The sequence below is a fragment of the Cibotium barometz genome, chromosome 19 (assembly GCF_041138505.1).
Source record: "Cibotium barometz isolate CiBa-2024 chromosome 19, ASM4113850v1, whole genome shotgun sequence".
In the NCBI taxonomy this organism is placed as follows: Eukaryota; Viridiplantae; Streptophyta; class Polypodiopsida; order Cyatheales; family Cibotiaceae; genus Cibotium; species Cibotium barometz.
This window is the reverse complement of record NC_141064.1, coordinates 47,345,671-47,417,759: the sequence shown is the minus strand read 5'-3', so window position 1 is coordinate 47,417,759 and position 72,089 is coordinate 47,345,671. Positions and strand designations below refer to the sequence as shown.

Below are 72,089 nucleotides of genomic sequence, written 5' to 3'. Positions count from 1 at the left end.
TCCATTCTCTATTAACAAATTGCCATCATGTTTACTGATGAATGTAAGTGATGTTATAATCCATATGGTTTGTGACACTTCATGTGAGATCATTCTTTACTTGTCCCATTTGTTCATGATGAAAAGCCCTCTCTCTAGTATGTTTACTGATGAATGTAAGTGATGTTATAATCCATACGGCTTGTGAAACTTCATGTGAGATCATTCTTTAATGTCCCATTTGTTGATGATGAAAAGCCCTCTCTCTAGTATGTTCTAAAGTCATCAATGCGCATGAATTGTGGATAATATGAAAAGCCCTCTCTCTAGTATGCTCTAAAGTCATCAATGCGCATGAATTGTGGATAATATGATTTTTGTCCCTGGCTGCTACATCAAAAGAACTTATCTCATCATCTCTCAAGTCCTTGGCTACTACATGAAAAGAATGCATCTCATCATCTCTCTCGTGTTTACATCACCTTTAGTTGTTTATTTGTCCCCCCTCCTCTTCTCTCTCTATGTGTGTGTGTAAGGGAGAGAGAGAGAGAGAGAGAGAGAAAGAGAGACTTATGTGTGTATGTGCGTGAGATACAAGTTTAGAATAGTTCATCTCATCATCTCTCTCGTGTGTATCACCTTTAGTTGTTTATTTGCCCCCCCTCCTCTTCTCTCTCTCTCTCTCTATATATATGTGTGGAGAGACTTATATGTGTGTGTGTGTGTGTGAGAGAGAGAGAGAGAGAGAGAGAGAGAGAGATGTGAGTTTAGAATACTTAAAGCACACATCCAGCTGAAGGTGTGAAGTTCAAGGAAAAAACGTCATGCTTCCTTGGTTCCTTCCTTCGTGCTGTTGTTTTCAGACCCAAAACAACCTAAAAAGAAAAAAACATTTAAAAAACAATCAGCTCCTAAAGACAAGCATAAGGGTATTAAAAAAAATGGTTTAATTTTCCTCTCTTTACACCAATTCCCGCTGGTTTTCTCTACACGCCGTGCTAATGGGCCGCCACGTGCGGCGCCTTAGCTTCCGGACGAGAGAGTTTCACACACACCCACACACGCACGGGGTCCCTTACCTTGGTGCCATCGCCAGGCTCAGCTGGCATTGCGGTTCTATAGTCTTTTGTTTACCTGCAAGTTGGCAAAGCTTTGACCTGTCCACCAAGGGACCATCTCATTGCGAATAACCATATAGTATTACTATACGATTAATCAAAACCACTCTGTAACAACACTAAACATCCTCTCTCTCTCCCTCTCTCTCTCACACACACACGCACACTCTCTCTCTCACACACACACGCACTCTCTCTCTCTCTCTCTCTCTCTCTCACACACACACACACACACTCTCTCTCTCTCTCCACCTCTCAGCTGCTCAAGTTTAGCTGGATATCCTGCAGAATCGTCCTTTTTCTTTTGTTTAAGCAGCAGAGAATTTCCCAACCAAAAGCCTTTCAGAGAGAATAGACTGATATAAATAGAATCAGATAGATATAGAAAGAGAAAGCCAGAGTGGGGCGGTTTTCTAAAGCAAACTTTTTTTGAACCCAACTACCCCTCATTTTTATTTATTTTTGAACCCAACCACCCCTCCCACACACTCACACGCATACATGCTCTCTCCTCTCTTATGCGTGTAGACCTGTTTCGATTCACTCATGGTGGTCAAGATACTGAGATGGAGGCCTTGGCCGCCCATTTTCACCAAGAAATTCAAGGTGAATCTCAAGGTCCACAGCTTGGAAGGCCTTGGAGTGGGCAGAAATGGTGAGGAAAATGGGCCTAATAACAATCATAATTTAATGATGATTAAGGTGAAATGGAAAGGGTCCAAAGGTGGGCTTGGCTACCGCTTCAGAGGAAGCCAGAAGAGAGCCAGAACCAGTGAGAAAGTGGTGCAAGAAGGCTGCAGCATCAATTGGCAGGAGGATTTTGAACATCTCTGTGTCTTAACCATGGCCAAAGACACAGGCTTCTTGCCCTTTGATGTCCACTTTGGCCTCATCCAGGTCCGATATTGCTCAATCCAATTCTCACCCATTTTAGCAAGCCATTTTGGGTACCATTCTTGAATAATTTTTCAATTATTTGCATTGTCAAGAATCATTTTTTCTAAAACCATGCATTGTGGGTGCACATTTGATTTATCTCAGCAAGCCATGTTTGCCTTGTTTTTGCTTCTATTTTGATAGGCACAATTGGGCCATTTCAGAAAGCCATGGGTTTTTATTTATTTACTTCATAAATTAGCTTTTTCTGCTGGTACATATGAGTTAGAGCTGCAGAATTGGATAGATCTTGCTTTTTTTTTCCCCTTTTTTTGTTGGCTAACACCGATCATGGCTGTGAGCACTGAGCATGCTGTGAACTCATGTCATTGCACAGGTAGGAACGAAGTCAAAGACGACGGTTCGAGGCACGGCCATCATGAACCTTGGAGACTTTGCACCATCAACGCAAGAGATCATAAAGCACACAACAAGGCTTCACATCTTGCCTGCTGAAGAGGTGCAGAAACAAGTAGCAACCCTTGTGGTGAGCACCCTTTTTATAATTCACAAATACATTAGAAAATGCCATCTGAGGCCTCTAATTAGGGCATGTTAACCATCTCAATGAAATGTCAATTCTCTCAATGACAAGCTTTTGGCTCAAATTATTTCTGCCACTGTAGGGCAGGCCGCACATGGGCAGCACGTGCTGTTCCCATGGCAGTGAACGGAGCTTGATCCCTGCACACGCCACCATACAGCAGGCAGCATTTGATTTGTTTGGCAGGCTTGATACAAACCTTGTATACATCTTGATACTCGAGGAAACCTGTTGTTTTTGTAGGTTACTGTAAGCTTCTCTGAAGTGGCATCACATGAAAGCCTCAGTTTGGAGCGGTTCATGCCACCCTCATTACCCTGCCTCAGTGGTCCACTGTTATGTGATCAGAAAATTCGTGAGATGTATGAGAAGAAGGTCAAAGACATGAAAAGATCGGTTTCGCTCAACTGGAAGAAGACATCTGGAGAGCTAGAGAGTATCATGTGCAATGGTAAGCTATCCCCTAAAAGTGAAGAAAGCTCCTGCGACACCGGTGGGGACCTGTTTGATACCGACTCACTGGATGACTTTAAAGAAGAAAAAGTGCTTGATGGAGAGGACCAGCTCTTGCAAAGCTATGGGCCTCTGGCAGGTGTAAACCTGGTGGTTGAAGGGGCACTCTCTAACTTCATAGAAAACAGACACATTGAAGAGAATGCATCAGCCACATGCAGCAAAGCATCTAGCGAAGCTAGCGTGAATGAAAGCTCTTCATCAGACTCAGATCAGAGTACCACCATGCGGAGTCTCCTGTCTTGGAAGAAGAGAAAGCTGAGTTTCCGGTCTCCGCGAGTCCGAGGGGAGCCTCTGTTAAACAAAGCATATGGTGAGGATGGGGGAGATGACATTGATCATGACAGACGATTGTCCGGCTACCCTATAGAGCCATTTCTTGCTCTGGTATGTGTCAATTAAAATGCTTTCTGTCATAAACGAGACATAGGACATAACATAAGAAGAAAATGATTGTGAGTTTGGTCCTTCATCACTTCTTTAAGCTGAAACCTATGCCAACATTGTTGTAGTGTCAGAAAGACGAGAACACCACACAGTCCCCAGCCATATCTGAATGCCTGGACTTTGGAGAGGAGCATTTCAGTGTGGGATGCTGGGAGAAGAAAGATCTGATGAGTAGGGATGGCCACATGAAGCTCTCTACCAATGTGTTTTTTGCATCCATTGACCAGAGAAGTGAGAGAGCAGCAGGTGAGAGTGCTTGCACTGCCCTCGTTGCTGTCATAGCTGACTGGCTGCACAAGAACCCAGACAGGATGCCCATCAAGGCCGAGTTTGACACCCTCATAAGAGAAGGATCTGCAGAATGGAGGAAGCTCTGTGATGTCAAGGTCTATAGAGACAGCTTCCCTGACAGACACTTTGACCTTGACACAATTCTTGAAGCGAAAATTCGACCTTTGATGGTTGCCCAGGAGCGATCCTTTATCGGGTTTTTCCGACCTGAGGGAGTAGGTGATACTTGCAATTTCCTGCAAGGTGCTATGTCTTTTGATAACATATGGGAAACCATAGAAAAGGCATCAGTGTTGAAGCCTGATGGGAGCTTTGAGCCATCAGTTTACATTGTAAGCTGGAATGACCATTTCTTTGTTTTGAAGGTGGACAGGGAGGCATACTACATAATTGATACACTTGGTGAGAGACTCTATGAGGGTTGTAATCAAGCTTATATCCTTCGCTTTGACATGGAGACAAGCCTCTTCCATGTGGCCAAATCAGATAAAGTGGATGAAAAGAAAGGTGAGAAGAAAAGCTCAACTCAAACCCCTTCCTCTAACACTGATGTGGTCGTGTCCACCTCATCAGACCCTTCACCTCTCCGTCAACAACCTGATGAAACAGCTAGTTCCCCTCATCAAGAACATGAAACAGCTCAAGCTACCATTGATCCACAAAAGGTAGAGAGCAATACACTAGAATACAAGGCTAAAGATGCCTGCAAACAGTTTGTTAAGGGTTTTTTTGCTGCTCTACCTATAAGAGAGCTTCAGAACGACATCAAGAAGGGGCTGTTTGGCAAAATCCTGCTGCATCAACGGCTCCAAATTGAGTTTCACTTCACATCTTTGGGTCATATGTCATCCCCTAGTAGAAGTGAGTAATCTGGCTTTTCACACTTGAGTATGAGTGGCCTCTACAATATGCAACTGCTCTGAAACAAGCACAGAAGTAGTGTTTGATATGCCTCCCAAGAGGAACTTGTCCTTGCACAGGGTGTAATGTATGGCACCCTCAAATTCATTTCAAGGCCATATATAGCTATATATGTCTGAGTTACGATGCCGGGATGCTGTGTGGTTCTCCGAGCAATAAGAAGTAGCTCAAGCTACTTTGAGACAGCAGACCAACAGGAGGAGCAAACCATCAAAATCTTCAGCTCGTAGTACATGTGTACATGTCAAGACTTTCTCAAAAATTTATGAAACTAATGGGATATGCAAAGCACACTGTGTAAATTTAAAGAAGTAATCAACAGGCTTGGTTTTCTGTAGTATAGGTTGATCTCAGCCGTTCATTTGGCAATTGTGCATTGTCGTTGGCTGGTTGCCAGATTGCTTGCATGGAATGTGGGGCAACATGCAGTCATCACTCATTCCATACGGGCACTTGCCATGGAATCCTCCCGTCGGATTAGATCATATTTGGTCTCTTGGGATTGTTCCTACGACGTTAAAAGAGCTTCTTCTTCTTCTTCTCTCTCACACACACACATGTGCACGCATGTTAGGTAGTGGTTTACGTATCGGGCTTGTGATCGAGAGATCCCATATTCACTTCCCATCCCCTCCACTTCAACGCTGTCATATGGATTATATTGGCCTGTTGGCTTCGATAAAGTTAGAAGTCTGGCAATCCTTTCAAATCCTGCAGCCACCTTGTGCACATTCCAAGCGACATGGCAATATTTGGGCTCTCGAGGGCTGCATTTGAAGTAACTGTACAAGGCAACACAAAACACATTCTGAGGCTGGCCTTCAGACGAGATGCTGCAGAGGTTTGGCAAAATGCTATTGGTGGAGGAAAACGAGCAAGCACTCGCCCACCTTGTCCGATTTTAGCCGCCTACATTCGTCATGGAAACTCGTCGACATGGGAGAGAGAGAGAGAGAGAGACGCCAACCCTCCGCCACGGATTGGTGCACGCTCACGCACGCACACACACACACAGACAGAACGTGTACAGTTGTGCAGATGAAAGACGGGTAACGAGAATGGTGTGTCATGAACATGTACGCAAGAGAGAACGAGCCATGCGTCTCCAAAGGTATCAACGTTCATCCATGGCAAACAGGCTATTATTGCCATAATTCTTAAGCTTATTCACTCTTTCACTATTAATTAATTTTTGTTGTTGTTGTTGCTTCGAATTTCGGTCCAAAATATTAAAGATGTATTATGGCTGGAAGATTTACACGGGAGGAAAATTTAAAAAGAGGAACCTTAGATTTATTTGAGTAACGCTATTAATTTATTAATTTGAGAAACCTTAGATGTATTTGAGTAACTTTATTAATTTTTAAAATAATGAATTTTGAACGTAAATTTTAGGATGGAGAAAAGGAAGATTTTTAGATGCTAAATTTTGATACAAGCAAACTATATACATTATAAAGAAAAGAGAGATGTACGTTTGAGAGAAAAACTTGACTCGGACGGTACATTAAACAAAAAGGCTTATTTAAAAAAGGGACACTCTACATTTGGTACTATAGAAGTGCCTTTCTATCAAAAACCTATAGAAAACATCTTCTTCACTGAGGTCTACATACTTACATACTTCAGGTGATAGAGGTACAAAATTACGTCCTTCCACAATAGATCTCTTGAAGTCTGCAATCCTTTCCCACACACAGAAAGAAATGATGTGTTGTAGTCTTGTTGTTGTTGTTCTGGCTCATTGTTGTTTAGACAGTGTTCTCCCTCGGTGTTGTCATTGCCTTCATCTTCATGTTGAGCTCGGGGTGCTGGATTCATTTGGTTGAAATATCTTATGGCGTGTTCGTCGGAGAAGAAAATTTCTTCGATGTCGATACATTGGGTCAAGTGAGAGAGTTTCATTACTTTCTAAACAGCAACCGATCTTTGCTTGTTCATGCCGAAACCAATTTTGGGAATGATCCATGTAGCAGCCGGGTAGTATTTACCCGTACGTACCATCTTCAAAAGTGTGCTTTGCAATGAGGCTCCCAGTTTATTGGCTATGTAGTTGTCCATATATACATAAGCTCTCTCAAATAAGTTTACAGATGATAGGCAAACCTTATTTTTAAAGTCTGCTTGGCCATACAAAGCATATAGCTGTCTACCTCTTGTTATCTCTTCGGTCGAGATGTTGTGTGAGAAAAAATTAAAGTGTGGCTTATGCAAATCCTTCATACAATAGCCTATCATTCCTTCTAATGTGTGCATCCTAATCTGTCGAAGGCCTCTACACATCACTAAACCACCTTCAGGTTTAAACATATCCCACCCCAAGTATTTCTTTATGGTTTTACCTATGCTAATTAAAGATGGTGCCATTAAACTAGCTACCATTTGAAAGTGCAAGTGATTTAATGTGCCCCCCTTCTCTAGAGCAAAAAGACCTTTAAAGCATTCCATTCTAAACGAATTCTTCTGATGGTTCCCAGCAAGACAATTTAATATCACCATTCCCAATACCTGTTGTCACAGATACTTCAAACAGCCTTGTTTTTTTCTCTGGTGGAAATTTAGGTATCTTGTGAACCGACGGTTCGGATGCATCTGGCTTTTTGCCTTTCTTATCCGAGTGTGTCGATCCTGCAATTCACGAGAGTTTAAAATTGAAACAATTATCGTTTAAAATATTGTACGAATGACATTTACAGTACAACATACAGTCATATGAATTGCAGATTTTGTATGTTATTTAATTCAAGAATGTGTGTTTTTATTGACTTCACAGAGTTCTAATAAATAAATAAATAATATAATTTTTTCTTTCTACATATCAGACAGAAGCATTTGTTCTTTTTATTGTCTTATAGTATGAGTTTGGTAATTTTAAAGAAGTTTTTGGAAAAATATGGAGTGCGCATGACTAAAAAAACTTGTTAGGCATTTATGCCAATGTATTTATAGCCATGACAAATTTCATTGTTTCTATCAAGATGTCACTGAATCTCACGCGTATCCACTCAACCTCGGGCTCATAGATCGAGTTCTAGTGTCCACTGAACCAGGATTCTTGGACCTCGATCCAGTTCCACAAAGGTGCCACAATACCTCAATCAATACACATAAGTGCTGCGCGACGATAGACCTTGATTGAGGTCCATGCAAGCGCCAAGATGGACCTCAATTGACGTCCATACACCACCATGGACCTTGATCGAGGTCCATCTTGGTGCTTGCATGGACCTTGATTGAGACCCATGCATCTGCCAAACAATGGACCGCGATCATATGACACGCATAAGCGCATGCATGGATGGACCTTGATCATGCAGGTGGTAAATATTCTCAAATAATCTCAATCAAGGTATACCCAAAAGATCTGTGTTGTCCATACCTCAATCGATCGAGGTACATCGCTAAATCGTCCATACCTCAATTGAGGTACGTAGATCACATCTACATTGTCCATACCTTGATCAAGGTATGGATGACATCCGTGACATCCATACCTTGATCAAGGTATGGATGACATCTCTGACATCCATACCTCAATCGAGGTACTTAGATCACATCTACATCATCCACCATGCCTCAATCGAGGTACTTAGATTGCATCTACATCATCCATACCTTGATTGAGCTATGAACATCACATCTGCGCAATAGATACTTTGGTCGATCAAGATCATATCTAGTGCGTCCATATTCAAGGCATCGAGGAAAAACACTAACCTTAAAGGTAAACCTCCATCAAGGTAGTATAAATTTCTATCACTCTTTGTTTTCATCGTTTCACTCCTAGAGCTCTCTTGTTTTCACCGTTTCACTCCTCGAGCTCTCTTGTTTGTGCGAGTGCTGTGTAGACACTCCATCTATGCTCCACATCATGGCAGACTTAGAGTCTGTTTGCATCACTACATAGCCTTAGTAGTGTCTTCTATGGAGATTAACGGATGGCAAGACACCGTGTTTCTAATGTATCTCGGGGCTTAGTGTTACAGGCTACACTACCCCCCTCTAAATGCAACATGCTTACCTTAACACATCGTGGAGACCTTGCCGACATCAAAGCTCATATCTCTAGAGACTCCAAGCTATACCAGTGGCACTCCTTTGCCTCCTTCCTCAAGTTGTCACCATGAGGATGTCTCTCCTCATACAAAGGCACTCACTCCTCTCTACTCTTACACTCATGAATACAAGCATAAGAGGAACATGTACCAATAATGAAGCTCTCTCTCCTCTCTCAACTCTCTCTCCCCTCTCAACTCTCTCTCTCTCACCATAGATACAAGAGAGAAAGGAGATAAGACTAAACTTAATTGGCACAAAGGGGGTTTTTGTCTTGCATTATAACAATTTGTTATTTATACATTTGGACATTATTCACACGGGCGCCCAAAACTTCAAAAGAGATGAGCTAAATGATTACAAGACACGTAGGTTTGGGCATTGACATTCTCATAATTACTAACATTTATAGTGTCGTTTCATGACTGTAAGGACTGTTGCCCTAGATATTCTTTGTAGCGGCTCTTTCAGACGTGTAGACTTCTGCAAAGAAAGTAGAGCAACCTCTAGAAGTTGGTATCGATTATATTCTCAAAAGTAGTATGCATGTAAGATCAAAAAACATAGCCTGTTGTAGTAGTACATGATACCACTATTGGAAGGCCTTGTGTTGATATCAAATTCCATTCCTTCGTGGTGGTTGTTAGGGACATAGTCATCTTGGATATCAATGAGAAGAATGATAATCTTAAAAAATTACACAGTGATGGCGATTATAGCTAGATCTGGGATTTCCCTCCATGCATACACGGTGGTGAGCATAAACTATCGTTGTTTGTTTTGGGAGTCTCGAATTTGCTATGCTTAAAGTAAGGAAAGTTGTAAAGGAAGTGTGAATCTTCTTTTCATTGGCATGTACAATGGATCAATATGAAGGTGCTTTGGGGATTCCATGTAGATGTTAGCATATTGGCATCGTCTAGGCTGGCTGGATACCAACGTTATCTGCTGGAACTTGGCCATCAACTTCAAGCTAGATGTGTTGGAATTATTTGAATTATTTGGCATTTATGGATTTATTTGATGGATATTTATTTTATGTGCAAGCGAGACTGGTCACCTCTAACTTGTCATATATTTTGAGCTTATATTGTGAATGTCAGTGCAGATCAGTGGGGCAGGGGTAGTGTGCAGGATGTGCATGGATCCATTAGGCTTGCTTCAACGGAAATTTATTACTGCATGATGCATGGCGATTATTTATTCGGCAATGGGCAGTGATATTTTATGTGCACATTAGTGTGCAACATTTTGATATACATTAGTTCTATTTCATGAGTGAACCTTAGAGTGTTCACATTCATGATCACCCATGCTTCCATCTTTTGTAAGCATGGGTGATCATGAATGTGACAATGCAAATTTTGAGTAAATCAACATGGGCCTTAAGATTCTCACTACATTTGTCCAGAGTGACTCTTGTTGATCTAACTATCCAAGTTCTATTACTTTTGGTGGCTATTCTCCCCGACTAAGAGGTATGGTAAACCTGCGGGCTTGGGTAACCGTCGTATATACTTTTACTTGTATAGGAGTTGTTAGACTTGGGGGGTTTACCTAAAAATATGTAAGTGTAGCACGTGAGTTCATGAGGAGGGGTATATTAATTCAAAAAAGTTACAAAATTATTTTTACAAGAGGGGTTTTTTAAACCAATTAAAAAAACCATAAGTTTATGAAGAAAAAGGAGTCATTTTATTCATAAAAGTATGTAAGGGGTTTTTTAAATACCCCTGATAAACGCACGTGATACATAAAATTTCTTAGAGGTGAACCCTCCAAGTTGTGAGATCAAAAGAAGTCATCTGTAAGAGGGCTTGGTGCATGAGATGGGGTTTAAGTAATGGATTCCTTGTGATAATGATTTTCTCTTACTCCTCTGCTCGAAGATCCAAGATTGGATGATCAATATGGTAATCCGCTGCTTCATGACATTGTTGAGTAGTAGGTTTGGCCTTGCTGGCTATCCAGGTTCGAGTGTGTTAGTGGTGAAATCAGAGGAGGAAGAGGTATGATCATCTCAGTTAGTGGTGTGTTAGTTTCTCCCTTATTTTCATTATTATATATAGTAGGTAAATAAGAGGTGATGGGACTAAACACCGGGTAGGTGTTGTCCTCATCTTCTTCTTGCCTATCCCTATATCCCATTCATCATTCGGAAGGTGGTGGTTTTTTAGTTATAAAGAAATCATGAAGTGTATAGAAGTCTTCTTCCCCAAGGAATGAGGGGGTATTCTATGTGCACTTGCTCAAAATCATCAACTAATGATGTTAGTAAAGTACGTAGATGTGCACATATGATATCAAAAGTTTAAGGATGCCATAAGGGTGGTAAGTTTTACTATCCCTATATCCCATTCATTCGGAAGGTGGTGGTGGTTTTTTAGTTATAAAGAAATCATGAAGTGTATAGAAGTCTTCTTCCCCAAGGAATGAGGGGGTATTCTATGTGCACTTGCTCAAAATCATAAACTAATGATGTTAGTAGATGTGCACATATGATATCAAAAGTTGAAGGATGCCATAAGGGTGGTAAGGTTTACTATTATGGAAGAGAAGGTGCTGGTGTGTATCCCAGGCCTCTACCCACCCGTGTGTGAGCATCCAATCAAGGATTTGTTGTATTTTAGGGAGGGGAGAAATAAAAGAATTAATGTCAGTAGGTTTCATGAGCTCTAGGAGTTCCTCTAGGAGTTACTATTATGGGAGAGAAGGTGCTGGTGTGTATCCCAGGCCTCTACCCACCCGTGGTGTGAGCATCCAATCAAGGATTTGTTGTATTTTAGGGAGGAGAGAAATAAAAGAATTAATGTCAGTAGGTTTCATGAGCTCTAGGAGTTCCTCACCTTCATTAGAATTAGTTGAATTTACTAGTAATCTACACTAAGATCGAAAGTACAATCGAGTGTAGGGGATATATTTAGAGCTTTTCCCTCCCTTAGCTCGAGAGCCCCCGTAAATACAGCCATTATGATTGTGGGATCGATATATCTTGTGGTATTCTATTGAATTAATGCCAGATCCCCTTGGTTCCTCACTGAGATTTATGTTATACTGAGAGCGAGAGAGAGAGAGAGAGAGAGAGAGAGAGAGAGAGAGAGAGAGTTCTAGTGAAGCAAAAAACAAGGTAAAGGTCTATGAAGGGCCCAAGGAACCACTAGAAGGTCAACCAAAGGGGCTGACCTTTCCACTAGCCAAAGGGGCTGACCTTTCCACTAGCTTACCGAATGTATCATTTTCGGCTTCCACTGGCTCGCTATGATGGCTTAGTTGTTATTTGAGAGATATTTCTTGGACTTCTTGGGTAGGCTAATGCTCTGGCCACCTTGAGTTCTCTTTTCTGGCAAGCTTCACTAATCTAAGTGTGTTGAGTGGTGAGGTCATTTTTTTCTTTTGTGAGGATCACTACCTCCACCGTTAGACCTGTTGTGACTGTGTGTGCATCCAAAAGTTTTTCATTTAGGTGTGAGAACACATGTTGATGGCTTTGTAGCATGTTTACCTTTTTAGATTGTAAGCTCTGCAAGGATTCTTTGAGATCTTTGACTTGAATTTCATAAGTTTCACACTGATCTCATATTTCATGTGCTACTTGACCTTCCAAAGCTGCCAATTGTGCCTTCAAGTTTCTATAGCCTCTACAACTCCTTTTCCTTTTCTTTCCAATCTTTTTTGAAGGGCACAATGGCTATCTTCCTCATTAGTGAGATTGGCCTATACTTCCAGTAGTTTAGTATGTGCCTTGGCCTACAAATCCGCGACTTCAAACTTGTGTTGTTCTATGAGGCCTTCCACCTGGATTTGTAACTGTGTATGGTAGTCTCTTTCATGCATTGACCACCTCCTACCTATGGTACTCTAGTTGTGTGCATGGGTAAGAGTCCACTTTTATGAGAGCTCTAAAGGCACATGGACTCTAGAAAATGGGGTTTGGGACTTGACATCCAAATCTCATCTTTGATGGTCACAAGACTCTTGCATGGGTGTGGAAGGCCCCCCTCCCCCCCCATGCGTGCATAGTATCATCACCATCGGCGGATGAGGTTTAGGAATGATGGCAGAGGAGGGCAAAGTCTAATTTTACAACAACTCTCAAGGAATATGGACTCTAGAAAATGGCACCACGCCTTGTTGATGAATGTCCGAACCTTGTCCAATGGTGGCAAGACTTTGCAAGGGTAGGGAGGGAGTCCCTACCCTTGTTGATGAATGTCCGAACCTTGTCCAATGGTGGCAAGACTTTGCAAGGGTAGGGAGGGAGTCCCCCCACCCTTATGCAAAGTCTCATCACCATAGGTTTGGGTCTTGAAATTCATGGTGCTTATGCTAGATCAAGATGAGTGGAGAGAGACCCAAAAAATACAAGAACAAATCTTGTTTATTAAGTTTCTTATGCATACAACTTGGCCTTTGTACACTACATAATGCCTTCTAGCTTCACCTTTAAATAGGTGAGCTAGTGGACCATAAGTCCATTCACACACACACCCTTCTCCTACCCTTTTACAATACCAACTATGAAAGAATTGGAATAGGTGGTATTGGACATAGGTTGCCTTTATAACATTAGGTGTACAAGGTTAGGAATATAGGTGTTGTTACATTGAGATTTAAAACAAGTGCTCAGAGGAGTTAGAGGTTGATACAAAGTTAGCCTCAAACTCTTTGTTATTAGGACATTTAGAAGTGATATGTCCCGTTTGTTCACTTGTTACGTTTCATCTTGTTGGGATATTTGATCCAACAATTATTTACAAAATGATCTACCTTTTTGCAATGGGTACACCTTCCTTTGCTCACTTGATGTGACAAAGCTTGTTCGATATTCAATGGAGTGGATGCACTTGAAGATTCAGCTCCTCCCTTTGGCCTCTTTTCTTCATCAAGACAAGATTGAATGAGATTAGGTATGTTCTTCAAGGTGGTGACTAAGGTGGGGTACACCTTCTTGACTGCTTTTAACAAAACAGCCCCTACATCATCTTCATCCATTCTCACGTTCACTGATGCAAGTTGAGCCATAAGGCCCTTCAAATGAGAGATAAAGGCTCCAATGCGGTCTCCCTCTTTGAGTCCAAGCTGAAAATTTCAATTTTAAGTGAGATCTTGGAATTCTTACCACCACGAGCTCAATAGAGCTTGTCAAGCTCATCCCATTTCTCCTTTGCAGTTGTTGGAAGTTGGTCCACATGGTGAATAAGAGCCTCATCAAGATGGAGCATGATGATGGCTTCTGCCCTCTCATCATCTTCAATATCTTCAGCCTTAGTTCAATCAATAACCTTAGTGCCGGAGATGAATGGCCAAAAACCTTTGGCCATCATCTTATACTTGACAAGAACTTGCCAAGTGTGAAAGCCCTCTCCTGAGAACTTCTTAATTTGGTTGTTTTCCTTTGACATTGGGTATTGAAGGGGGAGGGTACAAGAGTGTTAATGGGCTGATTTATGAAGAAGAAAACCAGAAAATTTGTGATTTTTTGGCTTAAGTAGAAAAAGAATGGCTTATGAGAGTGCACAACCCTTAATCAAGCCAAGGATGTTGCATAAAACGAGATTAAGTTGATGAAGCTTATGGTTTAGCACTTAGATTTTGTGCCCAACCACTAATTCTGATGGAGATGAGCTTCATTAGTGTCAAAGAACACTTTCTCGGTGATTAAGATCACCATTAGTGTTTAGCAACACTATTAGTACTTAAGAGCATATTTTTAGTGTCTAATGACACTTGCATTGGTTATTAGATGCACCATTAGTGTTTAAGAACACTCTTAGTGCTTAGAATGGCTCCCCTTTGTTGGATTAGTTGCATCATTAGTGTTAATTAACACTATTAGTGTTTAAGAACACTATTATTAAGCTTTTGAAGAAGCTTTCATGGCAGAACACAGGAGAAGCCTCGTTTTTTGACTCCCACGCACGATTCAGGCCGCCATTAGGGCTGAAATTTGAGATGCTAAGCCCTTAGGTCATGGGCTTTAAAAGCCCTTACTTGCCTCAGGCCAATGGTGCCCACACAAGGCGAATCGCTGTACGACATCAACAGCGCGAAAAACAGGCGTCGGCCTGCTCAGTGCTCAACGACGCGGCTCAGAGAGATGCAACCCAGCAATTGCCTGTATACGAATCTGAGCACCCGGAGGTATTCTTCAACTTCCTAGTTGAAAGCACGCCAAGATATGGCCTCCACAAGCAGCTGGAAGGCCTCCACTAGGGCTGGGGTAGATGAGATGCACTCAAAAAACACTTTTTTGCCCTAGTCTACACCTTGCAAGTTGCCTAGCTCTAGATACCATGTTGAAATTTGTGGTGCTTATGCTAGATCAAGATGAGTGGAGGAGAGAGACCCAAAAAATACAAGAACAAATCTTGTTTATTGAGTTGCTTATGCATACAACTTGGCCTTTGCACACTACATAATGCCTTCTAGCTTCACCTTTAAATAAGTGAGCTAGTGGACCATAAGTCCATTCACACACACACCCTTCTCCTACCCTTTTACATGACCTTAGTCTTTTAATATTGGTATGATGGAATGGGAAAGAGTCCAATTTTATGAGACCTCTCAATGGCACCTAGACTCTAAAAATGGCCGCTTGGGCCCAGTTGAATGCCCAAACCTTGTCCAATGGTGATGAGACTTTGCAAGGATGTGGAGGGGTCCCCCCCCACATCCATGCAAAGTCTCATCAACATCATTATTTTTGGGTATGATGGCATGGAGAAGTGACCAATTTTACAAGAGATGTTAAGGCACATGAGAGCCTAGAGAATGGCAACATGCCATATTGAATGTCTGAACCTCATCTAATGCTAGCAAGATTGCATGGGTGTGGAGGGGATCCCCAAAGTCTCTTTTTCCATCAGATGAGGTTTGGGTATGATGACATGGGGAAGAGTCCAATTGTACAAGAGCTTTCAAGGCGCATAAGAGTCTAGAAAATGGTGCCTAGACCCTCTTCAACACCCCCGATGAGGTGATGGGACTTTGTAGGGGTGTGGAGGGCCCCTATAGACTCATGAGAAGTCTCATTGCTTGAAACAAGGTTTCAATATGATGGCATGGGAAAGAGTCCAATTTTATGAGAGCTCTAAAGGCACATGGACTTTAGAAAATTATGCTCGGGCCCAATTGAACATCTGATGGTGACAAGACTTTGTACATAAGTGGAAAGGAAACCTCCTCAACCCATGCAAACTCATCATCATTGGACGAGGTTTGGGTATGATGGCATGGGGAAGAGTACAATTTTACGAGAGTTGTCAAGGCACACGAGAGTCTATAAAATGATGTGCGGGTTGTGTTGACATGGAGAAGAGTACATCTCAAGGCATATGGACTCTAGAAAATGGCCAACCTAGCCCAATTCAATATCTGAACCTTGTGTGATGGTGATCATATTTTGTTTGCAAGGGTGTGGAGGGGTCCCCCCCCACATGGGCAAAGGCTCGTTCGCCACCATCAAACAAGGCTTGGGTATGATGGATGGGAAAGATTCCAAATTTATGAGAGATCTCAAGGCACATAAGAGTCTAAAGAATGGCTTTCGGGCCCTACTAAATGTCCGAAACATTTTTAATAGTGATGAAACTTCGAAGGGGTGTTAAGGGGATCCCCTATTGAACATCCAAACCTTGTCCGATGGTGATGATACTTTGAAAGGGTGTGAAGGGGATCCCCCTGGTGAACGTTCATCCAATGGTGATGAGACTTTGCAAGGGTGTGAAGGGGATCCCCTTTGCACCCATGCAAAGTCTCGTTTGAAAAATTTTACAAGAGCTTTGAAGGCAAACCAAACTCTATAAAATGGCGCTCATGCCCTATTAAATGGTTGGCCATCCTCCCAGTGAAGATGGGAAAACTTGTCATGGTGCTAAATCCTTCTTGGATCCTCCTAAAATGTTGCATAGACTTATGAAACTTCAACAAATAATTTGATGGTACCTTATTGTTGAGGTTGTTGTGGTTATGCTCTTCTTCTCATTAGATTGTTTAGGAAGGCAATCTCATCTAGTCTCCAGACTATCTCTTTGGGCATGTTGATTTGTTGATGGTAATAAGAAAGCACTTTTGGCCAATTGATCTACTTGATGATTTTCACAAGGGAGAATATGATTGATGTGTACTGCTTCAAACTATTGGGTAAGTCCCAAAGCTTGTGGATGAAGCAATCCAAGAGATGAGCTGCTAACTTTCCACTCCCCCTTTTTATGTATCTACAGATTAGTTGTGAATCACCAAATACATTTAAGTTCTTAATTTCAAAATTCTTGTCTTTCTCAAGACCAAAGATGAGAGCTTGGTATTCTACTTGGATAGTTATGGAGAGAAGATGGCATATGCAGTATAGATGGTGCTATTAAAGTCATTGAGACGAGACCATCAAATTAGATACTCACTATAGTGATATCACTGGCTGTACTAATGGATAAGCCACTCGTCGTGAATCAAGTCATCATCAGGACATCTGTATCAAATAATGTCAAAGCCACTCGACCATTGAAGACAACTTTGAATTGAAACAACTTTGAGCTTTAGTAAGCTAGATAGATAATCTTATATAGAGAAGCTTGTCAGTCGATTGACTCATCTTTATTGCTTTTGTTTGAAAGCTTATGAAGCTAAAGCACTGGAGACAAGGTAAAACCTTTTTGTTGGAAGCAAAACTAGGTGTGTGAGAGCTAACACTACACCCTTTAACAAAAACCAAAGCCACAAAGCATTGAGCTTCAATGTAAGCAATGACCTCTAGCACAACAGGAAGAAAACATCATAGCCACAAGAAAGCCTCTAAACATCGGCTCTGATACCACTATTAGCTCACAGTGGAGCTAAACTTGAAGAACACAAGGGTATAGAGTGTGAGAGGGAATGGCGATCTCAATAGCAAGGAAGCAAGAGCTCAAAGCTAGTATAAGGTGAAAGTATAAAATGAGGAGCAACCCTAAACAATGGATGTGGTTGCTTATATACTAGCTAACCCTAAGACGTATGTTCACACCTGTATGGCCGTGGAAAAATCCCAGTGAGACAAGATTCGCATGGCATCAATACATGGCCCCACTTTAGTACTACCATAAGTATCTAACAATAGTGGCATTATCACTTCTCTCCTCGGACACAAATCTAATTCATGAAGTTGTCATAAAAACTTGCCAAGGAGTATTAAGGGCACGGTGGCGCAAAGTGATTGATCATCTATGCAATAGATCCACCCCTTGACTCATAATTACCTTGATTCATATTGGATATATCTTAACCATGGTTGGATTTGAAATATCTTAGGAAAAATGTGCTTTCTTGTGTCCCTATCAATCTGGGCATGAACAAAAGGTAGAGAGATATTGGAAGAGAACATCATTTGAAGCACTCTCGTGCGTTAAGATGGTCATCATCGTTTCTAATGGTCCTTCTTGAGTAAAGGTTCATCAAGTATGTGAGATAAATTGCTAATTTGAGTTAGCTCAAGATGTTAAATTTAACATGGAAATTGGTGTTTTCTTTTTTGAACCCTCTTTCAGTATTATAGGCATATGTGCCCCCTATTATGAAAGTCCTCTTCCTCTGAGCTCACACTTCCCCCTCCCTCCGCCTCTCCAGAGCACTCCCCCAGACCTCTAGTAGTACCCAACTTGGAGTGAAAGCAACCAGCGAGCTTCATCCCTGCCATTTGATTCATCGATTCTCATATCCAATTAAGATGGCCATCGCTGCTTCCTCGGAGGGCTCTCCCGCGCCCGGAGGCCCTAGGTGGGCCCCCTAGGATCTTGGGGCTGCTTATGGAGTACAGTTTCTTTCGATGTCTTTTGGTGGAAGGAACTGATATTTTTGAGGAGACAGTAGCTCCCATTTGGATCTGTGGTGTTTCATCATTCCAAACCATCTACGCCAGAAAGTGGCATGATGATCTTGTCCTTCCCCTTGGGTGAGCCTTGGGGACAGAGTGGGATTCAAAGTCAGTATAGCTGCCCGCCATCGAGGGGTAGGTAGTAGAGCTCTCACACCATCTTCATGATCTGTGCACACCACATTTTCACCCATCTATGGCCCATGGCTAGTGTGGAGTTGGGAGGCTCAAGCCATAGAGATCAGGTCAGGGAGGTGGTGTCCTCTAGCCTGGAGGTGCTGCTCTTTGTGTTCCTTCATATCTTAGTTGTAGTACACCTTCCCCCCTCTTATAGATACTTTCATTGTGATCGATGGAGTTCAGAGTATGCCTACTCTTGCACGCGGATAGAGTGGCAACACATGGAGGATAGGATATGTGCCGACTTGGCGCATCTTCACCCCACGACTGATTGTGATTACTCCCCATAGAAACCCACGCCCAAGACTCTTTGAGTAGAGGGAAGTTATGATAGTTCCATCTCTCATAGAGACTGATATATGCGGCTAGCCTCATAGAATATTCAAGGTTTAGGGGGGCCTCAATGCTCTCAGAGGCAAGGTGTCCTTAGAGGATAGCTGCTTCATAGAGTTACAGTTGGGGGACCCATCGACATTCTCTTCCTCTAGGAGCACCATCTTTTCAAGGGACATACCTATCATGTGAGAAGATTTTACCATGCAAGAGCCACACTTTTTGGTCTCCCTCTTTTTGCCCCTTGAGGACACAGGGAGGAGTTTGTATTTTTGTTAGTATATGCAGCTCTTGCCATTAGTAACAGGCTCAGGTTTCATAGTCTTTGGGCGAGCATAGTGGGTTACCAATAGGATTGGAGTCTCCTTTCTTCGCCCCACTAGGATCTCATGGAAGGCATCCTTCGAGTAGAGTTCAATGAGATTATAATCACATGTGCCATGCTAGAGAGGATTTCAAAGGTTTTGATTCGTCTAATTCCTAATGAGGGTGGTGAGACAAATTATTGTAGATTCGACGGTGGAGACCCATAACCCTCCTTGGGATCGCCTATAAGATCCTGGCTAAGCCCATCAGTTTGGAGACTTCAACCTTTCCTCCTTGACTTCACGCAGATAGGTTTTGTTTAGGATCGGAGCATTCTGAACATCTTCACTTTCTAGGAGGTGACAACTTTGGCCAAGATGTGGCAGTAGGACCTCATTGTGCTCATCCTAGACTTTGTGAAATCTTATGATAGAGTTGACTCAAGATTTCTGGAGGGTATGATGTACCGGATGGGGTTCTTGGTAAAGTGGATCCATGGTGTCTCAGGACTTTGCTCAGCCTCCCACAATTAGGTTATCATTCAGGGAGCCCGAGGTGATAGATTCCCTCTTTGTTGCTCGGTCCAGCAGGGTTGTCCGCTAGCACCTTACCTTTTCCTATTCGTTAGCGAGGCCATGAGCAGTTTTCTCTCAGCTCAGGAGACGAGGCTCTAGGGGTTGCATCTCCCCATTCATACTCAAGAGGAGCTACTGAACTCATAATTTGCAGAGATGACACAATAGCATACCTTTCCGGAGATGACACAATAGCATACCTTTCCGAAGATATGGGAAATCTCCAGAGATTCGTAAAGGCGATCGAGATATTTTGTCACGCATCAAGAGCGTAGATCAACTAGCACAAGTTGTGTGGTTTTTGGGTAGGCTCTGCTGCACCCACCCTGACTTGGCGCTCAGTTGAGTCTTTCTAGTGGATCCTGAGGGGCACTCCAGTTCACTATTTAGGATGCTAGGTGGGCATCGATATCTCCATAGAGCAGCAGCTCGTCGCCCCTCTTCTTCTGAGCATTTGGAAGAAGGCCTTGTATTGGCGTTCTACAAGGCTCTCCTTAGCCGGCCATGTGGTGGTGGCAAACCAGGTCCTTCTCACCATCATGTGGTACATTACTTCTTGTGGGGCCTGGCGGAGTGGGGTCACGGCACGACAGGGCACAACAGGGGACGAGGAGGTCTCTCGAGCATGCATTTGGTAGGTAGAGCGGTTGATTCGGAACTTCTTGTGGGCCGATAGTGATGGGAGGCCTAACTAGGCCAAGGTGGTCTCTGGAGAGTGATCATTCAGCCGTGCGACACAGAGGGGGCCTAGGCATCATTGACCCCACCATTCAGAGCCGCACCTTGTTGGGGCAAGTTGATTGTTAAAGGACTCCTTCCAGGTGGTGAGTCTTGAAAGGAATTCCTCTTGGCCTAGATATCAATCTATACTCCAAGAAGCCTGGGGGACCCCTAGCTACAGAGCACCAGATGGATCTTCAGAGATGCGAGCCTATGGATTTGGCCCAGCTTTTGAGGTTAAATTTGCAGCCAGCCTACTCCGGGCTTGGGATCAAGCCGGCCCTTAATCAGTTAGCTCTGGTAGCCTCAGAGAGGAGCGTCTTTGATGATAACCCTTGATTTGGAATCCACTGATCAGTTTGCCCAGTGGCCATATGTTGGGGGCCTGACCTCTTGTATCATGGGGAGTGTTGAGCATAAGACCCGCCAAGTCCTTTGGAGATTGATTAGCATATAGATAGATAGCTTCCCCCCCCCCCCGAGGCTCAAGAGAGAGGCCTAGCTAGGATCTAGGGTACACACAGGCTCAGTCTCGACATCGACTCTGCTATTCCCCAAGAGTGGTTGACCCCTATCCCAGACTTGACCCCCCGGAGTGGCTATGCATATTTACTAGATCGGAGCCTCCTTTGGATGACTTCAATGGCTGCACCTTACAAAGGGTGAGGGTGAACGGATTTCAAGCACATGAGTTGCACATAGACCCTCGCCGGCCAAGGTGGCCAGGGGGAAACTCTGGTGGTTATGGATTTGGGAGAGTCGGCCCCTCACGTGCCTTTAGTGGAACCAAGCTGAGTGGACTTGGCATGATCCTACTGATCGGGAGGAGACTCTAGATACCCCTTTCTTTGCATGCACCACGCGGCTAGGCTGCAAGATTAAAATGCCCGAGGTTGAGGGCACCCCCGGCAGCAACAGTACATTGGTAGTCTCACAGGGCCTCTCATAGATAGCAATTTCTTTTTGGAAGAGGCTCTGGGATAGTTTTTGGCCTCGAAAGATCGCCCTCTTTCTTTGGTTGATGACACACATGAGCTTGGCGGTCAGCACGTGGTTGGCCATTGGCGGTCAACAAGAGCAGCTTTTTCGAGGTGCAACCACCCTTAGGAGTCTCAACAACGACATTGTCTTTGGGATTTCCCAAAGGCTCAGGAGGTTTGGCAGTGGATTCTTTGCATTTCATGAAGATGGGGGGGCTTGCCCTTCAAGTCTCTCACCTTCGTATATCTGTAATACGAGTCTGAGCCCCTTCTACTGATCACTGGACATCGGGCTCATGCCAAAGATGGGAGATTTGTAGTAGCATGGCACCCTAGGACATATGGAGAGCTCGATGCAATGAAGCCATCAAGAGTACACACTCTCCACCCTGTGGAGTCCATCGGGAGCATTTGGCTCAACATCATTCATACCCTTCACGGTCAGTGGGGGACTCTTATTGCATGGCGAAAGAGGCAGGAAGCTTTCTTGAGGCTCTGGTGACATGGCCCTTTTCTCACAAATGCAGGTGGTGATCCCACTTGGAATTACAGACCACCCATGTAGTTATTCCCCCCTCCTCCGTATGAGATAGCCTTCTCCTCATAGAGCGGCCCCAAAGGAGAAGTGCATATTTTTCCACCTTTGATTCTTGGATCCCCACCTTGTACATGGAGGTGAGTTTGCATCTAGCCCTTTGTGGTTGTATTTAGCCCTTTGTGGCTGGTCTTTTGTTAACTAATAGAAGGATATTTTTTTCGGGGAAAAAAAGAAGAAGATCTATAGTTGAATCACACAATTGAAGTCTTAGAACATATGATTATTGAAGTAGAACGAAGTGATCAAACTACAATAGAATTTTGAAGCTTGGATTGGATTATTGAAGTCTTAAATCAGACTATTATTGAAGTAGAATGAAGTGATCAAACTACAATAGAATCAGACCATTGAAGTCCTAGATCGGACAATTATTGTTGAAGTAGACTTTGAAAAAGATCAATTAGCCAATTGACGAAGATGAATACGGCAATTGAAGAAGTTTGATTGCCGATTGAACGGGTCTTGAATTGCACAATTGAATCGTGCTAAATCCCATGATTTATGTAGGAATCACGTGATTATAAAGTTTGGATTCACCAATCAAACTCGACCTAAATCAGTGATTGCAAAGACTTATCTACCACACATGGTAGATTATCAGCCACATGTTAGTTCGTGGTGGTGAAGTGGTGAGTTAATGGTGCTATTGATGATAGTGGCTGTTGGATGGAGAACTCCACTTGACGGAGAGAAGATGGCATATGCAGTACGTGTGGTGCTATTAAAGCAATTAATGGCCAAAGTAGATACTCACTGTAGTGATATCTCCGACTAATCTTGAATCACACAATTGAATCATGCTAAATCCCACAATTTGTGTAAGAATTGTGCAATTATAAACTTTGGATTCACCAATCAAACTAGACCTAGATCAGTGATGACAAAGACTTATATGCCACACATGTAGGTTATTAGCCACATGTCAGCTCATGGTGGTGAAGCGATGAGTTAATGGTGCTATTGATGATGGTGGTTGGCTGATGGATGGAGAACTCCAATGATGGAGTGAAGATGGCATATGCAGTACGCGTGGTGCTATTCAAGTCATTGATAGCCAAAGTAGATACTCACTATAGTGATATCACTAACTACACTATTGGCTAAGCCAGTTGTGAAGCAAGTCATCATCAGGACATTTGTAGAAAGCAATGTCAAAGCCATCCGACCATTAGAGACAACTTTGAATGGAAACAACTTTGAGCTTTAGTAAGCTAGATAGATAAGCTTAGAGAGAAGCTTGTTAGCTAATCAACTAAGCTTTATTGCTTTTGTTTGAAAGCTTATGAAGCTGAAGCATTGGAGACAAGGTAAAAAACTTTTTGTTGGAATCAAAACCAGGTGCTTGAGCTAACACTACACCCTTCAACAAAAACCAAAGCCAAAAACCATTGACCTTCAATGGAAGCAGTGACCTCTAGCAACAAGAAGAAAACACCACAGCCACAAGAAAACCGCTAAATGTTGGCTCTGATACCACGGTTAGCTCACAATGGAGCTAAACTCGAAGAACACAAGGGTATCGAGTGTGAGAGGGAATGGCTATCTCAATAGCAAGGAAGTAAGAGCTCAAAGCTAGTACAAGGTGAAAGTATAAAATGAGAAGAAACCCTAAACAATGGATGTGAGAGGGAATGGCTATCTCAATAGCAAGGAAGTAAGAGCTCAAAGCTAGTACAAGGTGAAAGTATAAAATGAGAAGAAACCCTAAACAATGGATGTGGTTGTTTATATAATATCTAACCCTAAGGTGTCCGTTCACACTTGTATGGCCATGGAAAAATTCCAGTGAGACAAAATTGCCAATGGCATCAGTACATGGCCTCACGGCAGTACTACCATAAGTATCTAACAATAGTTACATTGTCACTTTTTGTCTCTCCTCGAACACAAATCTAATTCATGAAGTTGTCATAAAAACTTGCCAAGGAGTATTAAGGATATGGTTAAGTAAAGTGATTGACCATCTATGCAATAGCTCCACCCCTTGACTCATATTGGACCTCTCTTAATGACGGTGGAATTTGAAACACCTTCGAAAAAATGAGCTTTCTTGGGTCCTTACCAATCTGGGCATGAACTCAAGCTAGAGAGATATTGTAAGAGAATGTCATTTGAATCACTCTCGTTAAGATGGTCATCATCATTTCCAATGGTCTTTCTTGAGGACGGGTTCATCAGAGGTAAGTGTGATAGCAGGTGGGAAATTGCTAATTTGAGTTAGCTCAAGATGTTAAACTTAACATGGAAAAGTGTATGGAAATAGGTCTTTTGGTGTTTTCTTTTTTCAACCCTCTTTCAATATTATAGGCATATGTGCCCTATTAAAGTCTTGCACGAGCTTGCAGGTGCCCCAATTCATAGACTTTGAATCTTCAATGTGCAATAAAAATTCAAAGACATGTCCTTTTTAGTGCACATGTTTTAGACGAGCACATGTTTTAGATGTGTAAAGCCTATTGAGATCCTTTTTAATGCACATGTTTTAGATGCGTAAAGCCTATTGAGATCCTTTGTTTTAGATTTGTAAAGCTTATTAATATTGTCATGATGCAGCCCTAGATGTGTAAAGCTTATTGAGATCCTTTATAGAGCACATGTTTTATTAGATGTGTAAAGCTTATTGAGATTGTCATGTTGTTCCCCTAGATGACCATTTTGGAGCTTTTGAGGGTGCAAAACAAGATGCCTAGAAAGTTTGTATAGATAACGATTCTCATGCATGCATGACAACGGATTCACATGTGGAATTATGCAAATTCCACATGTGAAGACAAGGAGCACAATCCATGGAGTTGATCTACATGTGGAATAGGCCTACACATTATAACTATTGTGCACCATGTTAACTTATAGTTCCATGTGTGAAATTTTCATACATGTGGAATAAGGGTTTCCATGCATAAATTAATAGATTAGTTCTTAGCATGGACTAACAATAATGCTACCATGAAGTTAGATAAATACAAACATGGAAATAGCTAAATGCCGCTATGGATTCAATTGGGTACATACACGTGGAAATCCTAGTTTTATACATTGAATTATAATTCCCGACAAGGTCAACACTTAGATTTTGGTAATTTAAGAAAATCCTCATTTGACGTGCAATTTTGATTGGAGAGTTGGATTTTTTTAATTCTAATGTGATCCTTAGCTAATATGTGGAATATTTTGACTCATTTGGTTGACATTGTGGAATCGTAATTCTATGTATTAAATTACATTGTAGAACTACAAGGGTCGAAAGCAAAATTTATAGGCTTTAGAGCAAAAAGAAGAGTTTCCCCATTGTTCATTTTTTTATGATTTCTAGTTCAAACCCTATTTTGAACCTAATGAGCTACCTAATGGTTTATATAATGCAAAAATCTACCCACCAAACAAAACCACCAATAACACCAAAATCCATGCTTAAAGTCTCTTATATAACTCATAAGCATCTTCATTGGCCTTATAAGTTGGCTTCCACATGATACAATCTTGAAATATAAAGTGTGAAAACATCTCAAGATCACTAACAAAATAGCTAAGGTGTTATTACAATGTCATGAAGATGCTCTCATGTGGATATAGTATGGACAATGCATCGACTAAAGATGTTTGTTGATTGAGGACCCACACTTGGCCACAAATTCATCCTTGAAAGAAGTGCCGATTTTGTAGAGTGACGCCTCTTAGAAGATTTAGTGGAGTACTTGAGGCCGAAGGACTCCACACAGTAGGGATGCAAGCTCTAACATGGAATGGGAGAGAAAGAAATCCTTCCATGGCTACCCTCCCCCACAAGAATGGAGGCCTCAAACAATGACTTCACACAAGAATGCTATGCTTTTTTTACCATTCACAGTGATACCCGGACCATTTTGTTGGGGGATTGAATGATAAAATTCTAGGCTAGCATGGTGCATGCTATGTGGTTGTCTCTTCTTGCTCAAAGGATGAGCCTCTGGACTTGGCCAATGCATGATCTAGAAAAGGGATGAGTCTCTAGACCTAGCCAGTGCATAACCTAGATGAGGAATATGGACAAGGTTCATTAGGTAGTGAAATACTACATGGTGGTGGCCAAGAGCCCACCACTCGCCTTGGAAGGGTAATGGCAAGGAGGGAGGTTGATTGTTGATTTACACATGGCATCCAAGGTAACACATAGGGGTGCCCCATGGGATCCATTGGATAGGTTAAGTTGGAGTGGGAGCGTGGGAGGGGTGTAGCCACCCGCGCCCCATCTCCCCAACACCCCCCACCCCCAATTTGAGTGGTGATTTTCTCTCAACACACAACATCCTTCTCGTGATCTTTGGTGTCCAAGACAGATGTCTCTGACTTCCCCTCAAGATCAATAGCAAAGACCATCGCTAGCACATAGAGACCCCCTTTAAGAACTATTGTGCCCTCAAATGACACGTTTGGCTTAGTGTTAATTATCGTTTAAGTCTTGCATTGTTACCATGCATGTCACATTGGTATCATAGCCTAAAACAATCACTTAAGACAGTTTGTGCATGTTGAATCAAGGTTTCTAAAATTAGGGCTTAATTTTCAAGGTTTGTAGGCCAAAATTAAGGTATTTCTATTTTGCATTAGTTCAACCCTTACATCAGCCATGTTTCACCTTGTATAGCAAATTAGGGTTCGCGCTTCTTGGTTTCAATCGGTTCTTACATGTAGCATAGGTAATCTAGGACTCGCAAAAGTCTTAGACTTAGGTGAAGCCTAGGTAGGAAATGTATGTATTTGAATACTGCTTTGGCAAGAATCTCACCTAGAAGGAACGAGATGAACCAATGGACACTTTTCAAAAGATTTGGGCAAGGAGTTAGCACCCAAAGTGGTGAGAGGATTCATGGCAATGACAACCACAAAGCCCGTAAACAAAGGCAAGAAAGTGGGCGATTCACCCAAGGTTGAAGCTCAGGGGAAGGGAATTTCACGGGTGCTGTGCTAATGTTGACAGTGGTAAGAGTCAAAGCCAGCACAAGAAGCAATCTCTGCAAACCAACCATTGCCCAAGGTGCAATTGCCAGAGCCAGCACATTTCCGATGAGGTGGATCTATCCAAATTCTATTTGGAAAGAAAGAGATTAGCCCGACAATTCCTGAGAAGGTTGATCTCTCTGAATCCAGTTTGGAGATCAGCATATCAGTTCTCAAAGAGTTCCGAAGAGTCTCTCCAAATCCAATGAGGAGAAAAAGATTATGAGTGATTCAGCAGTTCCCATGGTTATCTACAACCCAGTAGGTTCCCAAAGGTGCCGAGGACATAGCCAATGGTTGCCACGCAAGTTCAATATGAACATGTTTTATGGTATTTTTTATGATGTTTTATGACCTGAAAATGGATGGCCAATTTGAATTACATTCCTATATAAACGAGGTTAAAGATCATTGTAGGGCATTCAGAGACACTGTTTTGATGAAGTAACCCGACGTAAGAAAGCATTTCTCAATGTGTGTGTGTTGGCATGCATCACACAGTAGGCCAGCTACACGAGTTTCCACCCAGAAACCAAGAGGGCAACGGACATCCACCACCTAGTTCACACAAACAGATAAAAAACTGCCCCTAAAATGACATTTGATGGGAGAGAGCCCAAGGGATGCTGTCAGGGCTTCTGGCCGGCTGCAAGAGTTCAATTCCTGAAACCATCATGCTTCTGCCGAATGGTCACCCTTCCAAGTCCAGAAACCTTATGCTTTTTAAGCTTCCACTCGGTGGAACATTCCGACGGCAGCCCAATACAAGTAGCCGTGTGCCAGGCACAAGTTTCTGCCTGGAACCTAGTGAACTCAGCGTTACTGCGTGTTGTTGTGCTGCCAGGTGGTGCACTTGTTTCACATGTGGTTGGCAAAGGAGAAACCTGCACCGTGAAATCGGCCAGCAACAAAACACAAAATTCATCCCAATGCCTTGAACATGAGCTTTGGCTTTACAAGTGGATTACCTGGTGCAGATCATGGCCTCATAATCTTCTCCTGAACCCACATGCCATCATCATTTGCCCTGTGCCTCCTGATTGCCATGATCCCCTCTGCCAGCATCTCAACTCTGCACATAATGCTGACATGCCTGTCGCCTGTCATCTTTCCTAGCTGCCTTGCCAACACAATGACCTCCTGGAATGGAAGTTGGTCTACCACTAAGTTTTGGAAAACCAGTTGCTGCTGCCCTATTTCCAATACATGAGGTATGCTGCTTTGGGAGTGCATGCATCATATGACTGAGCACTTGGAACTCTCCTCGTCACTCAAACTAGGCATTCAAAGACAAAAATCTGCTATGCAGTAAACGTGATTAAAACAGCACAATCGAGGTTAATTGAGGGCAGGCACATATCATGTTATTCAACTCCTTGTCATTTGACATGAATTTACCACTGAGCAAGCCGAGAAAGCTTGTGTATGAATTGTTCTGAATGATGTACATACATCCCAATAAGATATAATGCATCTACCCTGAATTAAAAACTCCACAACCTAAAGCAGCCCATAAGGCATTAATTTTGCCCTTATCTTGATTGCCTCTTGTTGGTCCCGCCACTATCATCTGCATCACTCTCACTTGCTGAAGAGCTTTCAGAATCTGAATCTGACAACAATAAGGAGTCTGGAATCAGTGTTCCAAAATCACAATATACTTGCTAATGGGTAATAATACAAAAACAACAGCAAACCAAAAAAATAGACTTGAATTGCACATAATGGCATGGCATAACATAAACATTGTTTATTTTGGGTGTGACATATTCACCACTAGAAGATCCTGTGTCACTGCTTGAACTGCCTGAGCTACTTGGCCTGTTTTCCGCAGCAGCAGCATCATGGACTGTGACTAAAGGTGATGTTGCCTTGGGCATATCACCTATGATGTCAATATCTTCTTCCTCAGGTTCACCTGCACATGACAATCGCACCTCTCAAATCCATATTCTACAAGCCAAAAAAGAGGGGAAGACACAAACTCTCTCTCAGCTTACCATCACCAGTTTTTCCAGCCTAGAGGGGTGGATAGGGAGGCATGAAAGCCCATCACAGTGGATACAGGAACCCATACCACAGTGCCCCCTCGCATGAGGCTGCTTGATGGCGGATTCAGGAGATCCTGGCCCACCATCAAGCAGACTATCGACATCTCGAGCCTTCTTTTATCACCCATGATGGACATCCTGGATGGGCCCTTGCCCGGCATACAGGGTTGATTGACTGTTTTTATTCAGCCCTCCCATATCCCATCACTTACTGTACCCTATACCTGGCATAGTAGGATCTAGATTTTTCATCTTGTATAATCTCACAGTGAGATCTTAGCATTCAGTCTTCAGTTCTAGTTTACTGTTGCTTTTTCTCTTATTTCATCCATGATGAGATTTCATGGACACTATGTACACATCATTTAGACCCTTTAGGTCTTTTGAAGACGTTAATAGAACTCTCTCTCTCTCTCTCTCCACCTGACCACATGGAGAGGCTCCACCACAGGCCGTGGACCCCTTCACAGCTTTGCGCTCTATCATGGAGGAGTTAGGTACTTTTATTGGATAAGGACCACATGACTGGTTGAGTTGATCCCATACTCACATAGTCCATGGGTCCTTTCTTTGGTTAGTTTTTTTCCTTGGCATACACTTCCCAACAGATTACATGTATTACTTTCGGTATCATAGACCCTTTGGGTCTTTCATAGATGTAAATAAATCTTTCTTTCTCTGTCTCTAAGTCTCAAGAGCAAACTTATGAGGGGATAGAGGTCCCAGGACAATGGACAAACTCTCCTCACAATTTTGTTTCCAAAGGTTAGCCAATACCAAGCCAAAGGTTTGTTTCCATAAGTGTCTAGTGCCTAGTCTATGTTTACACCCCATCTTTAACGGTGTGAACAGATTGACTCATAAATCCATGACCTTGGTTTTGAGCTGAATTTTGGTATCATTTTGCAGCCCACTTGTCAACAAGCAAGGGCGCACACACTGTCCAAAAGGCAGTAGTTCCGAGTGTCTCCGCCACTACAGGATTGATCGGATCCTGCCAGCCTGACGCGCTTGCCGACCCCGCTCGGCTCTTGACATCGGCCGGCAGTCCCACCTGGGGCCAACGGTCTTCCACTCTCCTGCGCCGGCCTCAGTAGGAGCCTAGTGGTCTGGTACATGGGAGCTTGTGTCCCGCCCTACCCCCCTGTGGAGGGTTTGAACTAGGATTGGCGGGGCCCCGGGCTGCGGGGGGGGGGAGAGACGGGAGGCAGCCTCCTGGACTGCCAACCAGGGCAGACTCTAGCGAGGTGTCCCATCTAGCGACAAATGAAACATTGGCTTGGGAGGCCAAAGTACTCAAACTCTGCAAAATCAAGTCTCCCCCGCAGACTAGGGAGCATGATAGTGTGACGCATTGAGTCTAGGGAGGCGATGCAGATACGAAGGGATGGAATCCCAGCCGTCCGTGCGTGTAAGAACTGCAGCGGCGGTTATTTTTTTGGGGGGGGGGGGGTGGGGGGGGGGATTCTATCACCCTCCCGATAGCAGCACCTATCACCGGGAGGAGAGGAAGGTATTCCTTCCTAAGACCTGGAAAGCAGACCATCACAGGAAAGCCTGAGATGCTAGCCAAAGGGTCGGACATCAGGTCGAAGCCGTGCTGCCACCTCGCAAAGAAGACCTGGGCCGTACGCAGTGAGAGGATCTCAGCTGCATGACTCTATCCAAAACTGCAAGCGAATCGAACTCAACCTGGTAGTAGCCACGCCCAAGAGGATGAATGTCAATGATCTTTCCAAGCACGCCAAGAAGGCTTGCTTGTAACAAATCCCTGAACTGTCCGCGCGTCGGGCAGCTACCCACAATCTTACATACCAACGTGGAGGCCTCCAAAAAGGCAATTGTCGAAGCAAGGAGCTAGAGATCCTCTTCGGAAAAGGAGAGGCAAGGAATGGCGGCCTCAGTCAGGGATGACAGAGCGGCTGCCATGGAGTCCTCTTGGGGGTTCAAGAACAAAAATTGCCGAAACTTGCCACGGATAAAAAACCCCAGGGGCGATAAACACCTGGATGGGAGCAGGGAAGCAGCAGCGCGAGGAGGGGGCTTACGAGGGCTGATGAGGTGAGGCCGGCAAAGGTGGGACTGATACGGAAAAAAGCAGGGATGGGAGATGACAGCAGCGCGAAGAAGGGGAGAGGAGAAGGGGGAGGGGGCGGTCGAGAGGCGAGGATGCCACAGGGGGGGCAGCCCGACAGAAGAGGGGGAGGTGGAAGGTAGGCGAAGGTCAATGGGGGGGTGTGGGCTGCAGGCGGAAGGGGCACAGGCGGGAGGTGGGGGGGCAGAGGCCAGGCCCAAGGGGGCTGCACACAGCAAGGTGAAGCCCAGGGGCGGGGCGGGGCGGGCGGGGGGGGGGGGGGGGGGGGGGGGGGGGGGGGGTTGCGCTCCAGCTTCAGCTCAACGTCGGTACGCAAGGGTGCTGTTCGTGCACCTATCTTATGAGCTTTGCAAGCCAATACTTATCTGGAAATGATTCTCAAAGGGAGTTTTAAAGAGTTGCCTTACATTAGGCTCATGAGCAATCTTGCCCTACACATCTGGTATGGTGTTGGTCTGGGGTTGGTTTCTCTTCCTTTTCTTTCAGTCACTGCTGGCAAAGTCTAAGCACATGGTCCCTGCTCCCATAGCGGAAGCATTTTCCCTCCTCCATATACTCTATCTTGTCTTGCCTTATAAGACCCACTGGTCCCGCTTTTCCCCACGAGGTGTGGGCTGTTTTGCATCAGATTTTTCAGCCTTCTGAGGCTCTTTGGCATCATGTACATCACGCTTCTGTCCCGACTTGGGCTGAAACAGACAAGCCTTCTTTTCTTTTCCCATACATTCACACCATGTCTTGGTGGAGTCGTACAGAGGCCGCCCAGTCTCACACAACATCCATTGTGTAGATCTCACAAGCAACCTCCAGTCTCACCAAGCTGGATCGTCTTCCCACCTTCTTTTACTAGGGCTGGGACACCAAATGAATCAAAGCTTCAATCACATACCTTCCCCGGCAATCCCAGGCTCAAGTGTGTTGATGTGGGCAACATATGGAGCTGGTTCAGACTCCACAGCAGCAGATTAGGGGTTTCAGCAACAGAAAAACAGGGTTTTCCACCATTTTCGGGAATCAAAATGCTCCAAAACTGATTTATTAGGGTTTCATACAGCATTGTAGGATTTCTGACTGCATATTAGGGTTTCTGGCTGGTCATACAGCATGTCTGTACAACTTCCGTAGCTGTCGTCCTCCGTACGGATCCGTGTACAGGTGGTCGTACAGGTCGTAGCAGGTCGTACAGCTCGTGGGTATGCTGTGTGGGGTGCATAGAAAGAGGCCAAAGGTGAAGAGAGAGAGGAAGTTGGTTGGCCATGAATGGAAACATCCTTGCCAAAAATACTAACCTCTCATCTAGTCATACTACGTACAGTGTGTTAGTCATACTAGCTGGATCGAGTCACACTACATGCGGGAGTACTAGTCATACTAGCAAACGGCTGTAGTCATACTAGGGTGCCCTGGTGGAGTGAGTGTCCCCAGTCATACAGGTGGCACACCCCTGCCAAAAATACTAACCTCTCATCTAGGCATACTAGGTAGAGAGTGCGCTAGTCATATACTAGCAAACCCCCATGGGAGTACTGATCATATCAAAAGAGCTCCCAACTCTAGTCATACTAGAGTGCCATCTACCAGTCATACTAGCATCAATGCACATCCTGACTAGTCATACTACCTCTCTATGATGTGCTGCATACATAGCTTTTGGATACCAAAGATGTCATGCATCCCAATGAGCATGCTTAGAGAGCCAAATGGTGACATGATCTCTGGATGCTTACATTTGGGAGTTGAGGATTACCTGTGTGTGCAAGAATGAGATGGCTATGCACAAACCTTGACCTTCCTTTGTATAGGGAATTGATAGCAAGTCGCATTCAAGTCACCTACCGCTTTTATAACCCCAAAAAGTCATCAAAATCTACTTTGATCGTGTTCAAAATTGTGCGCAACTTGTGTCCCAACTATTGGTCCATGTCTTGGGCACCTCCAGACACCTAAAAGAGATGCCCAAAGTTATCCTTTTGGAGCTTTGGACCCTTTCCCATTCTTAAGAAGATCAATGAGGTTTCTATGAAGCTGAAGCTACCTCCTAGTTGGACAATGCATGATGTGTTCCATGTCAGTCAGTTGAAGCCCTATATAGGACCTCTCTCTCCATTGTCCACGGTGAACAGGAACCAAACATAGTGGACGAAGCTGAAGCTACGGTTCCAGAACAAATCCTCTTGCATCGCTTCAAGCATGGCTCTGGCCAAAGAGAAAGACAGTTCCTCACGAAGTTTTAGGACCGAGGGACACATGAAGCGGTGTGGCTTGACAAGAATTTTTTCAAAAATTATCCAGCATTATTGACGGACTATTTGGAGGCTCTGCAACAAAGGGGGATGTCACGTGCATTCTACACTTGGATGCCACGTGGACATATCTATACAGCAGGTGCAGTGTCTTAGAGTGGTTACTAGCTCTTTGTGAGCCCTTATCCACGACGAGTCAACCAGGAGCCCACTAGATAGTCATGGTCAGGTCTACAAGTCCTGTACATGGTCATGGTCAGGTGTGCAAGTCCCGCACATGAAGCACTGCCAGTCCGTACTGTGATTCACCCTCTGGAATGATGTAGAGGTGTACCAAGTATTGCCAGGGACACGAATGTCAAGTATTAGGAGTCTTGTTGCAAGCATACATTGTATGTGGGCATGTAGGCAAAGGAGCAGCCCTATGGGCCACCCCATAAGGTCTTAAGGGCCTTGCTACAAGGTGGGCAGCCCTTGTAGGCCACCATAGGGGCCAAGGAGGCCCCCATGCCCAAGCAACCAGCCCATAGGAGGGCTGGGCAGCAAGTCAGCAGCTCACAAGATTGGCCAGCATCTGGGCATTCAGCACCAGTCGGCCAGCCCCTGGGGCCACATGTGAAAAGGCACCCCATTTATTGATATTAAATCAGGTCATGGAGCAATAGAACTGGCCGACAGCCTCTGTTGCAAATCGACCAGCAGTAGGGTGTGATATATAAACAATACGCAACATAGGGTTTTATCATCTAATTATTCACAAAGTGCTGAAGTACTCCAAAGGCCAGGACAACCTAAAGCAAAGGTGAACTTGAAGGTCAAGAATAGGTCATCTTCAGGCTGCAGATTTCCAGGCAAGTAAGGTCTCCAAGAAGTCACTCGTTTTCATCATTCAATAAAGCAAATACACCAATCCTTGGTGGGGGCCCTTTTGAGGGTATTTGGGACCCAATCGGGTGTGGCATACACATACATGGGAAGCTTAACCAAAACATACCATGGCTACATGTAGTGTCCAACACCCATGTCCATGGATAATAGAGAACTTAGAATATGAATCCCGAGAAATGAGGGGGTCGTTACATCCCCCCCGGCTTCTAAACAATTGTCCTCAACTGAAAAGCTTCCAAATAGCTATTGAGGAGATCGGGATATTCTTTGAAATCTTGTTCTTGCATCCACCTTGAATCCATAGGTGAATAGTTCTTGAATTTAACTAAATACTTGTGTATGACCTTTCCTCCCTTAAGCGTCCGCTCTTGATGGAAGACAACTTGTTCTGGTTGAAGCACCTCCTCTAAATCATCCACTTCTGGTGGATCTTCTGTAACTGGTTGAGAAGGCGGAGTTCCAATATATAGTTTCAACAAGCTGATGTGGAAAGCATTATGTATCTTCCAATGAGTGGGCAAAGCCAACCTAAAAGCCACATCATTAATCTTTTGAATAACCTGAAATGGACCATAATACCTGTTGGCAAGTTTGAGAGCCTTGCCTTCTTGTCCTAGCCTCTTACGGAGAAGTGCCTTTTCAAACTTGAGAAGAACCCAATCCTTCTCTTTGATGTCCATATGGCACCGATGCTCATTGACAACCTTGTGCTTTTGGTTGAGAGCATTGTATGGCTGCCCAAACTTGTGCATAGGCCATATCTAGGTCTCAACATATTCATCAACGGAAAAAATCTCATCCTTAGTACTAAGGATGGGTGGAAGTATTACCTTACCATAAATAACCTCAAATGGAGCTTTGCCAGTTGAGGAATGCACAGTGTTGTTGTATGTAAACTCAACCAAGGGTAAATACTTCTCCCATGCTACCTTTATACTTCTCCCATGCTACCTTTTGATCAAAAACATAGCATTTGAGTAGATTGAGGACCACTGAATTAGCTATCTCACTTTGCCCATCGGTTTGGGAATGATAGGCAGAAGAGAAATTCAGCTTAGTACCCATGTTGTCAAATAGGTAAGCTCATAGTCCTTGGATCTCTCTCTCCCACAATGGACTTAGGCATTCCATGATGCTTCAAGACATGAAAAAGAAAAAGTCGCGCTATATGATTCGTCTTGATAGTCTTTCTTACGGGAATAAAATGAGCTTGCTTACTAAAGGGATCAATACTAGTCCAAATAGCATTATTACCATACGCAGATCGAGGAAGCTCTATGATGTAACTATTTGGTCCTCCATGCTCTTTTCACATGATAGAACTCATTCCGGACACATGGACAAGATGATGGACACATGAAAACAAGGTTTCTAAAGTTGGAATTGGAAAAAGCACTCGTCTGGGCCAAAAAGCAAGAAGCAAAAGTCAAACTTTGTTGACCAAAAAGTTGAGGGCACCGTTGGAAAGAACACATCGAACTGAGTCAAAAAGCTATTAGCCGCTTTTCCAAAAAGCAGCTCCAAGGCCACAAAGCAAGGCCCTCAAGTTGTAAAAGCATAAATCAAGAACTTTGACTATTATTAAAGCAAAAGCAAGGAGGCAAAGCAAAAGCTAGGGAATAAAGTAAAAGCGTGGTAAAAGCAAGCATCCCCTCAAGTATTTAAAGACCATGCACCCTCTTGGTGGATCATAGAAGAAATCTTGGAGGCTCATAGACGAAGTACGTGGAGAAACTCCCTTGGGAAAAGCAAGAACACCATCAATCTTCTTGTGTGCTGCTCCTACAACCATACACCGCAGCCACCTTGGAAGGCTATCATCGGCGCTCAGCCCAGCAACGCCCATCTCAGCCGGCACTCAGCCCAACGCCTCCTTCAGCCGGCGTTCCATCGCCATCCGGTGTACTCAGTCACTGTCGCCACCTTCATCGCCCAGTACGCGCCAGCACTCTTGTCTATTTGTGCCGCCACAGTTCTGTATGCTGCCAGCACTTCAGTCTACCTGCGCAGCCCTTGTGCCACTCGAAGCCGGCTCTGCTACTACATCCCGTTACCGCCTCCACCCTCTGGCTGCGCCACCCTTGCAGAACCTGTGAACTTCCGTGCACTGCCAGCCGACTGAGCGCTGCCTGCAGCACCTGTGCAGCCTTTACCTGTGTGCTACTGCCGCCGCCCAAGTACACCACCTGCTGTATTTTCCCATACACTTTTCTTGCACATCGCCGCCTCTGTACTGCTGCAGCGACGCCATCTGTACACTCTCTGCCCTGCTGCAGTTTCGCTTCTCGGTGTGCCACCTTCTATCTTAAAGCAGTACCGCCTCTTACTGCTGCATGTGAAGAACATTGTTTTACACTAGAAACACCACCCAAATCCCTACTAAGTTGTCACCTTCAAAACTCCGTTGAAGTGTTATCTTCTCCTCAGTGTGGGAGTATCTTGGGATTACCTTGTCCAGATTGGATTGAGAACAAAGAGCTTTTGTGGATACTTGGGAACATCAGTTGGACTCATTGGATTTTGGTACTAGCCTGGTGTAAGTCTCTTGTGGGTCATCCTCGTGGTGAGCTCGGCATCAGTTATCTTGTGCCTCGACCTCGACATCGACATCGGCCCAATCTCGACATCGACACCTTTGTTTGATATTGTATTCATTTGTTGTATTGGTCCTGGCTTGGAAAAGCCTGTGGATTGTTCCTGAAATAAATTTCTGAAGAGGGGGCAGGGCCTGTTCCCCACTCAGCGTGGTGTAACGTGTAAAACCCCTATTATTCCCATCTTTCTCTCCCCCTTCTCTCTCTATCTTTCTCTCTCGTACATGTGGTTGCATCTATCACTGCACGCTCTGTTGGACTTACAGTGGTATCAGAGCAAAATTTCTCTTGAAGAAATCTTTTCTGGGGTGACAGAACAATGTCAAGAGTTGAGGGAGACCAAGGGCCTCAAGAAGGAAACAACTTCGAAGACAACCCAAGACATCCAGAAGAGAACCAAGGTCGCCAATCCGTCTCTCATGAGACCGCAGTCATGACATTAGCCGAATATCGAGGCTTTCAAAAGTTCAAAAAGTATCTTCAAGAAGAGGAGTTCCTAGCTTGGAGAGCCAAGAAGGAACACGAGCTCAAATGTTCGAAGACTTTATCAAAGACCAGACCACCGAAGCCGAAGGTGTGGAAGCTGCTAAAGCATACTTACGAGGTAAAGGGGTTACCTTTAGAGAAGAACCCAAAGCCACCCAATCCATCACTCATGGAGGACTGAGAGAAGCTATCCCCAGACTCGCCTTATCAGATGCAGTGTCTTCTGGCCTAGCAAAAGAGAAGAAGGCAAAGGAGCCTTCAAGCGGCAAGGTGGACTTCAAGTCGGGAGAGAAAAGCGTAAAGTTTGATACCTTTTATGGAAAGCGGGACACTCAGAAAGCTCTATCCTTCATCAAACAGTTTGACGCCGCCTTTGGAGGAGGGGGCTTCTCCGAAAAGTCCAAACTCTGCATGGTCTGTATGCACTTGAAAGATGCCGCCTTGAATTGGTGGCTAAAAGTGGTCCAAGAAGGGACCGAACCTACTTCATGGGCTGATTTCAAAACCATGTTTAACAAGAAGTTCCTTCCCGCTACCTTTAAGGCAGATGTACAGAAGGAATGGGATGAGGAAAAGCAAAAAACAGGAGAAAGTGTAGCAACATATCTTAATAACTTTTCAGCCATCTCATTGAACTTTACCTCATATACTCCTATTCCACCATTGATGGAAATCGGAGAGTTTGTCAATGGATTGCAACCAAAGCTTTATCAAGCAGTCTATATGATGGGACCTAAAACCTTGGAAGAAGCCCAAGACAAAGCCTTGCAAGCCGAAGCTCTATATATGCCTTGGATGGTAGCCAAATCAAAGCATGAGAATCGAGACTCATCTCAAAGGAAGAAGTTCAGAGACCAATCTCCATCAACAACCGAGTCACAAGAAAAGAACAATAGGAGTGAGGACAAACCCCTACTCTTTCGAAGAAATTTGTCCCTCAAGCAACTCCAAGAATATACCAAAGAAGGGAAGTGTTTCCAGTGTGGAAAGAAGGGACACTTGGCTGCAAATTGTCCCAACCTGACAAATCAAGAAGCTAAAGAGACTAAAACATCATCAAATTGACATCCTGCCATGAAGTTTTTAGAGCAGTTTTGTATCATGAGGGCTATGTTATGGCTTATGACAGTTTTAGATGAGGATCTCTAGGATTATAATGCAACATATTTTTGTGACTTTTTCTTATCAAGAAAGATTTAAGAGGGAGGGATTGTATCTCTAAGCCCTCTTCATTGTATATATTGAACTGAAATTGATCATTATTCTGCTTATAATGGTTATTTAGACATGCTCTAGTTTGGGTGGCAACGATGCCGAAAAGCCCAAGGAGCAAGATTTGTATATGGACGGCAACGATGCCAGAACGAGATTTGTATATGGGAGGCAACGATGCCAAATGACCCATTCGACAGTGACGATGCTAGATGTATTGGACTTCGTAGTCGGGCAGTCATTGCGACCAGATGGCCCGGATGACTATTGGATTTCGCAGTCGGGCGATCATTGTGACCAGATGGCCTAGATGACAGTATTGGATTTCATAGTCGAGCAATCAATGTGACCAGATGGCCCAAATGACTATTGATGAACTCTCGGGCGGTCCCACTGACCAGATGGCCTTGAGGAAAAGTCTGAGCGGTCCTAGTGACCAAATGGCTCAGCACGGTTTCGATGAGGAGGATCATTACTTGTGCATTGCATACTGATGTATGTCTGAATTTCTTTGGCTTTGTGTGTTGTTTTTGATGTGCTATTTTTGATGCATGGACAATGCTTGGATTTATGGCATGTGATAGTCCACTGGGCTCCAGACTACCTGGCCAGTACCTGGAATACCCAGTAGACACGAATGATGCATACTTGTTTGTTGACTAGCTTGTGTCTAGTTTTTGCAGAAAGTGAGTATGCATTTATTTTCTAACCACATATATTAGGAAAGACCAGATGCACAAGAGCAGCAGATGGAGCTAGTACCACGATCATATCTATGCCATAGTTGAAAACAACTGTGATGTAAGAGGGAGAGAATGGAACTATTTGGTCCTCCCTGCTCTTTTCACATGATAGAACTCATGCCCGGACACATGGATAGTACGATGGACACATGGAAACAGGATTCCTAAAGCTGGAATTGGAAAAAGCACTTGTCTAGGTCAAAAAGCAAGAAAAAGAAAAAGTAAAACTTTGTTGACCAAAAAAGCTAAGGGCATTGTTAGAAAGAACACGTTGAATTGAGTCAAAAAGCTATAAGCCGCTTTTTTCAAAAAGCAGCTCTAGGGCCAAAAAGCAAGGCCCTAAAGTTGTAAAAGCATAAATCAAGAACTTTGACTATTATTAAAGCAAAAGCAAGGAGGCAAAGCAAAAGCTAGGGAATAAAGCAAAAGCGTGGTAAAAAGCAAGCATCCCCTCAAGTATTTAAAGTCCATGCACCCTCTTGGTGGATCATAGAAGAAATCTTGGAGGCTCATAGACGAAGTACGTGGAGAAACTCCCTTGGGAAAAGCAAGAACACCATCAATCTTCTTGTGTTCTGATCCTACAATGTCATGTGCACACTGTGTATCTACCGTGTGCTACACGCACACATGACTAGCTTCGAGGTTGGGGAAGCTTGGAGCTAGGCAGGCTGATTGACGAGCTGAGTTAGGGATAGACTAACGGGCGGGCACCCAAGTATGGACGAGCGGGCACCCAAGTGTGGACGCCCGATGACCGGCCAAGAGCTTATAAAAGGGTGGCCAAGGTTAGTCATTAGCCATATAGAGTCTCACATGTCTTTGTGAGAGCTGAAACTCGCGGCGGCGGGTGCCCGGGGGACTAGGGCCTTTGACACACTTGTTGATACCATCAATGCATATCAAAACACTTAAACATGGCCACAGCCTTAACACATATCCATCATCACTTTGCATAAAACATAAAAGCTGGACAAAACATCCACAAATGCTGAAAATGGATCTTACACATGTGACACCACATAGAGGCCGGAATGGGCCGACCCCCCCCTTGGAGTATTTTATTACCCAAGGAGAATAATATCATGTACAAGCTTTGAGGGCCTTACTCTCCCCACAGGAGATGCCGGATTATCCATATGCAAATGCCATAACACAGCCCAACACGAGGCTACCAAGCCGGAACATAGGCTGTGGAAATGCCGAGCCAACAACATAATCCATATACCTCCGTGTGGGTACTGATTCTTCCCCAAAAACCACGGGTCTTCATGCAATAGAGCTGGTACAGCAAGTACAACTCTCCATTCAACCGGGATAGCATGTACAATAGCTGGTACAGCCGGTACAGTGGTTGGTATAGTAGGTACAAGGTTGGTACAGCCGGTACGGTGGTTGGTACAGTAGGTACAACAAGTACAAATGCTGGTACAGCATGTACAGAAGCTGGTACAGCCGGTAGAGTGGGTGGTACAGCAAGTACAACAAGTACAAGGATTGGTACAACCAGTACAATGGATGGTACAGTAGGTACAAAGGCTGGTACAACAAGTACAATGGCTAAATGATTAAATACCCTTGCCTTCAGTATTTCTTCGCGATGGAAGCCTCCAAAACAGTCCCCAACAGCCGGTATTCTTCATAGGCAGCCTTCAAGGGAGAGAGAAAGAGAGTAGCCATCATTAGGCCAGCCTTCAACGGTGGTAGAGGCTAGTGTGCAGCAAGAGAGCCTCCATTAATGAAGAGAGAGGGCTCCCATTTATAGATTTGGGCCTCCCATGAGCTAAAATGGCAAGAGAAGGCTACGATGACAAGTGGAGAGCCACACAATAGCTGAAGTGACAAGTGTGAGGCCACTTGTCTCACTTTGATCCACTTTCTAACAAATGTCATGCCACTTGTCTCACTTTGGTCCACCTCCTTGCCACATGTCCCAATCTAAGAGATGGGTCCTTCCATAAACTTTCTCTCTAAAAATATCCCAACTGGTAGACATTCTATCATAGGCACTTTGCCAACTCTTGGTATCTGCTCAATTCCAGATGTAATGACGCGAACAGAATTTCCATCGGAGTCGGGCCAAAAATCGCAACTCTCCTAAATTTTAGGAGTGTGGTCCTTTGTATTCTAGGATAATCCCCCATTCCCAAAGCTTGTACTTTCCAAATATTTAGACATCCTGGAGTCCACCAGACTCCTTTCATACTGGGAAATGTCCAGGCTGGTGACATCCTTCCCAACTTCTTAAAAGTTGTCCGCAACTTTAAGCTTCAAGCCATATATTCAAGATATAATCATGTTCCATCGATTGGGCGAGACGAGACAGTCTCAAAAATCCAATATAACTGAAGAATCCATGTCCCAAAGAAATGGGTGAGACTAAATAAGTCTCCATAATACCAATATCAAAATCATGTCCCAAGATAAATGGGCGAGACAAAAAACAGTCCCATAAGTCCAGATATCATAATCATGTCCCAAGTAAATGGGCGAAACAAATCAGTCCCATAAGTCCAGATATCATAATCCATGTCCCAAGTAAATGGGCGAGACAAAACAATCCCATAAGTCCAAATATCATAATCCATGTCCCAAGTAAATGGGTGAGACAAAATAAGTCTCCTGCCAACAAGACATCGGTCCACATGACCCTTGGCATAGACATAAGTCCCGTCATGTCCACTTTACCACTTGCACTCCGTGTTGGTACTCTGACCACACACCTTGGATGAGAGGTGCGCTCAAGTAACAAGATAAAACAATCACTCGCAGGCATAGATAACCTGGTGTTCCATAAGCATTTCTGCTATACATAGTTTATAGGCATTTCGGCCACCAATAGTTTGTAGGCATTTCACCAACTCACACTACCCTCTCAAGTGCCCATGTTCCCTTCCATCTGCTCTCTATTGTTCCACCCACACATGGTACAAACAATCTTCAAGAGAGCATGTAGGACAAGAGAACACTACACAGGGTATGTTGTGCTTGTCACTACCCTTTGAAGTGCCCATGTTCCCTTCCATCTGCTCTCTATTGTTCCACCCTCACATGGTAGAAACAATCTTCAAGAGAGCACGTAGGACAAGAGAACACTACACAGGGTATGTGAATCATGAGTTTCATAAGTCCAATGCATCCCAAATAAAGGGAGCCAAAAAGAATAATCCATCGCAGTAAAAGGGAGCCATAAACATAATCCATAAACCTAAGGATGGATCCAAATCCCTAGAAAAGAAGTCCAGGAATCCATAGACCTGTATACCATAATCCTTGTATACCATAACTCTTATCACATACTCCGTGCTAACCACACACCTTGGAGTAGAGGTGGACTTTATCCATAAAAGCATCATATCCATGAGATATCCAAAGATTTCTTCTCTATAAACTCGGACAGATTCGTCCATAGAAATTGCTTGTGAAGCCCAATATCTATATAAATCTCGTCCAAGAAAGAAATCTCCATAGATATAATCCATCCCAATAAAGGGAGCCATAAACAATGTTTCCCTGAAACCATCTCAAGGCAAACAATAACACCTTTCTCCTTGCATAGCTATACAAGGGTTAGTGAACATCAAAAACACTTCATAGTAAATAGCAAAAGCACCAACTTTGCAAACTCAAAGTATACTTAGCTGTTCTTTGCCAGGTTGGTCATGAAGCCAAAAGAAATATCTCCTCACCATATCCTTAAGATATCCCGAGATATATCTCCATATAGCTTGCGTGTAAGCTTGATAATATAATCCACAATATCCATATGGAAAGAGTGCTAAACGTGTGCCCATAAAGCCAACTCCATACTTCCAAGATAAATTTTAGGTCCAAGATTCTTAAGGAGTGTCACGACACCCCTTCTGCTGGACACCCTGGGGTACACAAGACATTATCGTTTGTGAAACACACTTTTTATTGGCCAAAGATGAAAGGATATGAAGAAAATTATGTTCTCAAGTGTCAAGTTTGTCAAGCAAATAGAACTGAACACTTTAGACAGACTGGGTTGTTGCATCCTTTGCAAATCCTAGGTAATAAATGGGAAAGTATTTCCATGGATTTTATTACCGAATTGCCAAGAACACATCAAGGCCACGATTTTATTTGGGTTGTGGTAGATCGTTTGACAAAAATGGCTAGATTTTTACCGACCCGGAAGACCATTACAGCTACGCAATTAGCAAGGCAGTTTATCGAGCAATTGTTTAGGCTGTACGGGTTACCACAGGACATAGTCAGTGATAGGGACTCTAAGTTTACGAGTGATTTTTGGAAACTTGTTTTGAGAAGTTAGAAACAATTTTGAATTTGAGTTCCTCAGATCATCCTCAATCTGATGGCCATACTGAAAGAGTGAATCAGATTTTGGAGGATATGCTTCGAGCAGATGTATCCAAAAGGCAGAGTTCATGGGAGGATTATCTTCATATGTTAGAATTTGCATATAACAGTACTAAGCATACGAGTACAGGTTTTAGTCCTTTCATGCTGATGTATGGTTTTCAACCTAGATCACCTGTTACAGTGGGATTCTCTGGACTTCAGCATGATGGAGCACGTAATTTTTTGCAAGATATGCAAGAAATGTTACAAGTTACGAAGGAATCTATTAGAAGTGCTCAAGACCGAGACAGATTTTATTCTAATAGACATCGTTCACCCAGAGAGTTCTTTGAAGGCACGATGGTGTATTTGCGAGTTCCGAAAGATTCCGAGACTTTACGGATAGGTCGATCTCCGAAATTATCCCCTAGATACTGTGGACCATTTCGTATTACAGGACGGATTGGTTCAGTTGCATATGAATTGGATTTGCCTTCTCATGTGAAAGTTCATCCTGTATTTCATGTCAGTAGACTTAAGGAAGTATTGGATGAAACAGACCAGTTAGTTACTCCTCAAGAAATCATAGATGTCGAGAACAAGACATTTGTTCCACACGAACCTGAAAAGATTCTTGGATTTCGTGAAAGAAGATTGCGTAACACACTTATCACGGAATACAAGATCAAGTGGAAGGATTGTGTTGAGGAGGACGCTACATGGGAGACATTGACTACTCTTCAGAGAGATTACCCTGGCTTTTTAGTGAGCTCAGGAGTGAGCTCTTAGAGGAAGGGGAGTATGTCATGTGCACAGTGTGTATCTACCGTGTGCAACACGCACACAAGACTAGCTTCGAGGTTGGGGAAGCTTGGAGCTAGGCAGGCTGATTGATAAGCTGAGTTAGGGATAGACTAACGGGTGGGAACCCAAGTATGGACGAGCGGGCACCCAAGTGTGGACGCTCGATGACCGGCCAAGAGCCTATAAAAGGGTGGCCAAGGTTAGTCATTAGTCATATAGAGTCTCGCGTGTCTTTGTGAGAGCTCTATGGTCAGGAGCCTGGATCTAGTGCAGACAGATACTCCGATAGCCTTAGAGGAGCAGCTTCGACAGCCATTAGTCTGGAACCCCCTGTTCCATTTACCCACTGGCCAAATGTTGGAAGCCCAACATCATGTATCATGGGGCGCGTTGAGGATAGGACATGCCAGGTCCCTTGGAGATTGGATCGCACACACAGGCGGTTACCCTCGGAGGTGCAGGAGAGAGGCCTGACAAAGGGATCCAGGGTAGAGACAGGCTCGACATCGACATCGACTCGGCTATTCCTCAGCAGTGGCTGACTCCTATCCCAGACCCGACTCCCCCAGTGTGGCTAGGTGTGTTTACCAGACATGATATTCTTGTGGCAGTCCATGGAGCAGATGAGGGCAGTGGTTTGCTCACTTTTTCTATTGGATCCCATGGCAAATTAGAGAGATCCGAGCTCCCCTCATAGGATTTTAGTGGCTGCACCTTATAGAGAGTGAAGGTGATTGGATTTCAAGCACGGTAGCGGCACATAGACCCACCACCGGCCAGGGAGAGATATTGGCAACTATGGATATGGGAGTGCCAACCTCTCAACCTATAGTGGGACCCGGGTGAGTGGACTTGGCATGACCCCGCTGTGAGATGCCACCTTCTTTGCATACAACGCAGCTAGGCCGCAGGATCCAAATGCCAGAGATTCATGGCACCCCGGCAGCAGCAGCACATTGGCAGTCACACGGCCTCTCACAATGTTTCCTCTCAGATTTTTGGAAGAGGCTTTAGAACAGTTTTCGGCCTAGAAAGATCACCCTCTTTCTTTGGATGATGGCACACAAGCTTGGCGGTCGGCACTTGGTTGGCAGTTGGAGGTCGGCCAGTAGCTTGCCCGAACTGCAGCCACCCTCAGGAGTCTCAGCGACATTGTCTTTGGGATTGCCCGAAGGCTCAACAGGTTTGGCGGCGGATTCTCCGCATCTTCACTATGAAGAGGACCTCGACCTGGATCATTACATGGGGCACTGTCGCTTAGACCACAGAGGCTAAGGTGGTCAAGGCTTACGAGGAGGATGGTGGGGGAGGGCTAGCCCTTCAGATCTCTCACCATCGCATTTCGGCAATACCAGTCACAACCCCACCAAGCTCATGCCAGAGATGGGAGATTTGCAGTAGCATTGCAGCCTGGCACATATGGCGAGTCAAATGCATCAAAGCCATTGAGGGTACCCACACTCCGCTAGCTAAGTCTATCAAGAGCATTTGGCCAGATATCATACATACCCTCTGCGGTCAGTGGGGGAAGTTGCGTGGTGGATTTGACCGCATGCGGAAACGGCAGGAAGCTTTCTTGAGACTCTGCCGGCTTGGCCCTTTACTCACTGATAGAGGTGGTGACCCCACTTGGCATAACAAACCACTTGTGTGGTTGTTCCCCCCCTCCCCCTATATGAGATAGCCTTCTCCTCATAGAGCAGCCAGCCGGAGGAGAAGCGTCTCTTTCCCCTCTTTTGATGACTTGATCCCCGCCCTATACATGAGGCGAGTTTGTATCTAGCCCTTCGTGGCTGTTTTTAGCCCTTCCCAACTGTCTTTTCACTGTTCAGTAACTAATAGAAGGATCTTTTTCCGGAAAAAAAAAAGGGAGTACAAGGATGTGCTCCAAATGCCGTAGTGCTTGCCGCCAAAGAGGGAAGGTGGATTATGGAATAAAGCTTGAGCCACATACTAACCTCGTCTCAATAAAAACCACCTTATAAGTTATTTAAGGTAGAAAAGGATAAGGTGGTGAAGTAAGTACAAGAGCTTGTGGATATGGGATGGGTTACTCCTAGCCAATCACCCGTACTCTTGGTCAAGAAGAAAGACGGCACTTTTCGCATGTGTGTGGACTAAAGGGATTTAAACAAGTCAATAATTAAGAATAGATTCCCTATTCCACGAATTGATGACTTACTTGATGAGTTTAAGGGTGCATGTTACTTCTCAAAGATTGACTTGAGATCGGGATATCACCAACTAAGGATTAAAGAGGGTGATGAGTATAAAACAACTTTCCGAACCAACAAAGGACTTTGTCACTACTTGGTTACACTTATTAATAAACACTTATTATTATAAGTGAAAATACTCCCAATGGGCACACTTCCTGGCCCATTTTCTGATCCCTGCAAAATGCCAACCATCAGTCAACATACAACTACAAGCACACGGTCTTGCATGTAGTAGTTCTGGGCATCCTAGCAATGCAAGATTAACACACAGCAGCACATCCAACACAAGAAAATAGGTCACAAAACTAGCAGTTTGTCACTTGGAGATTTATCATTCACAATGCAAGTACAAAAACCTGGAGTCCTGGATGTTACATGATGAGGGTTGATCGTAGTAATCACAACCTTAATTAACTTTATTACTATAGAGATGAATTTAGATGAATGCAGAGCAACTATAATAATGATGCAAATGATTACAACTGAGATGAGCTGTGAATAGATCTATGATGTTGATGCTCATGTTGACTTCATGCTGATGTTGAACATTTGACTTGATCAACTTCTGATGAATGAACTTGATGATTTGCTGAATTATGATTGAATGCTTATATATGCTAAGGTGTGCTGGTCCGCTTGTTCCAGTAGTAGATGTCGGCCTGCTGCTGCTGGACAAACAAATAGGCATTAAATCCTATAAAATGTTGCACCTCCTGCAATGCTTGCCATTAAATGATGCGCCTGCTGCCAATGCTTGCCCCACCTGCTGCTGACTTAATCAGGGATTAATGATGTTCATGCTGAAGATTAAGTCATGGCAAGGTGTGCACATGACATTCCCTTCTGCTAAACTTGATGACATGGTGGACACTCTATCATCCTTCCTCCCTGGACTCTACTGGCTCTCACTTACTAGTACTGACGTTGACTTCTACTTTACTGACTTTGACTTAACTGATCTTTTTGTCTCAACACCTTCGTTCCTCATCTCCACTTCCAAGTCTTGCTGAAGAACTAAGCATCTATTCAACTAATGTCCCCGTGCCTGCTTCCCTTACCCTTAACACAACGTCGCATCACCTGCTGGAACTAGTCATGCCTATTGTTAGGCCTTTGGACTGATCTGAGAGCTTAATGATGTGCTGGTTATGTTGGGGTAAAGGCATTATGCCCACCCTTATAGTGTGTACTAGCCCATAAGTTTTATAGTACATAGTACACTTAGTACTTTTAATGTACTAAGTGCACTATGTGTACTAGAGCAAATATACATGTGTGATAGGGGAGTCACACACTCATACTGTGAGTTGACTTATCCCCACATGTCTCTCTCTCTCTCTCTTCCCTTCTTCTCTGTGTGTGTCTCCCACATGAAACCCTAACTCTCTCCCTTCAACTGGTATCAGAGCCTGCAGGTGAGGATTGGGGTGTTGCTTCTGCTGAAGCTTCAAGGCACGATTGGAGCTGTTGATCCCTGTCGGCGAGATTTGAAGCTTCTCCTCCTTTTGGCCCACATTCTCCATCGCTTCCAGCCGACCAGGCCGTCAAGACTACAGGAGCTGCTACATTGGGTGAGCAAACCTGCTGACCTGTAAGCCGTGCCCACAACAGGCAACCTTCTCGCAGTGAGATGAGCACCGAGCACTGCAAGCGTTCCGACAGGCACATAGAAGGCCAGACGATGCTGTCCCAACGCAATGACCATGTCTCTGAAGACGCAAAGTGCGAAGTGAAACTCATCGAGGGTTAAGGTCTGCTTGCCTGCGCCGGCGAGGCCTTCTAGACGGACGGTTCGATCTACATCGAATTGAGAAGGAGGCGAGGGCAGCCATTTCTCCTTCAGCAGAGCGGCGGGGTCATCATCATCATTGTCTCGCTGGAGCTGCTGTTGTTTTGAGGGGATGCGATGGTAGATGCGGCAGCTTGCGGCAGCTGGCGTCGAGTAGCTGGTAAAGGAAAACATCCGAGGCCGCGTGCTGCGAAATGGCCAGGCACTCTTGGAAGTTGGTGTCCACTGCTGCTTGGAACACCACGGACTCTCTTAGCTTTGCTTCCACCTTCTTCGATGCAGACCCGCCCATTACAACCGCCCATGTGAAGCACTGATTGATCATCGCTTCAGAGATATTTGCTTCAATTTTTTGGGATTTGCATGTCCATTTTCATCAATTGAGCAGGTACAGGTCCTAATGGCTCAGATTTTGAGCAAAATTGGCAACATTGGGTGACATTGGTCACATCCCGGGTCAATTTGCAGGAAATTGGGTGTCAACATTTGGGGCTTTTGATGTAATTGTGCCATTGGGCATTCATACATGCTGTATGATGTGAGCAATCTCACATTCGGGGCAAAATTGCAGGAAATTGGAGTGCAAATCAAAAGGCTTTTGTGCCAATTGGGTTGATTTGCATGCAGGCACTGGCATTTGATGCTTTGGGCAATGTGTTGATGCCTGTCAAGCACTCAATGTGCCAGTAAATCAAGGGGCTTTTATGTATTGGATGTATATGTGGCCAGGGGGAAGCATTGTGAAGACTCTGGATGCCTTCATATGCATTAATGTACCATTCATGATCAAAAATTGATCTTGAATCAAGGGGCTTTTCAAGATTTTGTGCTTGTTGAGCTTGGCAAAGCAGCAGGGAAGACTTTTATGCCTTGAACCCTCAGAAATCCACTTGCAGTCAAGGGGCTTTTGCACAATTTCTGTCCGGGACTGTTGTATGCAGTGGTGAGGACTGTCAAGGTCTGATTTTCACTCATTTGGACAGCCAGGAGAGCATTTATTGCTACTGTACTTGCTGGTACAGATTTGGTACAACTTTGTACAAGTTTTGGCATGGCTGTACATTGATTTGAGTGAGGAAAAGGCTCATTTTCAGCTGCTGTACTTGCCGGTACAGATTTGGTACATCATTGGTGAGCACTTAGTACTGTTGTACAGTATTTTGGAAGGGGAACAGAGCACATCTAAGGTGCTGTCATAAATCTGCAGCAACCAGATTTTGGTGATTTTATCACATTCAGTGGGAGGAGAGTTGCTTTCGTGCTTCCGCAGTGGGAGATAAAACTTTGGGAGAACAACTGTGAGCACTTTGTGTGCTTTTGGTGCAGTGTTTGCACATCTTGCAGGGAGTCAGGCATTGACTGTGTCAAAGGTTGCATATTGCTATGGCAACCACAGGTGAGAGCTCTTCATTGCTTCACATCAAAAAGCTTGAAGGCTCACATAATTATGACATTTGGCAAACCCAGTGCTATAATGTGTTGCTCCAGAAGAAGCAACACAAGCCCATCAAAGAAAGGGGTGTAATGCCCGCTTCTCTTACTACTGAAGAATGGGAAGATATGGATGAGCTAGCAAGATCCACTATCATGTTGTCTGTGTCAGACACTTTACTTTTCAGCATACGTGAAGAGAAGACAGCTTGGGGAATATGGCAAAGATTGCAAGACTTGTATGCCCAGCAAAGTGCCTCAAGCAAAGTGTGGTCTTCAAATGAAGGAAGGGGCATCTATGACAGCCCATCTAAATGAGTTTAATGGTATTGTCAGCCAGGTCATCAATCAAAAGTTGGCAATGGACGATGAGTTCAAAGCCACCTTTCTCTTATACACTTTGCCAGAGAGTTGGGACACATTCAGGACAGCCACTAGCAATTCAAATGCTATGCTGTCATATGCAGATGTGGAGGGTGCTCTCCTTCAAGAGGAGATGAACAGGAAGAACAACTCTGTTGGAAAGTCCAATGCAATGAATGCACGTGGGAGATCCCAGCAAAGGGGTAAAAGCCAAGAACGGGGAAGGAGCAAGTCCCGCTCCAAAAAGGACTTGGAATGTCATTATAGTGGCAAGAAGGGACATTTCAAAAAGCAATGCTACAAATGGAAGAATGATCAAAAGGAAAAGGGCAAAGGAAAAGACAAAGACAAAGATGAAGCCAAAGATGCAAAGCCAAAGGGCAAAAGTGGAGTCAAGATTGAAGAAGTCAATGTGTCACATGCAGGTGACAGTGAGGATGAAGTCCTATTCACATCTTCACTTGATGCCCATTCACTCCTTGCAGGAGATGGTCATGGTATGCACTCGTGGATCATTGATTCAGGTGCCTCCTTTCATGTCACAGGTTACAGAGACTTGTTTGTCAGGTATACTGCTGGCAATGAAGGAGTAGTTTATTTGGGTGACAACCATGCATGCCAGATTCTTGGCAGAGGTGATGTGAGGCTTGTGTTTCAGATGGCTCACAGCTTATGCTCCATGATGTCAGGCATGTGCCTGAGATCAAGAAGAACCTGCTTTCTACTGGACAGCTTGATGATGCTGATTATTTTACCACATTTGGTCGTGGAAAGTGGAAGATTAGTAAGGGCTCACTGGTTGTTGCCAGAGGCTCTAAGGTGGACACTCTTTACTTCATGCATGCTGGTGTTTGTCACCATGTTAATGTAAATGCAACCGAGCTGCCGGAAATCTCTATGTGGCATAGCCGGTTGGGACACATGAGTGTCAAAGGAATGGAGCAATTGTCTCGTTTTGGTTACTTGCCTTCTCTAAAGTTCTCAAGTTTTCAGTTTTGTGAGCATTGTATATATGGCAGGCAACTCCAGTGCCCTCACAAGAAAGCTCTTGGACAGAAAGATGCTCAGTTAGAGCTTGTGCATACAGATGTATGTGAGATGCCTCAGCTTTCTTTGGGAGGGGCAAAATATTTTGTGTCTTTTATTGATGATGCCACACGCAAGGTGTGGGTTTATCCTCTTCATTTGAAGAGTGATAAGTGTTTGAGAAGTTTGTTGCTCATGTTGAGAATCAAACTGGCAAAACACTGAAGGCTTTGCATTCCGACAATGGTGAAGAGTATATGTCCAAACAGTTTCAGGACTTTTGTGATGCTAAAGGCATCAAGAGGGAGCTCTCTACTCCTTATGATCCTCCACAAAACGGGACAGCAGAGAGGATGAACAGAACCATTCAGGAGAAGGTCCGTTCTATGTTGTCACATGCTGCGTTACCTCATGGTTTTTGGGCTGAAGCTGTTATGACAGCCGTTCATCTTATAAAAAACAGGTCACCTAACACGAGGCTTGGTGGGAAAGTGCCAGAGGAAGTATGGACAGGGAAGCCTCCGTCCTACAAGCACTTGAGAGTGTTTGGTTGTGTTGCGTACGTGCACATACGCAGGGAAATACGCACCAAACTTGATCCTAAGTCTCACAAATGCATATTCCTAGGATATGGTGACAGAGGTGAAATGGGGTATAGACTTTGGGATCCAGTGAATAGAAAGATTATACGCAGCAATGATGTCATTTTTGATGAAACATGCATGTATAAGGAGCCTGCAAGGCAACAGGAGCCTAGCAGAGTCATCTTTGATGATGATGGACATCATGGACAACAACCAAGGGCTGTAAATCAGCCATTACAGCAACAAAACCAGCCCTTACATGGTGCTGAAAATGGTCCAAATGGACAGCCAGAGATGGCAGAAGATATCCCTATGGATATCCCACAGTTAGAGAAGAACCGGGCATGATCTTTCAACCTTATGGCATGGAACAGGAGCCACCAATAGGTGATATGCAGGCTGGACAGCAACCTGCAAATGATGGTCATTGGGTACGGAGGTCCACAAGACCCTCCAGACCCCTGACAGGTTTGTTCCAGGGGTTGACTACTTGATGCTCATTGACTGTGGGGAGCCCTCTTGTTATAAGGAGGCTTTACAGAGGGCAGACAAGGCTCTTTGGGACCGTGCTATGAAGTCAAAGATGGATTCTCTGCACAAAAATGGAACATGGAAGTTGGTGCATTTGCCTACAGGCAAGAAGGTTTTGCCATGCAAGTGGGTTTACAGGCTCAAAGTTGCACGTGATGCAAAGCCAAGATACAAAGCCAGGTTAGTGGCTAAGGGCTTCAAGCAGGAATATGGTGTGGACTTTGATGAGATCTTCTCTCCAGTGGTCAAAATGACCACACTTAGAGCTATATTAGCTTTGGTTGCTCATGATGATCTGGATTTGATTCAGATGGATGTGAAGACTGCTTTTCTTCACGGTGATCTCCATGAGGAGATATATATGCAACAGCCAGAGGGTTATGCAGTGAATGGAAAGGAGAAGCTTGTATGCAAGCTGAAAAAGAGTCTTTATGGGCTCAAACAGGCACCAAGGGAATGGTATCATAAATTTGATACATTCATGAAATCCCAGGATTTCAGGAGGAGTGACATAGATCACTGCTTATACACCAAGAAAGCTTTGGATGGCAGTCTATTGATCCTCATCTTGTATGTTGATGATATGTTGATTGCCGGGAAATCTCGTAAAGAGATGGATGCCTTGAAGAAGAGGCTGCATCAGACCTTTGATATGAAGGATTTGGGTGATGCAAATCACATTTTGGGTATGCGGATACTTCGGGACAGAAATCAGCATGTGTTGTATTTGTCTCAGAAGGAATACATTGGCAAAGTATTGCAGAGGTTCAATATGGAAGGGGGAAAGAAGACTAGTACTCCTTTGCCTCCATATGTGAAACTCAGTGCTATGGACAGCCCACAGTCGGATAGTGCAAAGACGAAGCATGTGGATGTGAAGTATCACTTCATCAGAGAGGTGATAGAGAACAAGCTGGGTCAGCTTGTCAAGATTCATACGGATGACAACCCGGCTGATTTGTTGACAAAGAGTTTGCCTCCAGAGCGGTTTGCTCATTGCAGACACTTGATGGGCATTGGATGAGGCCAGTTTCAGCCTTGATATGGCCTTGTATATTATCATGTACATGCTGATTTTTCTTTTCCTTCATTTAAGGACACTTTGCCTTTAAGTGGGAGGTTGTTGGGGTAAAGGCATTATGCCCACCCTTATAGTGTGTACTAGCCCATAAGTTTTATAGTACATAGTACACTTAGTACTTTTAATGTACTAAGTGCACTATGTGTACTAGAGCAAATATACATGTGTGATAGGGGAGTCACACACTCATACTGTGAGTTGACTTATCCCCACATGTCTCTCTCTCTCTCTCTTCCCTTCTTCTCTGTGTGTGTCTCCCACATGAAACCCTAACTCTCTCCCTTCAGGTTATACATACATACCCTTAGATACTTCCTTTAGCTTCGCTTGTTTTGCAGACCACTCCATCTGCTACCCATAGTGTATCCTTACTGCTGTGGAACTGTGCACCTTGGGACAATGTTTAGTGGGCTGAGCCTAAACGCTATGATACCAATGTTGCATGCGTGGAAGCCTTGCTGTACTAATCCACATCCCTAAGCCTGATTAAGAACAAGGTGTTGATTACAGAGGAGAGAGAAGAAGAGAGATTGGGTGTCAGGGTTTTCTTTTATTCATATGGTACAAAAAGATTGCATGAATGCTTGTACATGGGTTAGGCCTTTGGTCAGCCCCATAGGGGTGACCCTGGCCCATCTACATCACTTATACTGAAGCTAATGATGAATGAATGACTGAAAATGACATGATGGAATGACTTAGGCTTCTTATGCCTATATATTTATTTGGGATGCAGTTGGCCAGCACTGTCAGCCTGTTATATGGACAAAAACCCCTGAATATTCACTGATAAATGCTGCTGGTCCTGTCCACACCTGCTGCCTGTTGCCTAGCTTCTAGCCGGTTGCTGTACACAGTCTGCTGCCAGCCGACAGAGTGCTGGTTGCCAGCCGACAGAGTGCTGGTACATTCCCATGATGCTGCTAATGTTAACGTCGATGATGATGATGCTGAAGAAGATGCTGATCTGATGCTACTACCTTGATCAACTTCTCATGAATGAACTTGATGATTTCTTGCTGAATTATGACTGAATGCTTATATATGCTGTGGTGTCCTGGTCCTCCTGTTCCAGTAGCTGTCAGCCTGCTGGACAAACAAATCGGCATTGAATGCTATAAAATGTTGTGCCTACTGCAATGCTTGCCATTAAATGATGCACCTGATGCCAATGCTTGCCCCGCCTGCTGCCAATACTCCGATGCCTGATGCTGACTTAATCATTCACGAAGATGTGCCTCTTAAATAGGCTGAATACAAGGCATGGAGTGAGTCATGGATGATGTCAAGGTACTCCTTAATCATCTCCTACATTCTCTAGATGCTCTTCCTAGAATCTCTGACCAAAGTCAACATTGGTGGTATTAGTCATGAACTCTATGATCAAGCGGGGATGCACATGCGATCATTGCTTTCACATAGGAATGTGGGTGATGCCATTATTTTTAATTCCATATGTGAAGTATGTAGATCAGGTCAATATTTGTGTATGGGATTTGCCTTTTATTTATATGCGTTGACCATGGTTGTTTCAATGCACCGGTTTCGTACGGTCCACAGAGCTTGACCGTTTTTGCCCGTTGCCGCCTGTGAGCAGTTTTGCAACTAGCCATTTTCGACTATTTTTTGACCATTTTCAGCCATTTGGCCTTGCTTTAATATTATGCCATATCACATATGCTATAGCCTAAAGCCTCTACTTATTTAAGGCTCAAGCCTTCAACTCCTTCTCCACGCCTTCAAGCTCAAGCTCTCAAGCCTTGGCCCTTCAAGCTGTCAAGCCATCAAGCTCTAAGGCTTAAGCTCTCAAGCCTTTGAGCTCTAGAGTCTAACTCTGAGCCTTAAGCTACGGGCTCGACATCAGCACCATATCCAGGAGCGGCTAGCTCACTTACACTCACACCCGGAGATCATGCTCCAAGGTATTTTTGCCTCGCCATCACCTATGTATCACATATTACACCCCCATTATGGTACTGGTTGGAGCTAGACAGATCTGCATTGCATTCTTGTATACCCTGCGCATATAGGTTGCATACTGAGCCTCTAGCAGTAGTGCTCCATCCATCACACCCCCCCACTAGCTCAGTACTTTCATAGTTTATTTCATGTTCATTTTGTCCTTTTTTTTTCTGGACATCCAGAAGACATTGACAGTTGTACATTGATTTGTCTCATAGGTTGAGTTCGGCCTCTAGTAGACGTTAATACAGCTTTCTTTCTTTCTTTCTTTCTTTCTCTCTCATAGGTCATTTTGGCCTTTTGAAGACGTTAATATATCATTTCATTTCTCTCTCTCTCTCTCTCTCTCTCTCTCTCTCTCTCTCTCTCTCTCTCTCATCACACCGATTGGAGATTGAGACTGGCAGAGCAGCACGGATCCCCCGAGAGGAGAGGGTATGCAGATTGTGCAGAGAGGAGGTGGAGAGTGAGGAGCATTATGTATGCAAATGCAGAGCATATACAGCCATCAGAGAGAGATATCCCATTTTATTCAGAGAGCCACATTCCCTACGCCAGAAGACAGCAGACCAGCGCATACTGGGGAGATACATTCTAGACATACAGCGCCACAGAGAGACATTATTACAGGCTCAGACAGCTCCAGAGGGGGGGCGACAGACACAGATTACTACATTTTTTCAGAGATCCATACCCCTCCCAGCCCCTACACGGCAGGGAATTACTCTCCAGAGAGCAGAGACACTTAGAGCCCGCAGGAGACAGAGGACACCTGGCTTTCGGACACCACGCCTATACCAGAGAGAGATGACAGAGATCAGAGCTCAGTTTCACAGAGAGGGTGCAGAGCGACTGGCTCGCTTCAGAGCACACCCAGGCATGTTCTTCAGGGAGCTGTGGACACCCCGTTCATCACTGATGTATACCATTTTATACCCCCAATATGGTACAGGATGGAGCTAGCTAGGTTGCATATCATGATTGTATACTCCATGCATATAGCTTTGCATTCTCCTAGTAATAGAGCTCCATCCCCTGCACACCCAGACTCAGCTTTTTTATTCAGTACTTTTTCATTTTGTTGGGATGACAGAGGATACCCCATACAGGTACTCCGATTTGTCTCATAGGCCGAGTTCGGTCTTTTGGAAGACGTTAATAAAATCTTTCTTTCTTTCTTTCTTTCTTTCTCTCTCTCTCTCAGTGCGTACCCGAACACAGGAGGGGGTTACACTTCAGCGCGCTCCGAGCCAGACGGAGACCGAGAGCACCAGGCTACCAGACTCCCAGACTACATCAGAGGGAGATCACAGAGATACGGGCTCAACATCAGCACTATATCCAGGAGCGACTAGATCACTTACACTCACACCCGAAGATCATGCTCCGAGGGATTTTTGCCTCGCCATCGCCTATGTATCACATATTACACTCCCATTATGGTACTGGCTGGAGCTAGACAGATCTACATTGATACCCTACGCATATAGGCTACGCATATAGGTTGCATACTGAGCCTCTAGCGCAGTAGTGCTCCATCCATCACCCCCCCCCCCACTAGCTCAGTACTTTCATAGTTTATTTCATGTTCATTTTGTCCTTTTTTCTTTTCTGGACATCCAGAGGACATTGACAGTTGTACATTGATTTGTCTCATAGGTCGAGTTCGGCCTCTAGTAGACGTAAATACAGCTTTCTTTCTCTCTCTTTCCCCCCCTCTCTATCCTCTATTCCTCTATCTTCAAGGCTCCAGAATCCATTTGGCATTGCCCAAGCATAAGTTCCACCCTCCTTCCCCTCTTTATACTCCTCTCTCTCAAGCCGCTCCTCTCTTCACACAAATGCTCACACCGTCTTCTGTATCCTGAGTTTCGTGAGTTTAGCAATCCACTTTAATACTTCAAACTTTAAAGAGATGAGAGAGAGAGATATGAGAACTGTACACCAGATTGGGTCCTGAATTACCCACTGAAGGGCCCCCTATCCCGATAACGAGATAGTATTTGCTTTATTTCTTTAGAGAGAATGACTGTGGACTGTAGATAAGCCAAACGCAAGATCTCGGAGGATCGGAGAGTGGCTGATCTGTACACTGCTGTAGAAACACCTCGATGACCTGATCTTGAGCCTATGCACTCTTCCCAAGGGCATGAGGAAGGGCTGCACACCTGAGGCTCAGAGAAGAAGAAGGTGGACTGTTCTACACTATGTTAGAATGCTGAAAACACTTATGAATGCTGTGTTACCTTCACCAGATGACTGCTGCATGTATGGATGATGCACAGAAGGCTGGACACTGATGCAAACTGCAGATTCAGGGCTGGAAACTGCTGTAAACTGTTGCTTCAGGGCTGGAAATTGCTGTGGACAGAAACGCAGGCCTGTAGGGGTGCTGATGGACTGAAACGCAGCAGTTTTGGGGCTGCTGGACAGAAACTGCAGGGTACTGAGGCTGCTGGACAGAAACGCAGAGGTCCTCTGCTATTGCTGGACAGAAAAACGCAGGGTACTGCAGGCTGATTTCTGGCGTTGAACTGATGCTTGACAGTATGCTGAATTAGAGACTGTAGAGGACTGAATCAGGGCTGCTTTGATGCTGAAAACAGGCTGATTGGAGGCTGATAGCAGGCCTAGGGCTGTATGAAGCAAGGGGTTCTCAAGGGCTGGAGAAGCAAGCTTATGAGCTCCAAGGGCTGGATTAGTCTAGGGATGAAGGCAAGGATACTCCTAGGGCTGAGGAGAAGAGCTCTTAGCACAATGAAGACTGAATGAGAAAATAGGCTCTAGGCAAGCCTATTTATACTAACTGGAGGACTCCATATGAAGCAGCCTTTGGTCGCCGTTTTTCTTCTCTTTTGACGAGAATGGTGTCTCCATCTTTAGAGGCTAATAAAACCACGGAAGCATTTTCCGAGATCATTGAGTCAGTCAAGGACCGCTTGACCAAAGCTCAGGAAGCATATAGCAGACAGGCAAATAAGTCTAGATGAGATGTCCACTTCAAGGAAGGGGATTGGGTCTATTTGCGTATCATGAAGCAGAGATTGAAACAAGTGGACAAACGTTGTCCCAAGCTTTCATTCCGTAGTTTTGGCCCTTTTCCAATAGTTAAGAAGATAAGTGATGTCTCAATGAAGTTAAAGTTGCCTGCCAGTTGGACAATGCATGATGTTTTCCATGTTTCTTGGCTAAAACCATATGTTGGTCCAGAAGTGTTTGATGTTTCAGATGATCAGCAGCCAGACGTGGTAGACGAGGCAGAAGTTATTGAGCCTGAGCAGATCCTTCTTCATCGATGGAAACATGGTTCCGGTCGACGGATTCGTCAGTTCTATACAAAATTCCGAGATCAAGGCACCCAGCTCGACGAGGAATTCTTCCAGGAGTACCCCCAGTTATTGGCGGACTACTTGGAAGCCATGAACTTGCCACCAAGCTAATCAGGAGGGAATGTCACATGCACTCTGCACTCAATGCATAGTGACAAGATGGCTCATCATCAGAAGTGCATCAGTTGTTCAGTTTTAGAACCCAATAGGATGATATTTGTCGTACGCCGTGACCCCATTGTACATCCTCAGTCCAGGATAAGTCGGGCACAAGCTACGTAGGTCATTCCTCAGCCTTAGTGGGTCAGTCAGTCAGTCAGTCAAGTCCCTTAAACCACTTGGAGAGAATCATTCATGCATGTAGAGTCAGTAGAAGCCTTAGGGTTTGCATCAGAAAGCACTCTGCATCCTACATAATATGCATTCATATGCCTGTGCATCATTTAGAACATCCCCGAAGCCTTAGGGAATTTACTGGGATTTATCTGGTATTTTTTCCATATTTATTAGTATTTATTTAGCATTATTTGCATTATGGGGCATTTATAAATATAAACTTTATTAAATGACCAACCTCCAGTTAGTATAAATAGGCTTGCCTAGAGCCTATTTTCTCATTCAGTCTTCATTGTGCTAAGAGCTCTTCTCCTCAGCCCTAGGAGTATCCTTGCCTTCAGCCCTAGACTAATCCAGCCCTTGGAGCTCATAAGCTTGCTTCTCCAGCCCTTGAGAACCCCTTGCTTCATACAGCCCTAGGCCTGCTATCAGCCTCCAATCAGCCTGTTTTCAGCATCAAAGCAGCCCTGATTCAGTCCTCTACAGTCTCTAATTCAGCATACTGTCAAGCATCAGTTCAACGCCAGAAATCAGCCAACAGTACCCTGCGTTTTTCTGTCCAGCAACAGCAGAGGACCTCTGCGTTTCTGTCCAGCAGCCTCAGTACCCTGCAGTTTCTGTCCAGCAGCCCCAAAACTCCTGCGTTTTAGTCCATCAGCACCCCTGCAGGCCTGCATTTCTGTCCACAGCAGTTTCCAGCCCTGAAGCAACAGTTTACAGCAGTTTCCAGCCCTGAATCTGCAGTTTGCATCAGTGTCCAGCCTTCTGTGCATCATCCATACATGCAACAGTCATCTGGTGAAGGTAACACAGCATTCGTAAGTGTTTTCAGCATTCTAATATAGTGTAGAACAGTCCACCTTCTTCTTCTCTGAGCCTCAAGTGTGCAGCCCTTCCTCATGCCCTTGGGAAGAGTGCATAGGCTCGAGATCAGGTCATCGAGGTGTTTCTACAGCAGTGTACAGATCAGCCACTCTCCGATCCTCCGAGATCTTGCGTTTGGCTTATCTACAATCCACAGTCATTCTCTCTAAAGAAATAAAGCAAATACTATCTCGTTATCGGGATAGGGGGCCCTTCAGTGGGTAATTCGGGACCCAATCTGGTGTACAGTTCTCGTATCTCTCTCTCTCATCTCTTTAAAGTTTGAAGTATTAAAGTGGATTGCTAAACTCACGAAACTCAGGATACAGAAGACGGTGTGAGCATTTGTGTGACAGGATCTTCCAATACAAAGACTTCCGCTGCATATCACACTCTCTCAAGCCGCTCCTCTCTTCATCAATCACAATGACGAGAGACATGAATGGAGCTTTCATATTGCATGCCATCCATGTCTCACAAGCCGCCAAAAGATCAAAATGCTATAGGTGGATATACAAATATTGTGGCAAGCCTTATGTGAGCGGCCTCACTATGCTTCGGGAGCACATTGCAAAGGTGGGGGGGCAAATGGCACCATGCAAGGAAGTGCCTCAAAACATCACCAATGAGATGTTTAGAGCCATTAGGGGTGTCAACCGCCTAAGTAGGAACTCAAGCACCCATGATGAGGTCATTTTCCAGCCACAAGACACTTCCTCTCCTGCCGTCTCCACCTCCGCCTCCACCTCTGCAAAGAGGCCAAGGTCCGACCAAGGCACAAGGCAATCCACTTTAGCCGAAGCTACTGGGGGTTCCATGGGTCCCCACATCTTCGAGAGCATCAACGTCAAGCCGAGATAGAGATTGCACGCACCGTTATTGAGTGCAATCTCTCCTTTAATGTGCTCAAGGTGGAGCAATGGAAGACAATGGTGAAAGACATTGCAAATGTGGGCCCGACACAGGATGGATGGGCTGGCGTGTCATACCACGACATGCACACAAAACAACTTGATGAAGAGAGGGAGAGAATTGATAATTCTCTAGCACCCGTGCGAGCAGGATGAGCCAAGTATAGGTGAAGCATCCTCTTAGATGGGTGGAGTGATAGAAAGAAGAGGGGAATCATCAACATACTCGTGTCTTCCTCTCTAGGCACATACTTTGTACGAGCGGTGGATTCCGGGAAGAAGGGGAGGAAGACAACGGACCACTTCATATATCGCCATATCAAGCAAGCCATCATTGAGGTGAGAATCGTGAGGTGTGCCTTGCTTTTTTTCTCTTGAAAGTATGATTACATTACAATAAATCATATTGCCAACAAATGGGTTGCTTGTTGGAGAGGGATTATCCCTCCTTAGTATGGACGCCATGTGCGGCTCATTGTGTAGACTTACTCATGGAGGACATGGACAAGTTGGAGTGGATGAAGACGATCATGCAGCAAGCCACCTCCATCGTCACCTTTTTCACCTCAAAGGTGAAGGACCAAGGTGCTTGCCATGTTCTGTGCACAAAGCACCCTTGAGCTAAAGAAGCCTTACACCACACGCTTCGCATACATGTGGCTTCGCTTGGAGAGGCTATATGATATGAAGACACCCCTTAGCCAAACAGTGGTTGGCCCGGAGTGGATGGATTGGGATGAGAGAGATGAGTGAGGCAAAAGACATGCAAAAATTGTGCTTGCATGAGGATTTTTGGGCCGAGGTGCAGAGCATTGTCATTGCCATAACCCCCCTTCTATAGGGTTTGCGCAGGACTGACATGGAGGGAGCTACCTTGGGCCTCTTGGTTCACTTCATGCGAGAGGCCACCGCCGAGTTGCGCAGTTGTTCTTTCCTCAATGAGGACAAGCATGAAGATCTTTTGCACATTGTGGATAGGAGATAGAGATGGATGCAGCAACCTATCCATGGTCTTGCCAACAAATCACCTGCCCTCTTCACCGACATTGAGTTGCTAGAAGACCACGATGCCTTCTTGCCTAAGGCATTGCCAGAGGAGTTCCATGGGAAGTTCTTGGAGGAGCTCATTAGCTACAACGACCAGAGGGGGGGAGCTGCACTTGCATCACTGCATACTTGGAAAAGGGAGTATCTTGTGAAACCCCTTTTTTGGTGGGAGACATTTGGCTACACGCTCAACCGCCTCCAAAGGGTGGCTTTGAGACTCTTGGCTCAAGATTGCGCTTCAAGTGCATGTGAGAGGAATTGGAGCACCTGCTCTCTCATACACAAGAAGCTCTGCAATCGCTTGAGCACACGACAATTAGAGCGGCTAGTGTATTGCCGCACTAACTTGCGCATGCTGCGTGCCATGCACAAGATGGACTCGACTAGACACGTATAACTTATAAGTTACAACTAATGACCACTTAAAAGTTAAAACTTAAGTGTTAAACTTCTAACTTTTTGCTTTTCGAGTTTTATTTGATAATAACTATGTGTCAATGCGCATTATTGCTTGTAGGTCCATGTGGACGAGTTCAAGCTCACAAGCGACTCTCTCAAGAGTGTCCACAAGGAGGTAGATGAGGAGGAGGAGAGATTGTATGCGGAGCTCAAGGAGATTGATCGACGAGTTTCTCGTACTCGTCGTAGACGTGCAACAACTCGGCCTAGTAGCAGAGGAGTGCGAGTAGGCACTCCCGGCGGATACACCTTTCCTCCCGGCTCGAGTGGCATAGTACAAACCTACACACGACGAGGTTCCGGTAGTTCTTCCTTCGCTCTTGCAAATGAGGACGCTCTGATTGCCTTGTCACAAGACATTAGAGAGCCCGTGTTTGATGACGAGGACAACATCCTTAGCGAGGGTGACTTCTGCGAGCGCTCTGATGGACACTCATCTAATGGAGATGATCCTAGCGAGAGCTCTGATTTTAATAGCGATCACTTCTTCATCTAGCCTCCTTCATCTAGATTCTAGCCCCAACTCTCTAGCCTCTCTTTTTTGTGCACCACTTTTTGTACTTAGTACTACGGCTACCTGCGCCTACAGCACCTCGCATTGTATGACTTAGGCTTTAGCCTATCATCTATGTATGTTTTCAACTTGGTTTGAATGGAATTTTGGTTTGTGTCATGTGACAACTTGTCTTCTCTTTGAAATTGAAAATAGTAAAGTTTATAAGTATTTTTTTAAAAGACCGTACCAGATAGATAAAAATTTTATATCATACCGTATTTTCCCGTTCGGTATTGTATCGTACGAACCATACGGTATCGTACCTAACAACTATGGTGTTGACTAATATTATTTTGGTGTAGGTGATGATTAAGTGGCAGACTATGAGTTAGTCGCGGGTGGAACATGCGTTGGACCACAATGAGATATCTTAGAAGACATGTGATCATCTCTTAGGTTTTCTTATTTGGCATCTATATTTTTTTGGGAAGGCTTTAGTCTTAAAGCTTTGTACATACCAATTTACCAAATAGTATTTCTATGCTTTTGGTAGGCCCAAGGCTCTATAATTAGGCTTGCTATATTTTTGGAAGGAGCTTGCACACTCAAAGACTCAAAAAGCTATTAGGCTTTATTTTTGGAGTATCCTGTTGTAAATAGCAAGCATCAATATATTTAAATATAGGTGATCGGTACGATGGGCCACACTTACCCAAGGGAGATTGAACCCAACCTTGTGTCGATGGTGACTTCTTCTCTATTTTCAAGCTTTCATAGTTTATGCTATTTTATTAATTTGTTTATGTATGGTTTCTCTCCCACCATCTCATCTCAAGCATTTTATTTGTATGTCTTTTTTCTTCTCAACCAAGACTTTAGATATGAAAGTGAGCAAACACCTCACTTTTCTCCTTCATGAAATAAACCCACACTTTCTTAGTGTGATCGTCAATAAATGTAACATAATACCTACAACTTACAATTGTTGCAGTCTTGGTCGGTCCCCATATATATGAATGTATAACATTTAATGGCCTTGCACTGACATACTTTTCATGTGGAAAAGCATGCTTGGCCTAATTACCAAGCTGGCATGCTTCACATACTTTATGCATACCATCAACCTTAAACTTTGGCAAACCTGCAATAATATTTTGAGCCTGCATAGACTTTAATCGTTGTATATTCATATGACCAATGCGCTTGTGCCATATGTCAATATCTACATGACACCTATTCCATATGCAAACATGGTCGCCTTTACCTCAAGCATGTTCACATCCAAAGTAAAAATCTTGTCTTTTCTGTTACCCTTTGCAACCAAGCGATAGTGATTTTTAAAGTCTTCCACAAAACATCCTTAAGGATTAAACCTCACTTGCAGATCCTACTTAACCATTTTTCCAATAGAAACTAAATTCTTTGTAATATTTGGAGCCTGATGTATATCTGCCAAGTACTTCATTTTGCCATCCTATATAGATAATGGCACTTTACCAACATGTGCAATGGGATGCGCAATATCATCACCTGTTTCTACATAATCTAGTTTTTCCATTTTTTGTATGTCTCTAAACCACTCACCCATGACTAGTCATGTGGTTAGAGGTACTGGAATCCACATACCATATATTTTTAGATCCTGACACATCTCCTATTCTGGAATTGAGCTATGCTATATCACAAACAGGTACTCACCTCTGTCACCACCCTCTTTACTAGATGATGCATAGTTGCCTTGCTGCGACTTTCCACTTTTAATGTTATTTTGCTTTTTAAAGCAATCCTTTGACATGTGCTTTGGTTTGCCACAATAATAGCACTCTATGCAATTTGCACTTTGATTCCTTTGCCAACCACCTCGGCCCCTCCGGCTCTCCCTGCCTCTAGACTGGTGGCCTCTTCCACTTGTGTATGATTGATGCTACTGTTGTAAATCATTGGACCGTTGTTGTCCATACTTTTGGTTTCCATGTCGTCCACCACCTTGGCCTTGACCACAACCTCTATCTCTGCCTCTACCTGAATTGGAGTAGAAGGCCTATTCTGATATATTCTTGCTTTGTGAAGAAGAGTCCTTACCAAGAGCATTTTCTTCTATGATTATAGAGACTAAGTCCCAAAAGTTGGGAGCATTCTCTCTAACTGCAATGGAGGTCTTGAATGGCTTGTACTCTTTGCCAAGTCCATTCAGACAAATGCTCACTGAATCATCATCTTCCATTGATACATTAATAGACCCAAGGGATTTAACAATACCCTTGATCTTTAAAGCATACTCATTGATAGACATGCTTTTCTTCTCCACAATATGCAGCACTTGTTTTATCTACAGTTTTCTTGTCTTTGTGTTAGTCTGGAACATCTGCACTAGGTTCTACCATGCAACCGCTGGAGTGTTGGCATCCTATATGTGTTCTATCATTGTGTCTATGACACTGATTAAAAGCCAATACATGACTTTCCTTGCACTCCGGTTCTAGTCCTTGAATGCTTTTATATTTGCTAGAGTGGCATTCTCTTCAGACAACTCTGGAGGCGCCTTATTGTCTCCTTTGACATAGTCCCAAAATCCTTACCCATCAAAAAATTGGTCATTCTAAACTTCCAAGCGTGGAAGTTGCTCTTGTCCAACTTCTCACTGATAATCTCATTGAGTCAGCCAGACATGTTTGCCTGCACTAACCAGAAACTTGCAAACAAATAATTTCTATATGCACTTTTAACACAACAGTATGTTCTATGACTGTTTACAACGGTACTTTAGCACAACCTATATGTCACCAAATGTAACCAAAGTACATGTGCATACACCCAAGACCAATAATACATGTGCAAACATTGTTTGCACTCCCAAAATACACTGCTGCACTATAATAACTAGATTTTGACTAGAGACCATTCTCAACCAAAACTTCTCGAAACTGCCAAAAACACCTTGTAGTGACCGAATGGAGACTGAAACATGCTTGAAACGCGATTCTAGCCACACAATCTCAGTATAAAGTACTCCGCACATTCCAAGCATCTCCATGTCTACGAAGAAATCTCCTCAATCGGAGATGTATAGTTCCCAGAGCTACCCAGGGGGTGTCATACCTAAACAAGAAGGGGAGGAGACAATGATGCTCTTATCCGTGTGCCTCTTCCTTGTTTGCTTTATTCTTGCCTCTTGCTTGTCTCCTTATCTCTCATATAAATCAGAGCTCTGATACCATAAAGAGAATGTGGGGGAGAGAGGGAGCTTGAGTTCCTTGCAAGCAAATACACACACAAGAGAGAGAAAGACACATGAGAGAGAATGTGGGGGAGAGGGGGAGCTTGAGTTCCTTGCAAGCAAATACACACACGAGAGAGAGAGAGAGAGAGAGAGAGAGAGAGAGAGAGACATGAGAGAGATGGATGGCTAAATTCTCTTCTATCTTCTTCTCTTCTCTATAACCATGTAACTAAAATATAAGAGTACATACTATAAGGGAAAGTACTCTCCTACAATAACATATAATGAAAGGTCCATAGTGTGAACTCGACTATATGGGCTGGCACTTTAATTATGGGTTAATCCTAACATACTACCTTGTGCACAAGAGGGAGAGAGAGAAGTAGAGAGACAACATGCAAGGGTCAAGTCCGGAGAGTTGCACTTAACCAACCCTAATGAGAGTTAACTCCTCGATGTGAAGCCGCTAGAGGCTCACTCCACCTCTACTTGTGTTACCCAAGTAGAGATTCAATGGCTAGGTAGAGAGTAAGGAGGAGGGAGCTACGGAAAGCTCAACCTTCACCTCATGCCACATGCATGCAAGAGGGACTTGGTAGAGAGCAAAGAGGGGAGAGAAGGAGAGAGGTTAGAGCATCACCATCCCTACAAGCATACACCAACAATTAAGCATGCAAGCAAGCATACATCCACAAGCTCAAATGAGAGAGAGAGAGAGAGAGAGAGAGAGAGAGAGCAGGCTCCAAGGTTGGAGTGACTCAGATTAGGGAGGAGATCCAGACACGAGGAGATCTACTTCAGGATACAGTTTTACCCTCGGCTCAGGAGCAGTTTCTTGGAGCAGCAAGAGGCAGCCAACTATTGCCCTTTCTTCGACAGAGACAGAGTACCGGGCTGCTTGTGGTGCTGCTTGTGAGGTTGTGTGGCTGCGGAGGCTGCTAGGCGAGATTGGGTTTCCACAGAAGGAGCCCACAGTCATCCAGTGCGATAACCAGAGTTGTATAGCTATTGCTCGGAACCCAGTCTTCCATGCCCGGACCAAGCACATAGAGATACAGTATCACTTTGTACGTGAAGATCTTGGCTGGTGACATCTTGCTACTTTATTGTTCGACGGAGGACAATGCGGCGGACCTCTTCACGAAGTCTTTACCTCAAGCTACGCTCATGCGGCACTCCAGCTCCCTTGGGTTGATTTCATAGCCAGGAGCTGAGAGGGGGTGTTAGAAGTCATCTCCTGTCTATATTTATACACCAGGGCCTCTGTTGTGGGTGTGCCCGCCCTGTATAAGGTGTTTTATCATTTTTCCTCACTCCTCATATTTTTTCCCTATTTTTCCCATTTTTTCCATGGTGTGGAAGGATGCCAGATGGTTGGCAGGAGCACCTAGTGGCTGGCCGACTGTCCATTCAGCAGTCGTGTGGCTGGCCGACTGCATATTCAGCAATCGTGGAGAGCTTTTACAGCAGGCCGACTGCATGCATGGGGCACATAAATAGGCCCCATGCCCCCCACCATTGTATCATTCAGTCATTTGCGGGATCTTGTGTATAGAGAAGAGTTTACACACCTATCTTTCTGTGTTTCTTGTGCTGTCTATTTTCTGCATTCTACTTGCTCTTGTCTACCCAAGTTTGGTTATCATTTCCGCTGCATATTCTGACACCTTAATCATCTCCTAGACGCTCTTCCTAGAATCTCTCACCAAAGTCAACATTGGTGGTCTCCTAGATGCATGGGAAATAGGCCCCTTCTTCTAGGTAGAAATGAGGCCCTTTTACAAGAGTAAAGCCAAGGTGTTATGTGCCCCAGTTAACCTTATAGAATATGGGCATAAATATTGGGTGAATATCCCAACATGTCCTGCTCTCACCCACTTCTTCTAGCTACTTTTTCTTCCTCCTCCCAAGCACACCTTGCGTGGGTTTGATTCCAATCAGCTAGGCAACTGTTCATGGGCCTCTCTCTCTCTCTCTCTAAGAGAGGGATGCATGCATTTGAACACAAGCATGCAACTCTAGGTAAAGAAATGCAGCCACGCAAGCATTGCAAGCTCATGCACTTGTGCACACCCACACGCATGCTCACGCGTTTAGACTCTATATGCATACATGCACACACATGTGCATAAAAAGGAGGAATGCACGTGCACCTGCATGCATGCACACGCACATGCACACACACACATCAAAGGGAGGGATGCAAGCACATGCACAATCCACATTCCAGCACAGCTAAAAGTTACTTTACTTCCTGAAGGAGAGAGAAGCATCACATGTTTGTTTGCTTGGGTTCTGGACTCCAGCATTTGTGGAGGGCTGCGACATAGCAAGTTAAAAAATGAATGACTATCAGCAGGGTTATCAACCAAACTAGGCAGAAATTCAAAAGTTCCACCTTGTTGAATGACAACTACATAGCATGCATACCTGACTTTTCTCTTCCATTGTCTTGCTTTCCTCAACAGTTTTGAGGCAATTTTTTACACACCCATCCAGTTCCCAGAGTGTATCATTGTCAAATGAATCTATGTCGACCTCTATTTCATCATCCTTCTGACTCAAATTTGGATTCCTTTCTTTCATCAACCGTATGATTTCATCCTGCATTTGGGCGGGAAGCAGCTGCAAGCTTCGAACTAAGTTGGCCTTTTCTTCGTAACTCATCCCTCGTTTGGGCTTGGTGCCAGCTTTGGGTTTGGTGATGGTATTGGGTATCAGTGGAGCTTTAGGCTTAGCAGAAGTTTTGGGCTTGGGAGGGGTTTTGGGCTTCTTAGCCAAAGCAGTATCCGTGTTGGTAGTCTTCTTGTTCAATGTAGGCTGAGATTGAAGGTTCTCCATCCCAAAATGTACAGGAGGGTTTTCAGCTAGCTCCCCAGAGTTTTCACGCAATGTATTTGACTCCCTGCCACCATCTTGCCTCTCCAGCTTCTCCCTGAAGGCATTCCAGTTCTCTTCAAACAAATGCAGTAGCTCATTTGCCATTTGGTGCACATCATTCCCAGGTGGGTTGTAAGTCATTGCATTATCAAACGTTAACTGCACATCACTGGCAAACTGTTCGGGTGAGTTGTACCCTTTTCTGTCCAGTTTACCCTTGATAGTCCCAAGATCCATGGGCTTCTTGATAAACAAGTGGTAATCTGAAAGACCAAGCTTCACAGCATCAACAGGCTCATTGAAAACCCATCCGTCTTTATGCCCCATCAACTTTTTAAGTATATTCCTGCACTGTGACAAAAACTCAGGTTTCTTTTTGCTGGGCTTGCTCTTCCGATCCCTGCCATTCTGACCCGTCCCTGCTCGCTTTAACCCAGTGCCCACCATATACCTAGGAGAACTCGAGGTGACCTCTTTACCAGCAGCACTTTTGGCATCATTCCTAGAGAACCGTGCATCGCTCAAAGTTGGATATACTCCTGTTGATCGAGAGTGCCTTTTCAGTTGCAATTCTCTCGCTTCAAGCCTTGAATACAAACCCTGTACTATGCTCAGCTCTTCCCTCAACCTTTTCCTAAGCTCCCTTCGCGGCTCTTTTCTCATCTCTGCTGCCGTCATGACAGGACCCTGTCTATGACCTTGCTGAATACTCCATTTCTCCTTCCAGGCTTGGGCATTCAGGCTCATCGACTTACAGTTCAAACTCGAGGAGTCATCAGAGGCCGCCTCGTAGATGGGGCCCGCGTAGGCAGCATTCATGGACATAAAATATCTCCTGTCGATATTGAAGGAACTATTCATCAACCATTAGATTCCAAAACGGAGTGCAGCTCCACTCCCTGATGCCATTGCTTATGTATGTGTCGCACATGCCAAATTGGCATTGCCATTCTTTAGGTCATGCATGCCTGGGCATCTAGCAAGTCTATGAAACCAACATCATCAATGTATATTGCACATTTGCCGTATTCTCAATGCAACCACCATGGTAGCAACATAGTAAATGCCATCGCTTGCAATTATGAATATGCCAACAGTCTATACCAATGTATACACCTTGCCAAGGCCCAACCAGTATGGTATTTATATCATCAACGCATCCACATTTGAAATACCATCACAAGCGAAGGCACAAACATCAACATCATAAACGGTACCATTCTACGGAAGCCATGCTAAATATAGCCATGCTAAATATACCATCACATCAATCTGACTACCGTATCAGCAATGTCAATGCGTGCACTATATACACCTTCACAGGTCGCCACAAGGAGAAATCCTAAATTAGCATAACAGTAGCTAACTAGGAGGTATGCAGTTGAATGTCACAATGCAGCTACGAATTTTTCCCCGGCAATTAACCTGTACTCTGTTTCGCAGAACCCTGAAAAGCTATCTCAAAGCGAAGCCCTTCAAGCTATGGCTATGGCCGAATTAAGGAATGATCATGGCAGTTAAAAACTCTCGATGCTGTGGCGATGGCAGACTGCAGATATGGTCATGGCAGGGCAAGAAAATGATTTTATTCTTACCTCATCATCAGCCAAGATCCATCCAGGACACAAACGCGGTCGAAATTGAGATTCATCAGGTGATAAAGAAGTAGAATTGCAGGCAAAAAACTTGAGCTTTTTCACGCCATAGCCAGATCGGTAGTGCTTTGGGAAGAGGAGGGACATGCCAAGCTTCCAATTTGTTGAGCTTTTCTGGCGATTCGATCCCTCGGCTCATCAAGGCTTCTCAGCCGTCCGATCCTAGCTGCCTATCACACGCCACGTGGAAGCAATCCCACATCGAGCGTGAAAAGATTAAATATATTTTGCACCGCACCTTCACCTTGAATATATTTTAAACCTGGCACCTACTATGACCTACATATATTTTAAACCTTGCACCTACTATGACCTACATATATTTTAAACCTTGCACCTAGTGTGACCTACACCTCGAGTCTCGATACGGTGACGAAGAACAAACGTAGGGTGTATATGATATATCAATTACTAGAAGGCTCTAGAGTTTAATGTCATCAATACCCCCGTTGTAGCGGTCAAAAAATTCATATGTACTCCTTTCTGGTCAGAAATTTCAAATATGCTCCTTTTGGTAGGCCATGGCAAGGACCTTAGCGATTGTTTCTGGCTAGACGGGATTTTTTGCTTAACTTTTTAGGCAAGGAAAAAGTGAAATAATTTGTATTTATTTTTAATGCAATTGATGGTCAGTTAATGTGGCCTCATGCTTTGGTGTGAAGGGGTTTTGGCACCCTTCTTAGGCTAGCGCCCACCTTTAACTTAGGATTTTTTGATGATGGCTTCCTCTCTTATCGGTGCTACTCGGTCGCTTCCCTGTGGCCTTTGTTCATTGTTTACGGTGGGCTCTCCCTAGTCATTTCTCTGTGCATGATTGGTTGGCCTAGTTCTTGGCCTTGTGCATGTCGGGGCTATTGTTGTTGCTTGTTAGTTGCTTTCTGATTCCCCTCCATGTTCGACTGTGACTCTGTGTTCGTCATGGTTTCACTGCTCGGCTAGTTTGTGTGCATGACGGCCTGATTCTTGGTCGTTATTGTGCATGCCTGTTTTGGGTCCACCAACCTGTGCATGATGGCCTATTTTTTGATGCTTGCTCGTGCCTACCGTGGCTCTATAGAATAGATGTGATGATGTAGAGGCATCATCATGATGGCCTATTCTTTGGTGCTTGTTCATGCCTACCATGGCTCAATAGAATAAATG

At 44.3% G+C, this 72,089-nt stretch overlaps 3 protein-coding genes across 3 annotated transcripts; 1 reads left to right on the top strand and 2 right to left on the bottom strand.

Moving 5' to 3' along the window:
- The first annotated feature begins 1,344 nt into the window (after positions 1–1,344).
- Positions 1,345–5,089, top strand: LOC147628681 (uncharacterized). Its single transcript, XM_086813895.1, has 4 exons — positions 1,345–1,994; positions 2,371–2,520; positions 2,821–3,477; positions 3,603–5,089. Exons 1-4 carry the CDS (start codon positions 1,644–1,646, stop codon positions 4,695–4,697), a joined length of 2,253 nt encoding a protein of 750 aa, XP_086670021.1. The 5' UTR covers positions 1,345–1,643; the 3' UTR covers positions 4,698–5,089.
- A 21,820-nt stretch (positions 5,090–26,909) lies between these two features.
- Positions 26,910–71,038, bottom strand: LOC147628679 (transcription factor GTE5, chloroplastic-like). Its single transcript, XM_086813894.1, has 5 exons — positions 70,887–71,038; positions 68,842–70,606; positions 68,688–68,730; positions 29,096–29,239; positions 26,910–28,933 (listed from the first exon to the last, which is right to left on the bottom strand). Exons 2-5 carry the CDS (start codon positions 70,150–70,152, stop codon positions 28,854–28,856), a joined length of 1,578 nt encoding a protein of 525 aa, XP_086670020.1. The 5' UTR covers positions 70,153–70,606; positions 70,887–71,038; the 3' UTR covers positions 26,910–28,853.
- LOC147628680 (uncharacterized) lies at positions 47,074–48,945 on the bottom strand. The gene has a single exon (XM_086814070.1). The coding sequence runs from the start codon at positions 48,943–48,945 to the stop codon at positions 48,430–48,432; it is 516 nt and encodes a 171-aa protein (XP_086670196.1). The 3' UTR covers positions 47,074–48,429.
- Positions 71,039–72,089: the final 1,051 nt, after the last annotated feature.

Coding starts and splice junctions, on each gene's coding strand:
- LOC147628681 (XM_086813895.1), top strand. CDS start 1,644: ATGGTGGTCAAGATACTGAGATGGAGGCCTTGGCCGCCCATTTTCACC. Junction 2,521..2,820: donor AACAAGTAGCAACCCTTGTG/GTGAGCACCCTT, acceptor TTGTTTTTGTAG/GTTACTGTAAGCTTCTCTGA. Junction 3,478..3,602: donor TAGAGCCATTTCTTGCTCTG/GTATGTGTCAAT, acceptor ACATTGTTGTAG/TGTCAGAAAGACGAGAACAC.
- LOC147628680 (XM_086814070.1), bottom strand. CDS start 48,945: ATGTTTTCCTTTACCAGCTACTCGACGCCAGCTGCCGCAAGCTGCCGC.
- LOC147628679 (XM_086813894.1), bottom strand. CDS start 70,152: ATGAATAGTTCCTTCAATATCGACAGGAGATATTTTATGTCCATGAAT. Junction 68,731..68,841: donor CAATGGAAGAGAAAAGTCAG/GTATGCATGCTA, acceptor GCTATGTCGCAG/CCCTCCACAAATGCTGGAGT. Junction 28,934..29,095: donor TGACACAGGATCTTCTAGTG/GTGAATATGTCA, acceptor TATTGTTGTCAG/ATTCAGATTCTGAAAGCTCT.